Source organism: Cryptomeria japonica, chromosome 7 (genome assembly GCF_030272615.1).
Source record: "Cryptomeria japonica chromosome 7, Sugi_1.0, whole genome shotgun sequence".
NCBI classification, from domain to species: domain Eukaryota; kingdom Viridiplantae; phylum Streptophyta; class Pinopsida; order Cupressales; family Cupressaceae; genus Cryptomeria; species Cryptomeria japonica.
This window is the reverse complement of record NC_081411.1, coordinates 730,616,225-730,688,313: the sequence shown is the minus strand read 5'-3', so window position 1 is coordinate 730,688,313 and position 72,089 is coordinate 730,616,225. Positions and strand designations below refer to the sequence as shown.

At 37.5% G+C, this 72,089-nt stretch overlaps 1 protein-coding gene across 1 annotated transcript; it reads right to left on the bottom strand.

Moving 5' to 3' along the window:
- Positions 1 to 16,344: 16,344 nt before the first annotated feature.
- LOC131047466 (uncharacterized) lies at positions 16,345 to 64,773 on the bottom strand. Its single transcript, XM_057981370.2, has 9 exons — positions 64,289 to 64,773; positions 63,985 to 64,050; positions 52,657 to 52,762; positions 18,266 to 18,308; positions 17,647 to 17,719; positions 17,239 to 17,326; positions 17,032 to 17,088; positions 16,866 to 16,944; positions 16,345 to 16,765 (listed from the first exon to the last, which is right to left on the bottom strand). The coding sequence occupies exons 1-9, from the start codon at positions 64,357 to 64,359 to the stop codon at positions 16,752 to 16,754; spliced, it is 597 nt and encodes a 198-aa protein (XP_057837353.1). The 5' UTR covers positions 64,360 to 64,773; the 3' UTR covers positions 16,345 to 16,751.
- Between the last annotated feature and the right edge of the window lie 7,316 nt (positions 64,774 to 72,089).

The following is a 72,089-nucleotide window of genomic DNA, read 5'->3' as shown; positions in this document are numbered from 1 at the left end:
AGGAGCAAGGGACATGTGTGTTTGATCAGGCTCTAGGTAGACATCTCTATGTAACTACCTAGCCCTTAGACTACAATAGTTACCCTAGAAGACAATTGGTGATGATTCCAAGCGTGTAACCCTGGAATCTATAATGGTTTATGGTTCCCACATGCTCATGGGGTTGTGGTTGTAAGGTGTGTCCATTTTGATATAGTTGCTTCACAAATGGAGGCTTAATTAGCCCTTTAGGACAGTCGATCATCATCGGGTTCAGACCTTTCCTTGTCAGATCTTGACTTCTCCTTTTAAGGGATTGTGTAAGACCATAAAGGGTATCTGAATCAATGATTTGTTTGCTAGGGTGTTTGGAAAAGTTTGGACTTAAGGTCCCATTACCTGTCTCCAAGGGCTACAAGCAAATAGGCCTAATTGTGAAGGTGCCATAGGGAATTGGGTTAAATCCTTGAAACCAGTGTTTGGTCTGGTCCATGTGAGTATTGTATGACCCAAAATAGGTGTTGTGAAGGTCAGGAACCTTAGGAGGCTTCATGATGCATAATGGAGCAAGTTACCCAATTTGAGTAGTATGAATCTTGGAGTGAAATGAGAAGTTGGAACTAAGATTGTAGACCCTTGCTTTGTAGGATCCTATTGGTGTTTTGAGGGGTCAGTGTCATACATCCTGAACTGTTTGACAAGATACAAGGAGGGCTTTGCATCAAATAGAGACAAAAGCATGCAAAAAATAAGTTTGCAGACCCTGCCTCTCTCCACATCCTCATTGTCATTTGCGTCTAAATCTACATCATCTTCTACCCCTACAATAGTCACCCCTCTAGAACCCATCCATCGCTCTTCTCCCGCTCACTCTTGCCCATCGCTAAGAGCTCAAAGCATTCCACTTCTATTATGTGATTATTATAAGGTTTGCAAAAGTTATGAGGGACATTCTGGACAATATAAACTCAAACGATTGAATGTGTTTGGCTATGTACTTTGGAGCATTCAATCAAGAAATGGGTTTCCTTTTGAGAGATAACAACCCTACAACAGTTTCGCAAGCATACATCATGGTTTCAAATATCAATTATAATATGAAATTTTCAAATATCAATTATAATATGAAATTTTCAAATATCAATTATAATATGAAATTTTCAATGATGATAATATCCACCATGACTATGTATCCAAATAGATTGCTTCAATGTTATCAATATCGGTGGATATTATCATCAATATGCAATATTTATTAATTTTGAATAACCTAACAATAATCAATTGTTTGCAAATTTATTTGTCATCATAACATCATGGCTTCAAATGTTATCAATATCCATAGATATTATCATCGTTGAAATTTCATATTTATTGATACATCATGGCTTCAAATATCAATTATTGTTGAGGTATTAAAATTCTAAAAGACTTCATGAAGAATATGAGAAGGAAGAAGTATTAATTGAAGACGATGCATCCACTGTAAAAGAAAAGTTAGGTGAGTCATTCAAAGGTGAATTTAAAGAACCTAGTTGTAATAAAACTTGATGTGAGTCAAGTTTTTAGAACAATAAATGAATGTTATAAAGAGCTTTATGTTTTGAAAGTTGCCCATAAAAATGAATCTTATAAACTTGATACATCACAATCCAACTCCCAAATTACAAACTATGAGACTTATAGGTCTAAGCATCTCAATATCCCCCTTAATACTTTCTTTAGTTTGCATGTTGGTTCATGATAAGATGTTCACATTCAACCATTTCAAAACTCTGTAGTTTCACTTCAAAATTGAGGACATGTGGATAAGGTATTTTATTAAATCCTTGTTGTGAAGCCAAAAAGTGATTCTCATGTTTCCTTGAATTATTTTTCTACAACAAAGGATTTTCTTGTAGCATGATACACATATAGAGTTGATCATAACTCTCTTATCAATGATTTTTTTATATTAGAAAACAATACATATATAGTGTTTTTGATTAAGGAAAAACAAGTTTTTAAGGGACCAAAAACCCTTTACAAGACAGGTTTTAGGACCCGTAACCCGAACCGAAAGATAAACTTGAAAGTTCTCTCAAAGAAACAATACACAATAAAGACTCGGCATAACCAAACAAAAGAAGGGGAACAACAATACCCCCACCAAAACCCAACAAGCTGCAAAAAACCAGCAGCCCTAACCCAACCAGGAAGGATCAAGAATTTGTCCTACCCTTGTGGGATCTAAGGGTCATATCAAAAGAGGACTGGGACAATATAGATTTTTTACTTTTAACAATAATCCATCCCTCCTCAACCCTAGCAGCAGCCTTTTGCCAAGAGGATGGATCCAGAAGAGAGGATCTCCCATCATCAAGAGGAACAGAACCAACATCCAGAGAGGCAGGAACAGCAGAGGCAGGGACAGCAGAAGATCCAGCAGCAATCTGGGACGCGGGAGGGTCTGAAGAAGAACCCGGGGTGCAAGCATCCACACATTCCTGAGGAACAAAGGCAGCAACCAGAGGCTCATCAGCCTGAGGAACCTGTGCCACCACCTGGGAGAAGCTTTTCTTTTTAACAAAATAGTGTTCAGAAGATGCCCCCTTCCACCAAGTAGCAGATCTTTTTTTCTTTTTATCTGTTTCACACCGTACAGCAACATGTCCGGTCTGGAAGCACTTTCGACATCTAAAGGGGATACCTTCAAAGTCGAGCGGTTGGACCCAAGATCCCAAAGAAGATTCAATCTCTAACTCAGCTGGAAGCCCTTTAGAGACATCAATGTTAAGATATATAGTGTTAATCCTACCTCTCTTGTCCACAATATTTTTGATATTAGAAGATAGGGATTTGAACCACCATTTGATTTTTTCACAAGGTTTGTGGCTACCTTTTCTATAATCCTTAAGTATCAAAAACTTAGTATTTAATGTGCTGACTTAAATTTTGATCAAATCTATGATTTAGTTTTTTTTCTTGAAGAAAAAAGGCAAAAACATGAATACACGTGTCTTTAAATATTGATGATAATGACTCATTTATCCTAAGTAAGCAAAACGAAGTTGCAACATGAATTAATGAATCCTATAAGGAGCATTCTCCAAATGCATGTTATGGATGGAATGCTAAGGTATGCGGAATTAGACATTGACAACTTTCTGAATCGATAAATAAGCATGTGTGAAAGTGTTCAATGTAATGAATCAACTCTTGTGGATGATAACATTAAATTGATGCATGCAAATGTTTAATCAAAAGAATATAAAAGTGATTATCTACTAATTGCATTACCAAGATTTGCTTCCTTTAAAGAATGCAGTGTTTTTATTAGATTAAGAAGCAAACTAGGTGTTGACTCTTTACAACCAAAAGTCTCAAAGGAAAAGGAATGCAGGTCAAAAAATAAGTCACTTACAATGTTACACAAGCCATAAGTAGACAACTTACAACACTACCCATGTCATGAATGTACCAGTTACAAACTATAAATAACCCACATCAAGAGTGGGTAGGACTTTTGTTTACAACTTAGGGAAGGGTTTGGGAAGAGGAGGAAGAAAGACCTTTCCTCTATCGGCTAACAACATTCCAAGCAATACTATCATCTAGAACACCATTGCAAGGGGAAGCATGAGGGGAAACCCCATATAGTGTTTATCAATATACGAAGCAAGAGGTGGAAGATGAGTAGCATCCCCCACCAAAAGTTGGAACCGAACAAGGGAAATAGGCAAATTAGGATGCACGAATTGGGCAGGAGATTCACCAATAGGAAACAAAAGGGTATGAAGAGGTCACACTAGAAGCAAGAAACTCATCAACATCATGGGAGAAGTCATCACCATCCATGGAGTCATCAAAACAAGAATTAAAATCTTGGACAGCCATGTGATCGCCATTAGCATCCTTCCACCAAGTAGCAGTGCCTTTACAATACGACAGAGAACAATTTATGGCCAAGTGACCAATTGAGTAGCATCAATGAAATTGAAAGTTGGGGGGGGGGCTCATAATCCAACGACTAAGTCCATAGCCTATCTCCTACCATGAGAACCACATCCCCAAGAAGACCCATGGAGATGTTATATCAATCAAAATGTGTGCCAATGTCGAATGACCCATGACAGAAGTGGTAACATCAACCTTCAAGAAGTGATTGATAGAGTTGTCAATGGCCTCATAACAAGAATTCTTCTAAAATTGGAGAGGAAGATTGACAAAATGAACCCAAACCAAACATACATTGAGTGATTCGCTGAGATGGTTAAAGGAAGTCTAAAGTTTGATTGAGAGGAAATTCACTCCCCAAGCCCACAACTTTCTCAACACTAAGCCACAATCATCAAAAGAAGCAATGAAAAATCCATTAGCACAAGGGAAGAGCTCAAGGTTACCAAAAACTAAGGGCTTTCGAGAATCCAACACCCAGTGATGAAGATCCTAGAGAGAAGGCCAAAGACCAACGAATCTACACACCAACCCACAACTTTGGTAGAAATCCTCATTTTCCACTTCATGGTTGCAAACCACAACAAAGGTGGTCTTAGCACAAAGAAGAGGAAGAGATTTCCCTTGGGAGGATGAGGCAACAACATAGCTGGCAACATGAACAAAGCTCTGACTACCAACAATAGAAATAGTTCTTGGAGGAGGAACCCCAACACACATAGCACCAACCCCAGCAGTCCCAAGAGCAAGTCAAACATCAACAAAAAACCCCTCACATGAAGCATCAAGAGAAAGAGCGGAAATTCTACCAAGGAGGATAGGGCCAACACACACCTATGAAGAAGGCAAAGCCACAACCAAACTAAATACAGAAGACCCATGCATAGCAATTGTAGAGGAAAAAATCGCATAAGGGTCAACAGGGGTAAACCCCAAGAGAACAAAGTTGGCCCCAACACCTAACCCTCCACAGCCAGATATAGCAAAAGTGGCATGACCCAATAGAAGAATTCACTAGAAATGGAGGAAACGTCACAACAATAGAGCTAGACGAGAGAGGCGCTCTCAAAAAGAATGCAGTGTTACCACTCATCTTACCAAAAGCATTCGCACCCGAGAGAATGAAATGAATAGCTGCACTCCTAAAAATGATTATAGTAATAAAGACAGAGCCCTGAACATCACTTTACAACTTGATAATGATGTTACTAAAAATGGATATGTAAGCCACATAAAGCTTGAAGAACATAAACATGGTTTCGTGCATAATGTGCTTCTTTGTTTTATTGGCTTTGATGATAATAATTTCAATAAGGTCTTTGTTGCACATGTTTGTTGTCATGATAATGGGTTGGAAGTTTCTATTTCACAAGAGAAATTTGCTAATATAAAGGCTAATGAGGACACATGTTTGCTTGTGAGTGAGATAGGTCCTAAAACTAATATGTCTCTTGTTCCTTCCTTTCTTAACCTTAGCTCGATTGCTGATATGAATCATGTTTCTAGCTAGGCATGCCTAATTTAAATGGTACTTCTTGTGAGGCTCTCAACCTTGATGTGTTTTTGGAGCACAAGTTGGAGGTGTAAACCTTTGTAGATGCAAGCAATGTAAAGAGTTCGTTTCTAGGCTTATTGGTTGAATGTACTAATTCTAAAACATGTTTTTTATAAGAAAAACTTGAATCCCTATCATGAGGATGAAAAAGAAAAAATCATTTTTTTCATTTTATCATGCATAGTGGTTCTACAATAGGCTATAATGAAAATAGAGAAATAGAGAAATATGTTAAAGGATATGTTTCTTCCCTTGAGGTATTTCAATATACCTTGCAACCTAATGATATCACTCTAGTGAATGAACATGTTAATTAAAGCATGATTGCAAACACTTATTGTTGATATTAATTTGTCGCCAAATGACTACACTAATGGCATGGAGAAAGCTTTTATTTTATTTTGGGAAGAGAAAAAATCTTTCTTTTATTGTTAATAATTCCAAAGCAAGCTTGGATGAATGCCCTAATCAACTAATTCTACTTACAATAGCATTCATGAAGTTGGTGTTTGTAACCCCCATTACACTTAAAATGTGAGGAAGAGAACTTTTGTTAAGTTTGGTTGTAGTAGTTTTGTTAATCTAGATAGCTTCCAAGAGACTTAAACAAAGAGGCAATGTAAAGGATATGGGCATCCTCTTGAGTTGTCTTCAATTTAGTTATATGCTGATGGTTTGTCTAATAGTTTGAATCATTCTTTTGATTAAAAAATTAAGTATATTAGCATTTGTAATAATGAGGTGTGTTGGCATCCTTGTGTCCAAGAACTTGAAGAAGTATGGAAGTGACGATGAGTCTTCCTATCTTACGAAGGCCAAGTAACACTTATTGATAAGGATATTGTTTGACCTGAAATTGAGTCTTTTGTATATGACATTGGAATGCCCAATGAAGTGAATATTAGTATGTAGTTTAACTTGAAAGAGTGTCTAAACATAAAAAAATTCAATTCAATGTGCATAAAGATTATTTTCTTTGTACAAAGCAAAACTCAAATCAAGTGTATCTTCTTGTGCCCCATGACAGTGAGTTCCTAAAGATCTTGTTGTTGATTCAAAGAAGAATGGAAAATTGTCATGTCATTGTGATCAATAAAATCCAATTGCATATTCCAAGTCGTTGATTTTTCCAAGTCTTATTCTTCTGGCTTGGAGGGGAAATATGATTTTGTTGTGATTGATTAAGAAAATGCATAAATATTTCTCCATGAACATATTGGACACAAAGGATCTAAATTTGATATGAAATTGTCATATGATTTTGATATTCATTGTATGTCATATTCAATAGATCATGAATGCTTTCGTCTATCAATTCAGTTTGGTAAGCCCATGACAATGCATAGCTATGACATATTTGATGTAAACTTTTGCATTTAAAATGGGAACAATACATCTAACAAATGCACTTCTCATATGTTTTATCTTGTAATATTTCATCTTATAGTGGATTGCAAATTCCAAGTATAATGTACATCTCCTAATAGTGGTAGGTTCAAATATATATCAAGATACATCAACACCGTAATTCTACAATTGGGCAGTGTGTGTTTTTATAGCAGATCTAAACTCCATGTTTCTTTGTTTCTTTTTCACTCTTATTCTAGGCACTCCTTATTACTTGTACTTCTGAGACTCAATGCCACACCATGTTCACTCGTGGAGACTAATATGTAATTCAATTTCAATTCATTGCTAACCCAATCCTCCCATGAGTCTTAAAATCCTACCTTTGACTTAATGACAAGTTGACAAAACTAAAACAGACTTAGGTTGTGTGAATATAATTATTAAAATACACTTTTGAGACACTTTGTATATGCAAGCATGGTTCCAGAGATGGAGAATGAGCTGACTTAAAAGTCGATGATTACACAAATGTAAAGCATATTTGAAGCTATCATCTCTGCATTTATCACTATCACAATTCCTTATGGTATTTACTTTTTAGCCTACTGATGCCTGAGCCAAATTATTTCTTAAAATCATTTGTCTTTGCATGGAATCATAAATTATTTTATAGACTTTGCACATTTGAGGATTCACAAAAAATATCCTGTAAAAAATCCACTAAGACGGGTAGAACAAGTAATGACTTGTAATATGTATAAAAACGAATTTGTAAACATCTAGGTTACTAAAAACTATGCCTGACAACATGATCATTTCAAGTTTTCAACACATGGACAAGAAAAAGCAATTGCTCAGAAAAATCTTATGAAAAGCTTGGAAAGTGCCATATAAGTGCTCACAGATACTCTTCCTGATTTGTTTCTGCAGAAAACGAGACATGTATAACAAACACAAATTTTTCCTGGGTTTTATTTGGAAGACCATACTTTATGTCAACAGAAAACACTACTTTCAAAGTTTAATCCCCAAAAAAGGATTAAATGTTCGAAACGATCAGCAATCTCTAGGTATAAAGTTTATAAACAGAAATGTTACCAAAAGGAAGAAAAAAGAGACTAATCCTTGTGTGTTGTCGTGAAATGATTTGGTTACTAAAAACTGACTGACAACATGATCATTTCAACGCTTGGACAAGCAAAAGAAATTGCTTAGAAATCTTATGAAAAACTTGTAAATTCCATGAACGTCACTCTTGAAAGATGCTCTTCCTGAGAGTTTCTGCAGAAAACAAAGACAAATACCAAACACAAATTCTCCCTAGGTTTTATTTGGTAGAGCCTTCTTGAACTTATGAACGTATGTCAAAAGAAAACCATAATTTAATCCCCCGAAAAAGATTAAATGTTTGAAAAGATACGCAATCTTTATGATATAACAACTTATAAATAGTAATGATATGAAGAGGAAAAAGACAGTAATCCTTATAAAATGTGTCATCCTTAAATGATATGCATAAGTTCTGATAATATTGTCCATAAAACAACATGGAAGATGAAATTTTGGAAAATAAACACTTGAGAATATTGCCGTATTCTGTATTTCAAACAACTCAGTTTACTTCCATTTAACCGCAAAAAGCATACTTTAAATGGTTATGTTACACACCAACACAAAAATATCATAATAAAGGTTGTTAACATCACCCAGATGAATGGACCAGCCTACACAGTAAACTAAAATAAACTTTAATCTTGAGTGTTTTTGGATTACATTGTCTATGAGTTTTTTGCATCAACGTTTTGGATCACACTCCATGATCCATCATAAAGATGACAAATAGCAAAGAGAGCATGCAGAAGTGAGAAGATGACCAAGAAGCAAACCAAGGTAGCTGAAAAGGAGGAGGGAGGAGGCACAAGGATCAAGGAAGGCTGACAAGACCACCAAAAAGGAAGAAGAGAAAAAAGAAACAAAAAAGAAAAAAAAGAAAGCAAAGAAATAATAACAAAAAATTTATGAGGAAAAATCTTTGAAAAAAAAAAAACATACCAAGTAACAAAAGACAAAAAAATAAATGAGAGAAAAATAACAAACAAAATCCATAAATATATGTGTGTGTGTGTGTGAGAGAGAGAGAGTGAGACCTACATCAACTAGACAAAGGACAAGACAATAGAAACAACAAATAAAATAAAATAAATTATAAAAAAGCAAATAAAAGAAAAAAAATAGAAATAACAAAGAAAAAATAAAATCAAACAAAACAAAAAAAAAATATAAATATAAAAAACCATATATATATATATATAAACAAACAAGACACAACAAAGCGATATATATGTATATATAACCACAAACAAAGTAAAAACCAAAACTAAAAAAGAGATAAAAATAAAAACAAAAATGAAAACTAAGCAAACAACAAAATTAAAAGACAAAGAGAGAAACACACACACACATATTTTTGAAGAAATATATATATATATCAACAAGATATAAAGAACTAACACAACCGAAGAAAAGGCCAATACCTAAGAACATATATATATATATATATATATATATATATATATAAGAACAAGCAAGAAATGAAGAATGAAAACAAAGGAAAAAAGGCCAAACATAAGAACATATATATGTATAGGTATATATATACATATATATGAAAAAGGAAACCACACAAAAAAGGAAAACAAAACAAGACAAAACAAGATGCTGCAAGGAAGTAAAGAAGAACAAAGAGTGGAGACAGCAGCCAAAAAAGAGGAAGAACAAGAGGAAGGGGCAAAGGAAGGACGGAGGGGGAAGACCAGAGGAGCAAAACACTAGAAGGGGACAAAGGACAGGAGAGAAAAGAACCTAAAGGGGAGAAGTTAGGAACGATGAAGATGGCAAGAATGAAGGTTGGATAGGAGAGGAAGCCAGGCAGGACTAAGACCCCATTCCTCATCTCGGTTGAGGTTGGAAGTGTGGTTGTTGATTTCAATGGCTTCCTTGAGCTTGCGTTTGAAAAAGCTATCTTCCTTGCACAAGATTTGGGTGCTTTCCAAGCAAATATGGTGCTTGGTGGAAGAGGCATGCTCCGCTAAAGCCGATTTAGAAATACTCTCCAGCCTTATATCGGCACTATGCTCTTTGATTCCAATGGCGAAAAATCGGCCCATTTCACCAATGTAAGGGGTGCCACACGAACACACTATCTTGTAGACACCAGAGTCTAAAAGAATGTCTCTAGGGTCTTTCAAGGTAGGCATCTGGTCCCTCAAGGTAGAAACAAGCTTGAAGGCACAATGAAAACCTCTCTTTAAGAGGATCTTAGAGATTTTGTGTGAAATGCCCTCAATATACGGGAGAGAGATAAATTGGGAGGAAGAAGACAGGGTAGAAGTGAGCTTGGGAGCAAAACAAGATCTAGCTTGAGCATGGATCTAGAAATATATCAATGAATTTGCCTCTTTGGTTGAATTTTGCCTTAGGTCAACCTTTTTTTTCTTTCCAAGGTACCATCTATGAGCAAGTGGATGGTGTAGCCATGGGCTCTCCTCTTTCTCCTGTCATTGCTAATCTTTTCAAGGACCGGTTTGAGGAATTGGCCTTGTTCTCTTTTCCACTTAAACCTAGGTGGTGGAAAAGGTACGTGGAGGACACCAATGTTTGTTGGCCTCATGGGCTGCAAAACTTGGAAAAGTTTCATGCCAACCTTAATAGCTTAGTTCCTAGCATCTCTTTCACCAAGGAACTTGAGCAAGATAACCAAATCCCCTTCTTAGATGTGCTCCTCATCAAAAAGCAGGACAGCTCCTTGGCTCGTCGAGTTTTATGTAAGGCCACCCACACTGATCTCTACCTCCATTCTTCCTCCCATCACCATCCGGCGCAAAAAGCGAGCATTCTTAAGACGCTTGCCATTAGAGACTTTCGCATTTGCGATGAGGATGACTCAGAGCTTGAGTTAGCCCATCTTCATTGTGTGTTCCTATTAAATGGGTTTAATGGCAAACAAATTTCTAGAGCCATTGCTCAGGCTAGATCTTGTTTCGCTGCCAAGCCCACTTCTACCATGTCTTCTTCCTCCCCCTTTATCTCTCTCTCATATATTGAGGGCATTTCACACAAAATTTCTAAGATCCTCTTAAAGAGAGGCTTTCATTGTACCTTCAAGCCTGTTTCTACCTTGAGGGACCGGATGCCTACCTTGAAAGACCCTAGAGACATTCTTCTAGACTCTAGTGTCTACAAGATAGTGTGTTTGTGTGGCACCCCTTACATTGGTGAAACGAGCTGCTCTTTCGCCACCAAAATCAAAGAGCACAGTGTCAACATTAGGTTGGAGCGTATTTCCAAATCGGCTTTAGCGAAGTATGACTTTTCCACCAGGCACCATATTTGCTTGGAAAGCACCCAAATCTTGTGCAAGGAAGATAACTTTTTCAAGCGGAAGCTCTAGGAAGCCATTGAAATCAACAACCATGCTTCCAACCTCAACCGAGATGAGGAATGGGGTCTTAGTCCTGCCTAGCTTCCTCTCCTATCCAACCTTCGTTCTTGTCATCTTCATCGTTCCTAACTTCTCCCCTTTAGGTTCTTCTCTCTCCCGTCCTTTATCCCCTTCTAGTGTCTTGCTCCTCTGGTCTTCCCCCTTCATACTTCCTTTGCCCCCTCCTCTTGTTCCTCCTCTTTTTTGGCTGCCGTCTCCACTCTTCGTTCTTCTTCTCTTCCTTGCGGCTTCTTCTTGTTTTGTCTTGTTTTGTTTTCCTTTTCCATATAAAGGTGTGTGTGTGTGTGTGTGTGTGTGTGTGTGTGTGTGTGTTCTTAGGTATTGGCCTTTTCTTCGGTTGTGTTTGTTCTTTATTTCTTCTTGATATATTGGTCAAGAAGAAAGATGGCACATTACGTATGTGTATCGATTGCAGGGCATTGAATAAAAAAACTATAGAGAAGAGATATCCCATACCCAGGATAGATGAACTTCTGGATGGGTTGCATGGTTCAGTTTTCTTTTCTAAGATTGATTTAGAGTTTGGCTATCATCAGATAAGTGTGAGGGAAGAAGACATTCAGAAAAAAGCATTCGGTTGTCACTATGGGCACTTTGAATTCCTTGTTATGCCCTTTGGACTCACAAACACACCAGCAACTTTTCAATCTTGCATGAATCATATATTTCGTGAACAGTTGAGGAAGTTTGCCTCAGTATTCTTTGAAGATATACTAATCTACAGTAGAACTTGGGATGAACATTTACAGCACTTAGATATTGTTCTAAGTGTCATGGAGAACCAATCTTTGTTTGCAAAAGCTTCAAAGTGTGAATTTGGGATGTCTGAGATCTTGATGTAGGGCAAAGAACAACCCTGCCCTAAAACTTCACATGCAAATCATCAACAAACACTGTAAACAAACAGAGACTCTCTGCTAATAACAAAATCAGAATATAACATAAGGAAAATACATCCATATATTCAAAGTGAAACAACTAGATAATCACATTACAAGAATAGCCTTCATGGCCTCACAATCCAAACCAACATTCTCACATTCCCTTGCATTCTCTATTCTATCCATGGACTCCACAAGCTCTCAATTCTCTCTTTAATGGCAACCCCACACTATCCCAGCATTCCTGGACACTGCCAAACTCTATCGCCCACACTACTTGCTACCCAGCCCAACACCCAGCACCTCCTCTTCTTTTTTTCTCCCAGCCACACTCCCCACTTCCTTTCTCCTCACTGCTACCCCCTACACAAATCCTCGATGCCTCCTTAAATTGCCTTCAATTGCTTTTCTACCTAAATGCAGCAGTATAAGTGCTTGTGAAGATTCTATGAATTCTATGAGCATGCCAATAATATATATATTTATTATGTACCCCAAAACAGAAACATTCAAAGCATTATGCATAACACCTGAAATGTTTCAGAAATCGTTCAAGCATGGTAATAATGTCTCTTTTAATGACTCATGCATTCCTTCAAATTATAAATTTCCCACGATTCTCCCCATGATCTCTCCTCATGGTGCATTAAATTTTTGTCCCTTAAGCTGCCTCTGCCGTATCCATTTCAGTTTCCTTTACTCCATGCCTTACTTTAGGAAGAGTGTTGGTAACTATTGTGGATTTTGGTATTATGCCTCCCAAGTGTCCAAAGCATCCATTACAAATACTTATTGAGTATTTATCCATTCCATTGAGTCATTCTATCAGCAGTTACGTGCCAGGTCTATACTCCCACATTTTAACAGAGAATTTAAATGTTATATCTGCCAAAGATTCCCACTCTGCCCTGCACTGATGGATGTCCAGATTATTTTATTTTAAAAGCTCCCATTTTGGCACATGCTGGCAGAATGCTCCTGCATCAGATTCTTTACTTGGACATGTGATCAAAATTGAAGGGGTAAAGGTTCATCAAGAGAAAATACAGGCAATCTTAGATTGGCTACCCCCCAAGAACATATCTGAGTTGAGAGACTTCTTGGGTTTATGTTGCTATTACCGAAGGTTTGTGCGAGGTTTTTCCCAGTTAGCTTCTCTATTGACCAATCTTACTAAGAAAGGGGCTTTCCAGTGGTCTCCAAAGGCAAAGAATACATTTGACAGGCTCAAGGACATCATGAGCACTTGTCCAGTATTAGCACTTCCTGATTTCACAAAGCCTTTTATTGTAGAGTGTGATGCCTTCGGACAGGGGATTGGAGCAGTGTTAATGCAAGATAGGCATCCTATTGTGTTCGAGAGCAGGAAGCTCAGAGATCCAAAAACATTGTATTCCACTTATGACAAAGAGATGTTGGCTATCATGCATGCTTTAGCCAATATTTGGTAGGTGCAAAATTTACTGTCAAAACTGATCATAATATTCTAAAGTACTTCTTGGAACAGAAGGATTTCAATGAACATCAACAGAAGTGGGTAAGCAAAATCCAAGAATGACTTAGATGTAGAATATATCAAAGGGAAAAAGAACATGGTTGCTGATGCTCTTTCTAGGAGACCTACTCTTTGCTCACTTACAGAGATTTCAGCTGATTGGAAATCTCAATTGTTGTCCGAGTATACTAAGAATTCCTATGCTTGTGATTTAGTGGATGGAAGATATTTTGTGATAGATGATGTGATATATTACAAAAATAGAATCTACCTTATACCTGAGTCTAAGTTGAAGCACAATATTATGAGAGCCTTACATGACACACCTCTTGCTGGACATCCAGGGTTCTTCAAAACTTACAGGTAGCTAAGGGAGAGATTTCCCTGGAAAGGACTTAGGGATGATGTGCTGCAACATGTCCGTGAATGTTTGATATGCCAGCAAACAAATCAGAACACACCTTTCCTGCAGGTCTTCTGCAACCACTACTTGTTCCGGAACAGTTTTGGGAGGGTATATCAATAGATTTCATCACAGGGCTTCCACGAGTACAGGGGAAAGATTGTATATTTGTGGTGGTGGTCAGGTTGACTAAATATTCCCATTTCTTCGCCATTGCTACAGATCACTCAGCTGCACAGGTTGCTAATTTATTTTTCCGGGAAGTGTTCAAATTGCACGGTCTTCCTATGACCATTGTCAGTGACAGGGACAGCAGGTTTATTAGCATGTTTTGGCAGGAAATGTTTTTTGTTTGGCAGGGACAGAACTGACACCCAATACTAGTTACCGTCCTCAAACGGATGGGCAGACTGAAATTGTGAACAAATGGGTTGAAGGCTATCTCAGAAACTATGTTTCGGGGCAGCAACGTGCTTGGGTCAAATGGCTCCATTTAGGTGAGTATTGTTACAATACTACCTATCATATGACTATTGGGATGTCTTCGTTTAAGGCATGGTACAGATATGAAGCTTTGTCGTTCATAGACTTAGCCTTTGATAATAGCAAGGTTCCCCATGTAAAAGAAACCATACAGAGTTACCGAGATATTCTCAAAGCATTAAAAGACAATATCTTACAGGCCCAAAACCAACAGAAAATGTATGCAGACAAACATAGAGTGGAGAGGACATTCCAGGTGGGAGATTTGGTTTTTCTACACTTGCAGCCTTACAGGCAATCTTCATTGAAGAACAGTGGAGCAGAAAAGTTGAAACCAACGTTTTATGGACCTTACAAGGTGCTTAGGAAGATTGGAGAAGTTGCATATGAACTTGAACTACCGCCAGGAAGTAGGATTCATAATATTTTCCATGTCTCTTGCCTAAAAAAAGGCATTGGGACAACAGACAGTTGCCTCTCTTGAGCTGCCACCATTGGATGAAGAGGGAAAACTGATTCTAGAACCTGAAGGTATTGCAGATTGGAAGGAAAAGAATCTAAGGAATAAGATTGTTCAAGAGTATCTGATAAAGTGGAAGGGATTGCCTATTGATGATGCTTCATGGGAAGGTGATGAGATACTACCACATCCTAATTTATGATTGCTAGTGGACCAGCAATCTCAAGAAGGGAGGACTGTAATGTCCCCTCTCAATTGAAGCGTCAAACTGTAATGATCACTTTGCTAAGTCTGTTTCAGATGTGCGTCTCCCAGACTTGGTCAATTTTATGAAATTAAAGGAGACGAGTGTGTGGGGCCAGTTTCACTTAAGAAACTTAAGTGACTCCTATTTTTCAGTCATTGGAGGGGCTAGAATTTAAGTCATGACTTTGCGCCCTTAGGAGGTGGGGGTATTTTGTTTTTACCCTGTCACTAAGATAAGAGATGAGGTTGTTTGTGTTTGGATTATTTTTGCTGACAAGTTCACTATGGCGGGATTGGAAACTTTCCCTTTTGCTACCACCACACCATTTCGGAAAGAGAACTGCTGTTTCTGTTGCTGGAAGGATTGATTTATGATGGCAGGAAAAGGTTATTTTGGCATTCACGATATATGTTATTTTTCTTATCTGCAAACCCTCTCAATCAATACAGGACGTAGCCCCTGTAAGTCTAGCTTGGACGTTTCTCCAGTTTCTAGCAGCAGTTCTGCAACCCATTTGCAGCTACAATTTATTCCTTTCCACGCAAGGAAGCTGTGTGTTCACCTGAAGTCGCTCTGTGCACAATTTTGTGACCCACCAGAGATAAAAGACAGAAAACCAGCAAGAAATAGGACAACGTTATTCAGGCTTGCATCTCCATCAACATCCGACAGTTCCAGGTTCACAGTTCTGAAGTTTATATGACTTTATTGCTGGTAAAAAGTAGTGGATATTTTCCTGTAGGTCAATCTACTGTTTAAGAAATATCTTTCCAGAATCTACGGTGTAGTGTTTTGGATATGGAAAATTGATTTTATAAGAGCATTATTAAAGTGCATGGTTTTGAAAGATTTTTTATTATTTTCCTTGTTTACTACCTGGGATATTTCATCCTGATGATGGATCATGGAGTGTGATCCAAAACTTTGATGCAAAAAACTCATACACAATCTAATCTGGAAACACTCGAGATTAATATCTCATGGATTGTGGAAACTTGAAGTATGTTAAAATAAACTTAGCATTTTGAAATAGCTTTCACCAACAACACAAAGATAAAATAAAATCAATTTCATTGCGATACCAGAATTATTTGGTTCTTTTCTGCTACAACATTTGCTCAATAACTCCACTATCACCTAAAGTTACTTGGAATTCTCCAAAATCAATATCTGGAGAACACTCCCCTCCACAGTACCCTGTGCTTGGATAGTCGTGATGGATATAAAGTTTTGCCAAGGTAAATTGACTCTCTTTTTCTAGTTTCCTTGGAATGTGCTTTACAAAAGGAACAAGTGCCCCAAAATATAGTTCACATCTTCAAACTATATTTCTGAAATTGTTACCAGGTTAATCAAAATGGTGGACTCACCAGCACTGCTGAGAATAAAGGTTATAGAAGAATAAGAGACTCTCCTTACAGAATCGTGCATTGTTCATCTAATTCCTGGCAACCATCAGCACTAAAATCGTGGTGCTGGAATATAAAAAAGAAATATCAATGAGAACAAAAATTAAGGAAATCCCAAAAAAATTGTAACATTAGAATATATTACATAAAGAAAATATATGCATACCGCCTCCTATTGTTGCTTCTGGCAAGCGTTCGATAGAATATTTGTGTTGGGTAATGTACATAATAGGTACACCAGGGATCTGCTCCATAATGTATACATTAGCAATATATACTTTAACTGAAATTCATTGCATCAATAGGTGGCACAACCAGTAAAAGTAAGATACCTTTCGAATTCGACGTTTTAAATCCCTATCACACGTGGCCACAATATAGCACTTATGCTGCTTTCAAATACCAAATACCCATTAATCCAAATGCGCAGCACCAATAATGAAAAAAATACCAAGGAAAAAAACTTTCTTCACCCACAAAGCATTAAAAAACACAGCATAAGTAACAAGTGCAGGGAGAATAATTTACAAAGATATTACCTGGGTAACACGTTCTACAAGGCAGTCATCTGCATAAGTGCCTTTATGAGTGCAAGGCAACCTATCAAAACGAGGATCCTTCGCAATTCTGTAAAAGATTATAGTAGCAATAGCAGTTTTATTACTATATTTTATTAGAATTGCAACTCAAAGAAAAGCCAATAATTCTATAATTAACTATTTACCTAGTTTAAGTACATCTATCAATTTAATTTCAATTCAATCAATTCACAGGAACTGGACTAGATAAGAGAGCTCTTCTTATCAGTATAATTCACGGATTCTGTAAATACCTTAATGCCTAAAATGGATATATTATTCATGCTATAGATTAAATTTAGATAACATGTATAATACAAAATAACGGAAATCTTTCCAAAAGGGTACAAAACAACATGAACCATATACCGTAACGCAACACGATACTTCTGTCCTAGCTTTTCCAGTTCAGCCATCACACAGTCTGTGATGCAAGGAGTACCTAATTAAAGAAGAGAATAGTCAACTCCATAATATTATTCACAACAATATTGAAAGCAATATATTTGATTGTGTTTAAAGCACCTCCCAGATAGCAAATGGTTATCAGTTAACAGCAGCATTTAATATAGCAACCAGTTGACTCAATTGTGCGAAGTTGTGATTATCCACTAAACTAACAGCGGATAATTATATATTGAGTCTTCTGACATAACACTCAAAAATCTTGAATGAAGCATATATAAAATGCATTAGACCTGTAAATGCAATTTTCCACATGGTCCAACAGTCCTAATTGTTGAAACAACCACTAAACTATGGACAATACATAACATGCATTAGACCTGTAAATGCAATTTCCACATGGTCCAGCAGTCCTAATTGTGGAAACGGCAACTTAACTAAGTGCAGAAGCATATCCTATGGGCATTCTAACTGAACACTCTAAATCTTGAATGAACCATGTATAACATGCATTAGACCTGTAAAAGTAATTTTGCATTAGCATCATAAATCCAGTAAGAAGGAAAGGTTATAGCCAACTCACATTTTGCATACAGGCAGTCCATCATTGCTTTCTCTAAGTCCAACTACACAGCGAGGAGCCAAAAAACATAATTCTAATTAAATTCCATAAAATTCCAATACGTCTACTTTGGTGCTTTATTCATTTAAATCAAGAATGTGAAATCTTTAGAAAAGAATTCAGATGAAAATCATTGCCAAAAGCACAAAAAATTCACCAAATCTTCCAGAGTTGGGAAAGCATTTCACTGCATAAGTCATCAACATGGTTATTTAAATTTTGAAATACAAAATCTAATTGCAAACAGATTATTACATTTTATATAAGTAAATGTCACTTTTTATTGTACCATATCACTTGCCCTGTAATAGACTACTCAATCAAATAGAAAATGCCACAAACCAGGCCTTCCAGGGACTGGCTTCAATCTGAGGGATGAGGCTAGCAAGTTCATGAAAGGTGGCTCCCTTTTCTTAGGGATGAAATAAAAAAATGAAGTGTAACTGGAAACTAGGCTGGAAGGCTTAAAAGTGGCTATACTATCAATATGCAGGCATCTAATTTTAGGAGACTCGCGAATCATCATCAATGTGATAACAATGAGCCCAAAAGAGGCATTGTTTTTTAAAACAGATGCAAAGTTAATGAGAAAGATGTCCAGCTTAATGCCGACATTTGAATTGAGGCAAAAAAATCAATGGAGCTGAAAAATTATCTGCATCATCAAGGACAATGTGGAGACAAAATATTCTACCATTTGGCAGGCTCCTTACAGAGTTCATACTTTTGATGCTGCATCAAAAAAAAGGCTCATGCAAATATAGATCACAAATTTTGAATGATTAAAATGAATACATGAATGCCTTTAAATAAATGAACATAGCAACATATCATCCAAGTTTGTTTTTGGTTAGCCCTTGGAGGAAAAAGATTTGGCAAAAGACAAGTTAAATTTGAATTTTAAATTGTGGATTTGGGAAAGAAGAGTCTACAACTGTGAGAACTTTCACAAGGCCATGAACTTGTCCTAGAACATGAAAGCGGCCAAAGCAAAGTAGGTAATTGTTGACGTGTATTTTGTACACAATCATACACAGAATAAAATACCAACAGGCATCTTATCCTCTCTTGAGAAAATAGTCTCTAACTGCTGAAGATCTGCAAAAAGGATCAGTTAGATGGACTCCAAGGTTCTTTTAGTGGGGTCTCCACGTGTGGACAAGCTTTTTAGTGGTATGATGTGATTTGCTGTTTCCTCCAAGGCGTCTTACGGATTCCAAAGGCTCGAAGATTTTACTAATCTAAAAGGAACTTTCAAAAATGGAAAAAGGACAGGGTTTAAGGAAGTCTAATCTAGCCTAACCCTATGAACGACTTAGCATGAATGAGATTTGGCAAGACTCAACTAACTTCAATTTTGCCATAAGGTAACAACTCAATTGAAATTAGTGCGATCTTCTAAGGTAATATAATGGTATTCAATGCATCAAAGACCAAGGACACTACTACGAAGGTACATATCCTAGATGCGAAAATGCTTGAAGGTTAAGGACTCAAAATGTTTTCCAGTCGACCACGCAAGGCGTTCCTACAATCAGCAAGAAGCTAGTGGTTTGGATTGCGAATCCTACCAAATATCAAACCTCACACTTAGTCTTTCAAATTAACAAACTACTTTGATTGAGCGTGATTCAAGTACATCCAACAACCATGAAGATAACTTAAGAAATTTGCAACAAAACACCATAACTTCAATATTTTATTGATTTCCAAGTCATCATATACAACAATTGCTTGAATTTCTCTCTTCAAGACTCAATCTTGCTACAAAATAAAAATTGCTTCTAACTCTAATCTCTCTATTTCACTCTTATCTGACTATTCGACTATTAACTCTCTCTTAACTCGCTTTGCTTTGGAAGTAAACTGAAGTTCGCTTAGATCTTTGATGCCTGGTGTGGACCTCAACAACCTTTGATGTTTCTCCGGCGAGAATGAACCAATGCGATCCAGCGTGAAGTCTTGCAAGGATTATTGTGGGTCCCTTTGATTACGAAGATTCCTAGCTATGACCCTTTGATGTTCTTCGGCTCTGTCTTCCTCTTGCTCTAAGACGATTCTGACTCTGTTATATTCGACTTGACTTCTCCTTGCGTTCCAAGCTACTTGATTCAATTGGGAAATGATGTCTTCTTGGGTATTGCCTATTTGCAAATTGGGTTGCACCACTTGATTCAGTCCTTCATTCGGCAACACCATCGTACTTCATGATCATGTTTGCAATGTTTTTTCTCTTTTCAAAATCTTCGGACTTCGAACTTCGGAAACTAAAGAGAGGGACCTCCTTCTAGCGCCAATTCTGTGCTCATGAAAATCTTCAATTTATATTCAATGGAAAGATCTCGTCGTTCTCCATCACTTCAAACGTAAAATTTGTCTGGACTCTGCAGGGACGATGAGATATTTGAAAATGAGCTCCCGTCCTTCACTGAGGGACAGGAGCGATTTTGCTCCTACAGGCCAAAATAACAAGATTTTTCACATTTTAACACTTCACGAGGCGAAAACAAATCAATTCCAATGCCCAGGATCAAAATTCAAAAAAGTCAAAATTTGGTCAAAATATTCAATCAGACAAAAATTCATATTGACGGTCAACACTTAGACAAATTTAAGCTCTGCATGAACATTCCAATTGAAAATTAGACCATTTTGGCGAAATCATTGCATTCAAAATTTGCATTCTAGAAAAGAAGCTCAAAAGCTCTCAAAAATGAACTGGATTTTGGCTTGAAAAGGCAAAATTAAAACCCTAAGGCTTGGCCCTAAATCCAGACAACCAACCAACTAACAAAACCCTAAAAACGAAAGCGAAAACGAGCGAAAAACAAGCAAAAAAAGAGGGGGTCCCCATTTGCGATGGGGCGATGTGTGAAATGGTCACAACATCTGGCGACACCACTGAGAAATGTTGCAAAACATTTGGGAATCAATCTTTCTAAAGGGAAACTCAGAAAACCTCCCTCAACAAAACCGGGAGTTAAGAAACACTTACAAGAAGAGACCATCATATTGAGACAAAGTATTAAGTCCACAATTACCCATGTGTGTGCAAATGCGTTAATTCCCCTCAACAAGACAATCATGATCTCCAGGTTCCCCTGTGATAAGCTACGTAGTTCGTCTAAACTCCAAAAGCATCCTGGATAGAGCCTCGCTGCCAGTCAGACGTCCATAGTCCCGACGAGGTTATCGCCGCAAGCTCACGAACATTGCTCCATTGCCAGCCAGGCGTCTATAGCCCCGATGGAGTTATTCGTAAATTCCCTTTAGCCAATTTGATATTTCCTTTTAGCTCATTTCTTTTCTTTTGATTTTTCTCATTTTTCATCTTTTCATTTGATACTGCTTTTCAGTTCTGTCAATTCTTTGGCTCGTGAGTACTAAAAACTCACTAGGGTTTGAGGATTGCGGTGGCGCTGAAGCTAGACTTTAGATTTTTCACTGATCACAGCTTTGCCTGTAAACCATGATGACTCGAAGATTATAAGTATGTGAAAATATAATAACTGAAGGACAAAAATACGTGAGTTCAATAAGCTAATCTACTTCAATGCAAATATGTCCTGACTCAAAGCTTCATTAAAAGAAACTCCCTTGGTAATTCCAAAAGACCTCATGATTTTCCAAATGCATCCAACAATCCAGCAGGAAGTCAGAGAGTTACATAACAAAATCACCCAATGCCAAATGGATACCCCTCAGGACAAAACAAACTAACCTAAAACAAAAACACCTAAACTAGGAAAAACGAAAGGGCAAAACAAAACGAGGAAACCAAACAAACGGAAAACAACGAAAGCAAACTAAACTAACTATGTACAAGGGAAGGCCTTGGCATTTTAGGATTGGAAATAATGTTTGAGATATCTCCCATTGACAGGCAACGGGATGTCCTCTCCTGTTAAAGTCTGCAACCTAAATGCATTTTCTCCTAATATCTCTGAAATTTGATAAGGGCCTTTCCAAAGCCTATCAAACTTGTCATGTTCTCCTCTTTTCTCATGTGCTTTGTCCCAATACAGGACGAGATCTGAAATTCGGAACGCCTTGACTCTTGCTTGTCGATCAAACCATCTCTTCACCACTCCTTGGTGTTTAGCAAAGTTCTCCAGTGCTTGATCTCTTTTCTCTTCTAAGTTCATCAACTGTGTCAACTTGGCCTGCACTGCATCAGTATCTTCCATATACTCCTGAATGAATCTCAAGGTAGGAATCCTGAGTTGCATGGGGAAGACTGGGTCTTGGCCATAGACTAGAAAATAAGGCGAAATGCCTAATGCGTTCTTTGTTCTAATTCTGTCTGCCCATAAAGCAAATCTCAACTGGGTGTGCCATTCTCTGGGGCTTCTCTCTAATAATTTCTTGATAACACTGAGCAAATTTTTGTTTGTGGATTCTGCTAATCCATTACCCTGAGGATAATAATTCGATGAAAACTTGAGGGTTATCCCGTACTCAAAAGCCCAATTTGAGAATCTCAATGATGTGAACGCCGATCCATTGTCGCAAACCAATGCATAAGGGCATCCAAACCTCGTGATTATGTTCTCCTCTAGAAACTTGATTACAACTTCAGTAGAACAAACCTTAAGTGCCTGTGCCTCTGACCATCTGGTACAATAATCTGTAGCTGTAATGATGTACTTGTGTTGTGCTGAGGATGCGGGGTTGATGACACCAATAAAGTCCATTCCCCATTTAGCAAATGGTCTGGCTTCAATCACCGGATTCAGTGGCATGGCAGGATTTCTTTCTCTAATAGCTGCGACTTGACATGTGTGGCACGTCTTGATGTGATTGGATGTATCTTTAAAAAGCGTAGGCCAGTAATATCCTGCTCTTAGGATCTGGTGAGCTGTGGCGAGGTTGGCTCCATGTCCGGTTCCAAACTTGGAATGGAAATGTTTAATTATCTGCTTTGCTTCGTCTTTGCCAACACATCTCAGGTACACTCCTTCATAGTTTTTACGATATAGAACAGATCCTTGAAGCATGTAATGTTGACATTTTAATCTTAATGCTCTTTTCTGTGTAGGTGCCATATGAGCAGGACATCTGTGATTGAGCAAATATGTCACAATTTCTTTGTACCATTCATCGTGTGTGACATCTTCTAATTCATAAATTTGTTGAACTAATCCTGGCCCATCTATTGCTAATGTCTGCGCCAAAGCTTGTCCTCGAACAAGTTTCATGGGCTGTATCTCAATATCAAATTCTTGGATAATGGCGACCCACTTTCCTCTTCTCTCTCCTAATTCATTTTGCATGAGAAGAGTCTTGACTGCCGCATCAGGCACTATTGCATAAATCTTGGCTCTCAGGAGGTAATGTCTGAATTTCTTAACTGCCTTTACTAATGCGTATGCTTGCTTTTCAACGTTTGGATATCTCAATTCCGCATCTTTCAATGGGGTGCTCATGAAAGCAATTGGATTTTCATCCCTCTCTTCACTTCTTTGGGTGAGAATGGCGGCACAAGTGTAATCGGAAGCAAAGGAATATAAATAAAATGGTTTGAGATAATCAGGACTAATCAAAACTGGTGCTTCCATGATTGCGGTCTTTATTTCTTCAAATGCCCTTCTGGCTTGTGGAGTCCACTCGACCTTTGCATCTTTCTTTAACATTTCATTCAATGGCCTGACAATCTCGGCAAATCCGGTAATGAACTTTCGGACGAAGTTGATCTTGCCAAAAAATGACTTAAGTTCTTTTTTGCTTGCTGGCAAATTGATAGTAGATATGGCCTTCACTCTTTCAGGATCAATAGATATTCCTTTTTCTGAAATGACATGTCCTAAAAGCTTTCCTTCTGTGACTCCAAATATGCATTTCTTTGGATTAAGGGAGACACCGTACCTTCTACATCTTTGGAAGACCTTTCTCAAATCATCCACATGATCTTCTCTCTGTCTGGAAAAAACTGTGATGTCATCCATATATATAATAATGCTTTTACCAATTAAATCTCTGAAAGCGATATCCATAGCTCTCTGGAATGTGGCCCCGGCGTTTATGAGTCCAAAAGGCATTCTCTTATAGGCAAATGTTCCCCATTTGGTGGTGAAAGCAGTCTTCAGTCGATCTTCAGGTTCGACTAGGACTTGATTGTATCCTGAATATCCGTCTAGGAAGGACATCATCTGTGATCCATTGACGATCTGCAATACTTCATCTAATGATGGGAGCGGATAGTTATCTTTCTCTGATGCTCTATTAAGATTTCTAAAATCAACACACAATCTGATCTCTCCATTTTTCTTTCTAACAGGCACCAGGTTGGCGACCCACGTCGAGTGTCTTACTGGGAAGATGATTTTAGCAGTGAGTAACTTCTTCACTTCTTGGTATATCAGTGGTTCTAACAAAGGATTGACGGGTCTTTGTCTTTGCCTGAATGGCTTGCTTCCTGGCTTTAACGGGATTGTGTGAGTAATAATCGCAGTGTCATAGGTCTTGAGATCTTCATAGCTCCATGCAATGACATCTGGGAAGTCCCTCATGTTCTTTAGGATTCCATCCTTTTCAGTTGCTGTGCAGGACTTTCCAATGAAAACATTCTTAACTTGTGTCTCGTCACCTAGATTGATGGCGTCACACATATTGCCTTCTACACTGTGATTCTTCTTTTCTTTCAATTTGTCAGGATCAAAAATCCTTTCTAATTCAACCATTCCTTTTGGAATAGTGTTTGTCTTTAAGTTCAGAACTCCTTCGGCATCGAACTCAGCTTCACCTACTTCATCTTCATCTATGATCTGTGTTAAGAAGACGTCCGTGCTGGTTAGGAAGTCTAGAATGTGCTTGTCGTCTTCGAAAACTTGGAAATTGGTGATGTTATCTGGGACTGAAGGGACCGATATTAACTCGATTGTAAATTTCTTTAATCCTTCCATTGCTAATGGAATCAATGAGCTCGCGGCCTGTGCAAGTGAATTGGCCACTTGATTCTGATGTCTACAAATTGAATTGATATTGAAAGCATCGAAACTTTCAATTAGATCCCAAACTCGATTCCTATACTTAGTTAGCCTTTTGTCATGGCAAACATATTGCTTCCTGATTTGCCTTATTGCGATTTCTGAGTCTCCATATACTTGCAGTATCTTTGCCCCCTTTTGGATGGCTAATAATAATCCATGAACCAAAGATTCATATTCTGCTACATTGTTGGTACAAGGGAACTGCAATCTGTGAGCGGCAAGGTATGTTTCTCCTTTAGGACTAATCAATTCATATCCAGCTCCGGATCCTTGTTTGGACTTAGATCCGTCGAATCTTAATGTCCATATCTGATTTTCTTGATCGTCTGTTTCTGGACTTTCATGACTTTCATTTGTTGTATCGGACGAAACTTCATCTTCCACAGAACTTTCGGTGTCCGTAGAGCTTTCATTCTCTGAATCTTGAGTTTTTTCTATAATTAGTGTCTGCGGGACTCTTTTGTTTACTTGCTCCAATGCGGTCTGGCATAAAGCACAAGATAATTCTGAGTGGACGGCATTGTGGATTCTACACCAATTCGGAAGAAGCAAATCTCGGACGGACGCTAGATTGCCAAGTTGCACACTCTGCTGGATGTTTCTTTGTACGAATCTCCTGAAATTTTCAAACATGCCTTCGTCCTCTTGGTCGGATCCTTGATCGCTTTCAATGACGATCTCAGTTGACTCCATGACCTCCTGCTGGGTATTTTCATCTCGCACATCTTGTATATCTTGTATCATCAAGATTTCCTCCACTTTGGGCTTGTATGTTCCTAGGTCGGACTCTAAAAATAGCACTTCATTGTCTTCCCCATATTCAGTTATCATCAACCTCAACCTTGGGGTGCTATCAATTTTAATCTGGTTCGGGACTCCTCTCCATGGTAGCCACATGTGTGCGAAATCGGTCGATACATATCCATTCAATTTTCGGGACCAATCTCGACTCAGGAGCATTCCATATGAGTCTGGAATATCCACTACTGATATGTCTATAAAATTCTGGACTCTTGGATCTGCGGCCAATTGCATGTGAATGTTGTTCAATTCTCCCATGACTGGAACTTCTGTCTTGTCAAGCTGAGTGACCTTCCTCTTGGTAGGTGCGGGAGTTATTCCAAGTCTTCGACAAACGGCCAGGGGCATCACGTTGCTTGAGGCTCCGGAATCATAAAGGCAATTGTGTAATAGTTTTCCAAATATTCTGACTGATAGCAAGAACGGGGCCGGTTCGTCCTTTCCTTGAGAAGGCACTGAATTTTCTTCACTTGATTCTTGATGTTTAACTTGATTGATCTTTGAGTGATCTTCCTTCGCTGGGCTCTCCTCTTTCGAGTGACTAGCTTTGCTTGTAGATTTATCCCTCTTAACAATATCTTTCTTGATTGCGACTTCCTTTTCGGGAAGAACCAAGTTAGTGGTGAGGTTCTCTTTGACTGTAGGCTGAGCTTTCTTGGTCTCGCCTCTTTTGAGTAATACTTTTCCTTCCAATATATCTTCCTTTTTAGCTGGGAAGGTTATAGTTTGAACCATGCACTCATTTTGTTCGGGTTGTTCTTGAGAATCGACCTCCTCTTGAGTCATATTGATAGTGGCTTGAACATTTGACCTTGTTGCACTAGGTTCATTCAAACTATTGATCACTGTATCCTTAATTTCTGACACCTTGAGCAACTCATAGAGCGGTAAACTTACCTTGACTTTCTTAAGTTCATCTAACACCAAGGCGGCCAATCTTTTCATTTCATTTCCCGCGGGAGGTGAAACATTCCTTTGTCTGTATTCTTGAGTGTTTTGTGGATATTCAGGGACGTTACTAGCTTGGGGATCCGGCGGAGTTGAAAAATTGTTTGGAGGAATCGACGTTGTTAAAGGTTCAGGATTTCTCTGATTTCTGTGATAAACTCTTTGGTTGACTCCTCCTGACGATTGGTGGAATACTTCCTTTATTCCCTCTACTAGGACACTGTCATTCAATGGTGGGAAATAGTATTCTGAATCTTCTACAGGTCCATTTGCAGATGCTGGCGGAAACTGAGATCCTGGTGGTACCATTGGTCCATTGGCCGATTCTGGAGGAAATCTCCCATTTTGCACTTGATTAATTTTTTCTTGTGAATATCTGCAGGTTTCAACGATCATGGCTTGACCATACTGCGTGGTTGGAACAATTTCGTACCCTGTGGTGGGAGGATTTTCAGGTGGATTGGTAGTACGCATCTCTTGTTGGAAAATGTCGGCCGCAATTTTGAACTCAGGACACTGTAACTCGGAATGTTGGTTCGTGTTGTGGAGTCTGCACCAACTGGACAAGGCTGCTTCGGCTAAAAACACTTTGCTCGAAGAGGGGTTCTCTTGACTTTGCGCATTTGGTGGATTGTCCAAGGGCGTCACCACTTTTCCATTGTTTGGAGCCGTGTTCCATGGTCTTCTTTGGAAACCTTGATTGTTATTTCCTTGATAGTTGTTTCTGAATCCTTGATTATTATTCCCTTGGAAATTCTGATTGTTCGGATGTTGGCCATGGTTGGCCCTCTGCATGCTCTGGAGTTGATTATTCTGGTTCCTCAAGTGAGTTACCTCGGTCGATAGCCTCTTGACTTGTTCAATTAGCTCTTTCATTTCGTCTTTCTCTTCTTGTGTCCTTGACGAATTTGTAGCATTTTGTAGGTACACAGGTTGAGCGGGTGGGGCTTGAGAAATTGGAGCTCCTGGGTGAAGGACCAACTGATTCGCCGGCTGTACGCTTGGATAGGTCGCTTGCGGAATTGGGTTCATGACTGGAGTTTGGTTGGCCAAAGCCGTGCCAACTGCTTGCATCTGGTTCGGTGCTGCGACGGATCCCATATGTAGTAGTGGTCCAGTGATGTTTTGTCCCATGTGCTTACTCACTTCAATGGCTCTTGTATAGGCCGCATTTAGATCATTCGGAGTCGGATGTGTCCTTACGAACATAGCTGTGAGATGATCTAAAGCTCCATAGTAAATTTCCCTTGGATCTGCAATAAGATAAGGAGGACGTAACATTGTGTATGCTCGGTGAAATCTGTCGTTGAAGGAAGTAATAGGTTCATGCTCTCTCCTTCGAATCTCAACAAACTGTCTGTATAACTCTGCTGGTGTAGTTGGGATGCCAAATTTGGCAATGAATGCGTCCTTCATCGCGTCCCAAGTCCTGATGGACCCTGTAGGTAAATGAATAAACCAAAAGTATGCCTCTTCTCCCAATGAGTAGGGAAAAAGCCTACATGCCACATCTCCATATTCAATTTGTCTGTTACGAAGAAGGTCCTCGAACATCTTGATGTGATCTTCTGCCGTGCGATGGAAATCACTAACATTGAACTTGGAACAAAAGTGTTCTGGATTCTTCGGCATATCATGATAAACTGCAAATTCCAACGGTGATGGATTGTTGACTAGCCACGTCGCACCATTAAGTACATGAGGAGGAGGAGGTGGAGGTGGAGCACGATGAGCCATTGTATTCCTTGAAACTGAACTTGATGAACTAGCTTGGCTCTTTGTTTGTGAAATTGCTTGGATACTAGATTGGATCGCCGCTTGGACTTGTTCTTGAAGAACTTGTGATGACTCAGGAGATCCTTCCAATCTTAGTTCGAACTCTTTGGGAGTGTCCTCTCTCTTAACTCGCTTTGCTTTGGAAGTAAACTGAAGTTCGCTTAGATCTTTGATGCCTGGTGTGGACCTCAACAACCTTTGATGTTTCTCCGGCGAGAATGAACCAATGCTATCCAGCGTGAAGTCTTGCAAGGATTATTGTGGGTCCCTTTGATTACGAAGATTCCTAGTTATGACCCTTTGATGTTCTTCGGCTCTGTCTTCCTCTTGCTCTAAGACGATTCTGACTCTGTTATATTCGACTTGACTTCTCCTTGCGTTCCAAGCTACTTGATTCAATTGGGGAATGATGTCTTCTTGGGTATTGCCTATTTGCAAATTGGGTTGCACCACTTGATTCAGTCCTTCATTCGGCAACACCATCGTACTTCATGATCATGTTTGCAATGTTTTTTCTCTTTTCAAAATCTTCGGACTTCGAACTTCGGAAACTAAAGAGAGACCCTCCTTCTAGCGCCAATTCTGTTGACGTGTATTTTGTACACAATCATACACAAAATAAAATACCAACAGGCATCTTATCCTCTCTTGAGAAAATAGTCTCTAACTGCTGAAGATCTGCAAAAAGGATCAGTTAGATGGACTCCAAGGTTCTTTTAGTGGGGTCTCCACGTGTGGACAAGCTTTTTAGTGGTATGATGTGATTTGCTGTTTCCTCCAAGGCGTCTTACGGATTCCAAAGGCTCGAAGATTTTACTAATCTAAAAGGAACTTTCAAAAATGGAAAAAGGACAGGGTTTAAGGAAGTCTAATCTAGCCTAACCCTATGAACGACTTAGCATGAATGAGATTTGGCAAGACTCAACTAACTTCAATTTTGCCATAAGGTAACAACTCAATTGAAATTAGTGCGATCTTCTAAGGTAATATAATGGTATTCAATGCATCAAAGACCAAGGACACTACTACGAAGGTACATATCCTAGATGCGAAAATGCTTGAAGGTTAAGGACTCAAAATGTTTTCCAGTCGACCACGCAAGGCGTTCCTACAATCAGCAAGAAGCTAGTGGTTTGGATTGCGAATCCTACCAAATATCAAACCTCACACTTAGTCTTTCAAATTAACAAACTACTTTGATTGAGCGTGATTCAAGTACATCCAACAACCATGAAGATAACTTAAGAAATTTGCAACAAAACACCATAACTTCAATATTTTATTGATTTCCAAGTCATCATATACAACAATTGCTTGAATTTCTCTCTTCAAGACTCAATCTTGCTACAAAATAAAAATTGCTTCTAACTCTAATCTCTCTATTTCACTCTTATCTGACTATTCGACTATTAACTCTCTCTTAACTCGCTTTGCTTTGGAAGTAAACTGAAGTTCGCTTAGATCTTTGATGCCTGGTGTGGACCTCAACAACCTTTGATGTTTCTCCGGCGAGAATGAACCAATGCGATCCAGCGTGAAGTCTTGCAAGGATTATTGTGGGTCCCTTTGATTACGAAGATTCCTAGCTATGACCCTTTGATGTTCTTCGGCTCTGTCTTCCTCTTGCTCTAAGACGATTCTGACTCTGTTATATTCGACTTGACTTCTCCTTGCGTTCCAAGCTACTTGATTCAATTGGGAAATGATGTCTTCTTGGGTATTGCCTATTTGCAAATTGGGTTGCACCACTTGATTCAGTCCTTCATTCGGCAACACCATCGTACTTCATGATCATGTTTGCAATGTTTTTTCTCTTTTCAAAATCTTCGGACTTCGAACTTCGGAAACTAAAGAGAGGGACCTCCTTCTAGCGCCAATTCTGTGCTCATGAAAATCTTCAATTTATATTCAATGGAAAGATCTCGTCGTTCTCCATCACTTCAAACGTAAAATTTGTCTGGACTCTGCAGGGACGATGAGATATTTGAAAATGAGCTCCCGTCCTTCACTGAGGGACAGGAGCGATTTTGCTCCTACAGGCCAAAATAACAAGATTTTTCACATTTTAACACTTCACGAGGCGAAAACAAATCAATTCCAATGCCCAGGATCAAAATTCAAAAAAGTCAAAATTTGGTCAAAATATTCAATCAGACAAAAATTCATATTGACGGTCAACACTTAGACAAATTTAAGCTCTGCATGAACATTCCAATTGAAAATTAGACCATTTTGGCGAAATCATTGCATTCAAAATTTGCATTCTAGAAAAGAAGCTCAAAAGCTCTCAAAAATGAACTGGATTTTGGCTTGAAAAGGCAAAATTAAAACCCTAAGGCTTGGCCCTAAATCCAGACAACCAACCAACTAACAAAACCCTAAAAACGAAAGCGAAAAACAAGCAAAAAAAGAGGGGGTCCCCATTTGCGATGGGGCGATGTGTGAAATGGTCACAACAGTAATGTATGTAGGGAAATATGTGTGTGCACATATGTAATAAATATGCGTATAGGGGGAATGTATAGGAGTGTGTGGTCATATAGATAGGATAAGGGGTAACCATATAGATATGTGTGTGATGGATGCATAGGTGGCATCGGGCAAGGGACCAAACATTACACAAAATAAAGCCAATTGTCAATATGTCAATGTATCAAGGTACTCTCCTCAAAACAAGCACAAAACTGAATGAAAAATGGCATAGCATGCAAATTTCACGATTACAAAAATACATTAAATTTTAGTTTGTAATTTTAATATTTTATATTTTGTAATTTCAATTATATCTTGTAATTTCATTTTATCAATTGGAAACTTAATATTTTAACTGACATTTTTTAAAATTAACACCATCACCAAAAGGGTTGTAGCTCAATTGGGTGAGCACAATTGATGTTGGTGATGGTATGCTCCTTGATTAAGCCATCCAACAAGGTTCAATCTATAAGGGATGAGGTCAAGATCATGCCCCAAACAACTTTGGTAGAATGGATACCCCTAGTCCTTTGCTCTCAGCGAATGAGCTATCACCCTGAGCTTGTGCTCCCATATCAGGTAGCAAAAAGAACTTATGTCTGGTATTAAATTCTTCATTAAAAAAATATGAAAATCATCATTCATCATATTTATGAATGTGATTGTTAATATATCAAATATGAAATATCAAAAAATATTATTTGGAATTTTAGACGTTATAATTTGTATTATAAAATATGAAGATTATAAGTCAATGGCAACCCCCAAATCAAATGCTGCGGGATTAAATCATGTGAATACACCAACTAGTTTTGCCACAGACAATCCACTCAGGATAGCCAAAATTGATTACACAGACATTAGATATAGAACAAAAAACTTATACATGTATGCTCCATTTCAAATAAAACTCTAGTTCATATAGAATGCTTCAAAACAAATCATATTTAGGTTGCAAGAAATCATATATTTGGGACTCAAAAATCAGTGAACATGGAGTAAGTGTAGATGAGGGAAAAATCAGGGCCATCCAAAAATGGCCTAGACCAAGCAATCTAACACAGTTGAGAGAATTTGTTGGGTTATGCAGCTACTATAGGAGGTTTGTGAGTGGATTTTCACAGCTTGCTGCCCCCTTAACAAATCTAACAAAGAAGGAGCATTTGCATGGACTCCATCAACTCAACAAGCCTTTGATAAGCTCAACAAGGTGATGAGTTCGTGTGTCATCTTGGCAATTCCAGATTTTTCACTTCCCTTTGTTTTGGAATGTGATGCATCTAGTGAAAGGATGGGAGCTATTTTGATGAAAAATAAACATACTATAGCATTCGAGAGTAGGAAGCTTAAAGAAGCTGAGCGTAAGCTCTCAATTTATGACAAAGAAATGCTAACCATAATGCATGCTTTAGCCAAGTTTAGACAATACTTGGTTTGTCAAGTTTTTGGTTAAGACCAATCATAATAGTTTGAAGTGCTTTCTGAACCAAAGAGATTTAAATGATGGGCAGTAAAAATGGGTTAGCAAAATTCAGGCCTATAACTTTGACATTGAGTATGTAGAAAAGAATAACAATGTAGTGGTTGATGCATTGTCTAGGAAACCTCAATTGCATTCCATTTCTGATATATGTGCTGATTGGAGGTCATTAATTACAGCTAAGTATGTCAAAAATTCATTTGCTAATGATATTTTGAAAGGCAAGGTGCAAGATGACAGGTTCAAAACAGCAAATGAGCTGATGTTTTACAAGGGGCGAGTATACATCACACCTAAATCGAAAATGAAGGAAAATATTTTAAAAGCTTGTCATGACACCCCACTGACTAGCCATCTAGGTTTCTACAAAACATACAAACAAGTGTGAGAGCATTTTTCTTCGAAAGGGTTGAATAAAGATGTAATGCAGCATGTAAGAGAGTGCAAGGAATGTCAACAGAATGAAGCAGAGCATGTCTTTCCAGCAGGGTTATTGCAGCCCTTGCCTATTCCAAATCAGAAATGGGAGAGCATATCTATGGATTTCATCACCAGATTGCCAAAGTTCCAAGGTAGAGATTATTTATATGTAGTGGTTAATAGACTCACAAAGTATGCTCACTTTCATGCTATATCATCAAATTTTAAAGCACCTCAAGTGGCACATTTGTTTTTTAAGAAGATTTTAAAACTTCATGGATTGCCAAAAACAATTGTGAGTGACAGGGACAGCAGGTTTCTTAGTATGTTTTGGCAGGAGCTATTTCATTTGACAGGGACAGAAATAACACCCAATACCAGCTATCATCCCCAAACGAATGAGCAAACAGAGATAGTGAACAAGTGAATTGAGGGCTATTTAAGGAGCTACGTAATAGGCCAACAAACAACATGGATTAAATGGTTGCATTTGGGTGAGTATTGCTACAACACAACTCATCACATGTTGATTGGGATGTCTCCTTTCAAAGCAGTCTACGGCTATGATGCTATTTCCTTTATGGACTTGATTTTTATAAATGGTAGAGTTCCTAAAGCTAAAGATGTGTTACAGCAAAGCAAGGATATTATGGAGGCCCTCAAGGAGAATTTGCAACAAGCCCAAAATCAACAAAAAATGTATGCTGATAGGCATCATACCGAACGGACATTTGAGGTAGGAGACTTGGTGTTTCTACGATTGTAGTCTTGCCGACAATCTTCGATCATGAGCAATGGAGCAGAGAAGTTGAAGCCTCGACTTTATGGACCTTTTAAAGTCACAAGGAAGATTGGGCAAGTAGCTTATGATCTAGAGCTGCAACCTAACAGCAGAATCCATAATACTTTCCATGTTTCCTCTCTTAAGAAGGCCTTGGGAAAGCAGATCATCCCTTCCATGGAGTTTCCACCACTAGATTATGAGGGAAAATTAGTAATCCAACCTAAAACAGTTTTGGATGTAAGAGAAAAGAGGCTGAGGAATAAGGTGATTCCCGAATACTTGGTGAAATGGAAGGATTTGCCCTCTAAAGATGCAACTTGGGAAGGAATAAAAGTTTTTGAATATCCCAATCTGCAATTGCTTGAGGCCAAGCAATTTGAGGATGGGACGACTGTTATGAGCCCGATATAAATGAGGCTAGTTGCCCCCCCTGAACTATTTTCCAACAACCCGTATGCTGACTTTTTTATTAAATAAATAGGAAATTTATTTAAAATGTAATTATCATTAAATTTCCTAGAATTGTGTTGAGCTGACTTGGTAGTTGGTGGATTTATTAGTTTAATTTTATTTTGTTTTGCAAACCAACTAGAGGTCGGCCTTGCTACCTCGGCACACATTGAGTATACAAGGAGGTCACCCAGCCAAAGATAGACATGCTTGGATTTGGAATAGAAGTGCAATGCACAACATTGAATGTGGGTGCGATCATTCACGCAGTCTAGTGAGGTGGGACGATACCCCCACTCTCTCCAATATTTTATTCTGCACATTCTGCAAGTTTTCCTAATCATTTCCAATTGTATCTGGCATCTAACAAAGGCACTGAGTTGGCTGAGATCGTGTGTCAAAATTGGCAAGTGGCTGTAGCATATAGTAGTCATTGGAAATCCAAGGAGCGAGCAGCAGTCAAATCGTATCAGCAGCCTAGCAGGAGTCGATATTTCGTGGCCTGCGATTCATACCAACACTTGCACCTTCCAGCGCAAGTGATATCACCTACTCATTCCCTAGACAAACACGACTAGGCAGACACATCACATGAGTAGAGATTGTAGCGGTCAAGTCACAGCAACAGAGCAAGTTTGAACGATCATCCTTGTCGTGCGTCTTCAATAGGCAAGACCATTGTTGGTGCAAGCAATAGGAACATATCAACAAGAACGCACTTGGAATTCTCACTGGCACTGTATGTAGGAAATGCCATCACATTTCTGTTATAGGAATAGGCAAATTTAAGGATATTCAATTTGCTAAGGGCCTGAGATATTACATGTATTGATGATCTAAGTCTGATCGTGTTGTTTTCTAACTATGATCGTTGTTCTGAACTCTACAAATTTATGATGAACCACAGTTAATATTGGTTGTGCTCTAGGTTCTATGTTGGAGATCATTTGTTTTGTTCTTGTTTAAATTCATTTTACAAGTCAGGATATTTCAGCATCACAAAAAGAAAAAACTTCGATCTTTGAATCTAGTCCTTGGTGTTGGGATGGGCATTACTTATCTCTAAAATAATGGTATCCTTCCTTTAATCCACAAGGCATCAATTCTAGTATGACTCTACCATTGATTCCTCATGCATCACCTATGTAGAAAATTCCATCGAAATGGACCTTCCTAAGGGTCTCCCTAAGTAAGTCTCCTTGATGAAGTATGGTTCAAGATGGTCACAACCTCTCAACTATGTCAACATCTACTTGAAATGTTGCAAGTGCTGTGTATATGTCATTTTGTTGTCCATTGTCCAACGAATACTCGAACGCCTTTAACATGCCTTAAAAAAATTCTTCATTCTCTACTACTTAGTGATGTGGGTTTTGTTGTGACGTTTTCACACATTGCCCCATTGCAAATGGGGGCCCCCCCTACTTTTTAGGCCCACTCGGTCTTTTGTTTTCGTTTTTGGGTCTTTTCGTAGCAGTCTTGTCAGTCTCTCTCTAAGTTTGCGAGTGTTTGGGGGTCATATTGGTCAAATCTGCTTTTCGATTGGGTGAATTTGATTAAGTCTAGGACTCGTTTTGTTAATTTTAGGGTTTCTGCCTTCAGTCCTAGATTTTAGGGGTTTCTTTTAGGATTTTGAAAAAACTGAACTTAGAACTGGAATCGGGACCCATCAAGGAACCTCCCAGTGAAATTTGAGCGAATTCTGAGCACTTACTATTTTTAGTAAGTTTCACTACCTCTTGGATTGGTCTAATTTTGCCAAAAATCAAAAATACTATTTTTAGTAATTTCTATTTTTGGTAAGTGCTTTTTTGACCTATTCTGCCCAAACCTTGACATTTTGAAACACTTCCTATTTGGGAAAATCTATTTTTGGCAGGTTCTTCACAAGAAAACACTGAAAACTAAACATCCCTGAAGACGCTGAAGATTGAACGCTCCTGAAGATCATTTCTAAATCCAGAAGAGTCAGTTTGGAACTCCTATTCCAGAAGAGGAAAGCATGCAAAATCATCCAAGCCTGGAAATTCACATCAATCCACCAATGTCATTCTGATCCGAAAATGGCCTGAAATTTCACTAAGTCTAAAAATTTGAAAGATCTTCCAAAATCCAGAATTTGCATTATGATTCCTACGGACCTGAAACCACTCTCAAACATCCTGCCAATATATATGAAATATAACTTAAAGTATAAGAGTGGCTATACTTAGATGTTATATTTCATATATATACATGTCCTGAATAGGTAGAAAACATCAAATTCCTTCCTCGAGCAAGAATGTCGCCCAAACACTCAAGAGGGCACCAAACTGGAGGAGCCATGGAGGATTCAAAAAACCACAATATTCCATGGCACATGCAAAATGCTGCCCTAAGGTGATGAAGGGCGCTAAATTCAATGAGTCTTGGAATTCATAGCAAATCAATAAATTCCTTCCCTTAGTCAGAATTGCGCCTTGGAAAGTGATAGGGCGCCAAAATGGAAGGTCCATGGAATTCATGAAGTGGATGGAGTTCCGTGTTCAATGCAAAACGGCACCTTAGACGAGAGTTGGGCACAAAACCAAGGGAAGCAAGGAAAATCCTCAAAATTGCCAAATTCCTCCTCACCATCAAAAATCCGCCTAGGGCGCTAAAGAGGGAAAATGAAGGAAAGTCCTCTCAATCATGAATTCCTCCCCATGAAGAAATTCCGCCATGAGACAAGGAAGGGCGCCAAAAAGAGATGTGCATGGAGAGATGGAAAAAGGAGTGAATTCCATGCCAAAGGTGAAATAGCACCCTAGATTGGAGGAAGGCGCTAAACTCAAGATGCCTTGGAAATGGAGAAAATGTTGAAATTCCATGACAAATGCAAGATTGCGCCTAGCAAAGATGAAGGGTGCTAAAGATGGGGTCCCATGGAAAACTCATGAACCCCTTCGCAATTGAGAATTGCACTCTGGCCAAAGAAAGAATGTTGAAATGACTAAGTCAAGGAGAATCAAGGAAGTGATGAATTCCACCATGAAGAGTGAATTCCATGCTCAGGCTTCAAAACTTGAAAAATTGTCTAAGCCATGAAAATCCAAGGGTCAAGGAGGAATGAAAAGCAAAATTTCCCTCGGAAAAAAAAATTTTAAAAATCCATTCTCGAGCATCAAATCACATCCAAATTTCAAAATTTTTACAAATTTTGATTCGTAGGAGAATTCTTTCCCTCCTAGACTTGAAACCCTAATTTGTGGAAAATTCCTAAAAAATAGGAGATGGTGAAAATTGATGGAAAACCTTCTCCAAGCAAGGAAAGTTGAAGAGACTTCAAGAAAATTCTTCCTGAATCAAATTTTCTCTCTCCAACAATTCCAAATGTGCAGGAGTGGATATACGACAGCAGGGTCCACTTGCATGGCGAGGATCTATTGAACGCATGGCAGTAGGGTGGCACATTCATTACCGGAATATTTGACCAAATGGCGACCCAGTCATTTTATGTTCAATTTATGGCAGATTCCTTTTGCATGCAGTTGCCGCATGTGGAAATGATGGAGCATTTATGACATGATGGGGTGATTTTTGCATGGATGAATATTCAACGCATGTTGAGCGAATTTGAAAGAGGTGGTGCATTTAATGCGCAATGGATGCTATTTTGAGTGCTTTTGAATTAATTGTATAAGGGCATGATGGGTTATTAATTGTTGATTCCCACCTTGTTGCATCTTGAGTGGGGAATCCTCTACGATGAAACCCTAATTAGGGTTTGCATGTAATCATGGCCTGAGGCCTATATAAAGGAGTGACCCCCCTCATTTGTAAAAGAGAGAGATTATTATCTAAGATTGTTGCATCAGGATTGTTGAAGTAGCTAACTTAATACATTGTTCGATTTTGATGGTGTATTCTTGTTCTATTTTAGCAATCTGCATGGTCTTGCTCTCTTCATAGATTAGATTTGCTTACATGTTGTTAGGAGAACTGGATTTGATAGGATTACTTGTTGCAGAGTCTAAACTCATACTTTTGGTGTGCAGCTAATTGTTGCATACTGTGCAAACTTAGCCTGAGTCTTTTGTTATGTGTGTATGCTTAGCTTCGATTATCAATGGAGATTGTTCGATCTAATGGTCTACGTTGGTAATCTGAAAAACTTCTACACACCCTTTAAAGATCGAACCGCCTTCGCGTAGTTGTGCTCTCCTGGTGAAGCAAAGAGTGGTTTGATTTTGCATGAGTGATCCCATCTCTTGTTCTTAGGATTAGATTAGACTCGGCATAGTTCCCTCTACCCTATTCTCATTTACTTTCAGCATATTTCGAAAATCCAAAAAATTCAAAATTAGGGCTTTCATTGCCAATCATTCATATAGAAATCCTTGAACTTGCATGAGTTTGTTATCCTCTTCAATTGAACATACGTAAGGCCCCTTGGGTTAACAGCAAACCCATCAATCAACTGAGTCACGTCCACGCACTAAAGGAACCTTGGAGTTAGCAGTTTAAACTTTTTGTGCAATCTTAGCATACGGACTAATTTTGATCAAGAGAGAGTAAGGTGACCGTTGGTAACTTTATGTTGTGTTCGACGCTGTCATAAAAAACACATCAACAGGTTTAAGCCTCAACATTTTTGGATTGACCAATGTGATGATAAGGTGAAAAGAATCTATTCTTAATACCCTCAACTGTAAAACCCCTTCTCCAAAGAAGGCATTCCCTTCTTCCCACCCACCCCCTAGCTTGACAACCAACCTACCCTATCATGACCTCAACCTGATTCAGCAAAATCCAATTAGAAATTGTCTCACAATAATGAGACTTCACAATTTCTTACAACATATCAAATTACCACTAGGAGCAAATCATAGGCATCTATTATTCTGTACAAATCATAGCAAGGAACAATTGCTTCGTGGAGCACTATCTCTATTCTCTATGAAATGCAATTCTCCCTTATCCCAACAAATTGATCAGCACTAAACAATAAATAATTAAACACCAACCGATGGAGGATTAAGCATTAACAAACTCGGATTAGAAGGAATGATCGAATGTTGAAGAAGTTAGGTGAGAAACAAATAAGATATGACCCCTCCCATCTATCACAAACTTAGAGAAGGGATGCCACCCTACAAATCGATGGAAGGGTACAATAAGAAGGGGCTGGCATCGACGAAGAGGAAGGGCAAAAAAAGGAAGAAACATCAAATCTCAGGCAACCAGCATGGAGGACATTAACACTTGTGATTTGGTATGAATAAATGAAAACAATATAATAGTATGCACTTATAATATCCATGCACTTGTAATATTTATGCACTTACAATGTTTATGCATTTATAAACTACCTTCTTGGAATAATCTAATATTCGTGCACTTTATATCTTTGCAAATATGTTCTATGTACATCGATAATAAAGATAATGCTGCATAATGTTTGTGTATTGTGATGCATAATTTGTATGCTATTGATGTTTCCGATTGTGGTAGAGGGATAAAGGACACATTAAGGGGAATGGTGAAAGATTCCTCACTAGGTATGGCACCTCATAAAGATGGTTAAGGACCATGAGGCCACCTCATGATGATAGTTAAGGACCATCGGTTAAGGACCACATGAGACCAAGGAGGATAAGGTCCTAACCTTGGGCCTAAGGTTGAGTCAAGGGCACCCTATTGCAATGTTCCCTCGAAACCCTACAAGGGTTAGTTATTGAGATAGACAAGAAAAGGGATCCTCAATTATAAGGGGGGAGAAGAATAGCATGATGGAGGGGAACAGTGTACAAATTCAGCTAGATATGCCACCTCATGAGCATTATTAAGGACCACATGAGGCCAAGAGAGATAGGGCTTCTGCTCTTGGGCCTAGGGCCGAAGATATTTAGGGCACCTCATCATGACCATCCTATCTCCATTCTCGTTATGGTTGAACCCATGAGATCATTTGGATTTATGTGCCATAAGTGTGTTTCTCCTTTAACCCTAGAGATGGATATATTATATGTATCATGTCTACATTATTATCTAACTTGGTTGCAAGTTTTCAAGATAGACTTACCTCATTTAATTCTTAGTAAGGATTATCTCTCTAACTAAGTTATGTTCCTTGTTTCATTTGGATTTTGTGAATTTAGGGCAAATTACAAGGTAATCCAGGAAAGGGACATTACATACCCCTTCAAATTGAATTCCTTCGACGCTAAGACGGATGAACCTCTTCCAACAACTACTAAATAATTGGTGACTATTTTTTCCCACTCTTGTTCCATGTCAAGGTCTCCTTAGTCTTCATTTTAGCTAGCAACACCACTCACACCCCCTAGGTTGTCCTATCAAACTCTCCATTTCTTCTAAGGTTGGCCAAGCAAATAAGAATGAAAGAATTGGCAAGTGGTGCAACAAGAATATTTGTCGCGAAGACGAAAGCTCTAACTGTTGGTATTTTGATTATGATTAGTTGTGATTGTCATTGACGGACACACACTTATTTGATGTATGAGTTATTCTCAACCGGTATTGTTTGTTGAAGACTATCGGTGTTTTGCATAAGATACTAACAGGTCAAAGCATGACCAAAGACCCTAGCGGTATGAAGATCTCAAGCAGAACGAAGACCCCGAGCGGCAGTTAATCTTTTGATCGGAACACTATGTTCCAGTTTTCCAATCTTCACTTGTCAACCGGTAATCGGTATACTTTGTTAACCGGTATAATTGTAATGTGTGATGAGTTATCATCCACCGATACTTTGACGGTGTTTCTGTGTCGTGTTACCAAATGTGTCTAGATGCACTATACCTAGGAAATTCTAGTCCAATCTTATTGGATCGACATGAAATCAGATTCCTATATGAGGACATCATGTCTAGGGTTTTGAAGATTTGATGTGTGCGAGTATTGTAGAGCAAATTAGGTCTGTGCGAAATAGGTATCTCACTACAGAGCTTGTGAGTGCAAAGGATAGAAGACTGAAGTAATGTTGTAATGCATTAACGGATAACTATCAAGGATCTAATCAAGCATTATGTGCTATCTTCTAGATCATTCACTTGTTGATTACTAATCTCTTCGACAAGTCTGAAACCCTTAACCGGGTAGGCCCAGCCAAGCCTTTTGTAAATCCTCTAACAAGGTGGTTCACAGTCGTGGATCTGAAATCCTTTAACAGGGTAGTCTTTAACAGGACTTATCTCCTAACAGAGATCTGGATTCCTAACAAGATCTATTCTGGTGAAGAACATTGTAAGGCCTTAACCGGTCTGGTTACTATTCTGCAGATAGTTGACTTGTGAGTTTTACTCACCGTGGTTTTTCCCATTTAGGTTTCCACGTCAAAACATCTTGTGTTATGGTGATTGTGCTTCTGTGGGTGAATGCTTTATTTGCTATTTGGCTTGTTTATGTTTTAACCGGTTTATTGTTTAATCTGCTACACTGGTCTACAGTTAAATTGCTTAAAAGTTTTTTTAAGTTTTTGGGTATACTAATTCACCCCCCCCCCACTCTTAGTATTCAACAATTGGTATCAGAGCTTACCTTTCTATTAGTCTAACCACTTGGAAGGAGATATGGGGGAATACAGCATGAGGGAGCTCACTCACCGTCTTATCGAGTCTGAGAGAGCCTATGATGAACTCAAAGTCAAGTATAAAGCCTCTTTAGCCAAGAGAAGAGAACTTGTTGAGCAATTGATGGAATTTACTGAAAACAGCTCTTCTGATGAAGCAGACATGGAGGCCCTAGTCGGAGAAGTGGAAAAACTGAATGAATCCAAAACTAACCTAAGGAGGGAGTTGGAAGGACTGACTATCAGCATGAGTCAGGAGCTAGAAAACAAAAGAAAAGCTGAACATTTAGTGAAGGACAAGGAGCGTGAGATCTCTAAGTTGAAACAAGAGATTGGTACCATCACCGCTCATCTGCAAGAGGGTAATGAAGAGAAAAGAGAAATACAAGCAGACCTTAATGCTGCTATCTCTCAAAATGAAACCTTGATGAAAACAAATGATGCTCTTTCCAAGGAACTTGCGAATCAAAGGAGATACTTGCAAAGTTCAACCGGAGTGCTGCTAAACTAGAACAAAAGCTAGAATCAGTGAAGCCATCAAAGGATACCACTGGACTTGGTTTCTCTGCATACAAGGAAGGTGAGACCTCTGGAACCAAGAGTGATGCACTAAAGAAGCAATCAGCACCTAAGAACAACAGCAGGAGCAAACGTAAGCAAAAGTTTAAACCTGTTTGCTTTAACTGTCTTAAAGAAAGAAGGACATACTGCCAATGTATGTAGGAGCAAGGCTTACAACAACTTTCCTTACTTTCAAAACAATGTGGCTAGATCCTGTAGATTTAATGGTCACTGTTATGCATGCAACAAGTTTGGGCATAGAGCTTTTGAGTGCAGGTCAGTTATGAACAACTCTGGAAATTATCCACCAAGATCTAAAGGAGTTGTCCCGGAACTTCCTATGAACCGAAACCCAAACCGGTACAAAACCTATGACCATCGGTCAAATGGTTATGGAGCGGCAACCAGTTGGAGAGCAACCTGTTTGATCTGGCGTGGTAGCGGTCACACTGCTGCAACATGCAGAAGGAAGAATGGAAATGTCAACACCGGACCATGGAGAACACTTGGTATGGTATGTTATCATTGCAACAAACCGGGACACATTGCCAGAGCATGCAGACTGAGAAAGAATCCATCGGGAGACACACCGATCAAGCCAGAAGGGAAGATTGATGTTGAAACCGTTCAGGCGGACGTGGATAAAACTTGGAAAAAGAAATCTGAAGAGAAGCCACAAGATGTACCTGTTTCCGCCCCCAGTATGGAAATCCCTGAACTGGCAAACTGAGCTTCGAAAAGCTTAGGGGGAAAATATCAGTAAAATGTTTCGAACCCCCAAAGTATATCGGTAAAGTACCTTTATCAGTATTTGTTACCTGTCAACCGACAGAAGAAATGAAGCGGTAAAAGGTAAAATTAGGGTTTGTACCCTAATGATGATGCATTTATTATGGTAGGTGGGAGTATATTTAAAAGTGACTCTCGTCATCAGTTTTACTTACCTACTCTCAAAGAAGAATTCTTCTAAGCTTGAGCAACGCAACAAGAGCGATTCATCTTGCATTTGAAAGAATTCAAAAAGATATCTTGCACAAGATTTTGCAGTCATTTAGAGTGGAGGTCAGAGTGGTAATACAAGCTTTTGGAGAAGTGTGTTGCATTCGACATCGGTGTACCCTGATTCGAAATCGGCAAACCCCAGTTTGGAATGATAAGGTATTTTTCGTCGAATCACTCTCATCATTTGGAATCTTCTAGATATGGCTTCTACATCTAAAATCCCTTCTAGTTCTACAAACCTGAGGATGCACCTGATTTTGTTAAAAAGAAGATAAAATATAATGCCCTATCTCAAATTCCCGCCGGAGTCATTGTCAAAGGCGATGTTTCAGGATATACTGATTGCAAACTAGAAGACCTAGGGTCCCTAGTGATTCACTCCCAGCTGAGTTTGTTCTGTGGAGACGATAAGAAGATAAACCTAAATATAGCATAATAGAGAAGAAGAAATTACATAATGCAGCATATTTTCTCAAAGAATTTATAGAAGAACACATCAGGTTTATCCTTAGTAGGGTTCATGGTGATAAGATGTACCTTGAGCGAACCCATGATATTACACCGGAGGCAATTCATGTCGTGACTGGTTTCTGCAATGTTAGGGAAGTCCCCATTCTTCGAAAGATCACCAAAACCAAAGTGACAGAGCTCACCGGTTCTGTGAGTGACCAACGGGCAATGACTATCAACACCATTAAAGATGATTTGGTGAAATATACATGCATGGTAATTGGGTATAGAATATTCTATGCTAGCAGAATGAATTCTGTTACTATAGCTGCGGTGCATGCCGCTTACAGGATGATCAAGGAGAATGCACAATATGACTTATGTACCTGTATGCAGAAACAACTCATAGATAACCTGAAGTCGATCAAATTGGACAAAACCCTGAGGTTTAAGTTTGGTCAACTACTTGTTGGTTTATTTTTCTACTTTCAAGGATATTTTCCTGGAGTCGGTGATGTTCAATGGTCAACTGACCTACCGGTTTCCAGACAAATAAAGGGGAGTCTGCAAGTAGTGGGAATTGCATATCCGGAGACTCTAAACAGATATTTTGATGAGTTCAAACTAAAGATGAACCAGAGAATGAGAATATCTAATGATCTATTTAAGAAATATGAAGAGACATTTGTTTCACAATCAAAACAGATCACTGCATAATGGAAGCAGTCGAACCCAGAGAAGATATAGTTGAGCCTATGGGGTATGAAGTGGTAAATGATATACTGATAGGGTATGCCTCTACCCTACTTGCTTCACCACTAGATCCCAAGAAAAAGAGGACCGGTACTTACTCCGAGAGGATCAAATCTATTGAAGTACCGAAGCAAAAAAAGAGTAAAGCAGTGCCATCGGCATCGGCACCGGTTACATCTGCTGCCAGTCCTAAAGTGACCAAAAGGTCACCAGCAAAAAGGAAACCGGAGGCTATTCCGGCAAAGGTATTTGAAAGGAAGAGGAAAACCAGGAATAACTCACCGGATTCAGAAGGCATTGAACCGAAGGTAGAAATAAAGAAGACAAGGCAATCAAGCAAGAAGACGAAGTCAACCGGTAATGTACCAGCAACCTCTGCACCGATAAATTTAGATATTTCCTCTTACAAACCTATCACACATTGTCAAAGGACCATAAAGAATATTAGAAGAAAAGTTCTTGATGATTTAAAAGAATATTTTGATGATTTCAATGATAGTGAAAAGAAGGATGTTGAACAAGAACTTATTGAATATTTATGTATTAATGATCGATCACCTTCCGAAATTAAATCAATTACTTCTAAATCTTTGTATGATTCTTTGGACAACAAATGGGGCATTGCCATTGAAAAAGAGCAAGACATCAGGGAAAAAGTTTTTGCTCAATATTTTCCAGATGCCTCTAACTCATAATTGTTTGAAATTGTTGATGAGTACAAAGGCATTTTCTTCATGGGAAGAAGAAGACTTGAGCTACTCAGAGGCAAAACTTCTGAAGTGGAAAAAGACACCCATTTGCAGGTTAAAGCTTGTGTCAAAATGCAACAAGTATCCGAAGCTAATCGGCAGGCTGAGCAAGAGCCTGACCTATCCACAGCCAAACCGGATGAAGTCCTTGACAGTCTGGGTGAAACAATAGCAGAACAAAATGAACCCATTGATGTTGATGCACTGGATATTGAGGATATCACTCCAAACAAGGAAGAAGTTGAAAAGGAGAGAGTGGAGAAAGAAAACGATGAGAAAGCGGCAAAAGAGAAACTAGAAAAAGAAAAAGCAGAGAAAGAGAAACTGGCAAATGAGAAAGCAGAGAAAGAAAAGCAAGAGAAAGAGCAAGAGGAGAAAGCGAGACAAGAGAAAGAGAGAGCAGAGAAGGAAGCAAAGAAGAAGAAGGAAGAGGAAAAGAACAAAGAAGATGAGAAGAAGAAGGAAGAGGAAAAGGAGGAGGAAGAGAAGAAGAAGAAGAAGGAAGATGAGAAGAAAAAGAGGGAAGAAGAGCAGAAGAAAGAAGAAGAGAAGAAGAGAGTGGAAGAGGAGAAAGAGAAGGCCGCCAAGGTAACCCAGGAAAAAGAAGAAGAGGAGAAGAAAAGACAAGAGGATATCAAGGCAAAGGAAGGAGGACAGACTCCTAAGGCAACCGGAGATCAAGCCAAGTAGGTTGATCACACCGGTCCCACCGATTTGACTCTTGCCTGTCTTACACAATCGGTTGATGAAAGTGAGCTACTAAGGAGCATTCAACTAGCTCAGGTTAGATTGGAAGAACTGAGGAAAAGAAAGAACAGGATGTCATTCAATTTGTTGTTGACACTCTTTCCAATCTGCCTACCTCACCTATTCTGTGAAGATGCTCTGCAACAGAAGAGTCAACTCCAATTGAAGTTAAAGAAGTATATAGGCAACTTCAAATTGCCATATGATTCGTTCACAATGTATGGACAGACTGTTCACACTCACCAGCATCAGATTGCAAAGATTGAATCAGAGATTTGCAATCGGACTCAAGATCTACAAGAGCTTCAGTTGCTTCTATTACCAAAATTGCAGGTTCTTCAGAAGTGTTTTCTGAACTTGGAGGCTATTGCTGTGACACGGGAGATGAGCGCTATCGATGCAATGGAAGAATTAGCCTTCCAGATGAAGACCGAGAGTGAAATTGCTGCCTCACTTCTTGATCCATGGTCTTCAAACATGATGAATTTTCTGAAAAACTTTAAATCTCTTTTTGAGAAGTTTTACTCTTTATTGTCATGAACATATACTATGTTTTATGCAATATAACTTTGGTAAATTTCGGTGAAAGGAGGAGTGTTTGCATTATTTTGTCATTGTTGGCAAAGAGAGAGTAGTATTGAAAATTTCATACTTGTAATTTTTGCAAAGGGAGTAGTGTATATGCTTAGGGGGAGTAATTTTGATTATGGCATCTGTTTTTGTTTTGTAAGCACTTAGATGTCAAAATTTTCTTAAGTGTTGCCATCAATGCCAAAGGGGGAGATTGTTGGTATTTTGATAATGATTAGTTGTGATTGTCATTGATGGACACACACTTATTTGATGTATGAGTTATTCTCAACCGGTATTGTTTGTTGAAGACTATCGGTGTTTTGCATAAGATACTAACCGGTCAAAGCATGGCCGAAGACCCCAAGCGGTATGAAGATCTCAAGCGGAACGAAGACCCCGAGCGGCAGTTAATCTTTTGATTGGAACACTATGTTCCAGTTTTCCAGTCTTCACTTGTCAACTGGTAATCGGTATACTTTGTTAACCGGTATAATCGTAATGTGTGATGAGTTATCATCCACCGACACTTTGACGATGTTTCTGTGTCATGTTACCAAATGTGTCTAGATGCACTGTACCTAGGAAATTCTAGTCTAATCTTATTGGACCGACATGAAATCAAATTCCTATATGAGGATATCATGTCTAGGGTTTTGAAGATTTAATGTGTGCGAGTATTGTAGAGCAGATTAGGTCTGTGCGAAATAGGTATCTCACTGCAGAGCTTGTGAGTGCAAAGGATAGAAGACTGAAGTAATGTTGTAATGCATTAACGGAGAACTATCAAGGATCTAATCAAGCATTATGTGATATCGTCTAGATCATTCACTTGTTGATTACTAATCTCTTCGACAAGTCTGAAACCCTTAACCGGGTAGGCCCAGCCAAGCCTTTTGTAAATCCTCTAACAAGGTGGTTCACAGTCGTGGATCTGAAATCCTTTAACAGGGTAGTCTTTAACAAGACTCATCTCCTAACAGAGATCTGGATTCCTAACAGGATCTGTTCTAGTGAAGAACATTGTAAGACCTTAACCGGTCTAGTTACTATTCTACAGATAGTTGACTTGTGAGTTTTACTCACCGTGGTTTTTCCCATTTGGGTTTCCACGTCAAAACATCTTGTGTTATGGTGATTGTGCTTTTGTGGGTGAATGCTTTATTTGCTATTTGGCTTGTTTATGTTTTAACCGGCTTATTGTTTAATCTGCTACACCGGTCTGTAGTTAAATTGCTTAAGAGTTTGTTTAAGTTTTTAGGTATATTAATTCACCCCCCCCCTTCTTAGTATTCAACACTGACATAATGTCTCTTCGATCCCATGTTAGGATAGGATCATGAACTCTTGGGTTTGTGGCTAACGCATCTTGTTTGATCTCATGTCTAGTAGTAAATATTTCTCCTATTTTGTTTCACAAGATGTAGCTAGTTTGCATGTGTTGGTCTAGCCCTTGCTGTTTTCGCTAGTTGTCTCACACCAAAACTATAAACATAATGTATATTTTTTTCATTTTGAAATATGATGCGTAAGAGCCCTATCCCTTCTTACCGATCAATGTGTGTGTGTTCATATATATATATATATATATATATATATATATATATATATATAGAGAGAGAGAGAGAGAGAGAATGTGTGTATGTGTTCTATATGTTGACTTGGTGGTCAGCACCTCCTTGGGGACTCGTGACATGGCTTAACTACCTCTCGTGGATCGGGTTAAATCTGGCGTTTGTATCGGGCATTGATAGTTTGAGCTTTTGGTGTAACAGCAAACGATTCCAACAATTGGTATCAAAACCTTGGGTCACAGGTTTGAGTCTCCCTTCAGTGGGTGTTGAGGGGGAGATTGTTGACCTCCTTGGGAACTCGCGACATGGCTTAACCCCCTCCCGTGGATCGGGTTAAATCCGGCATTTGTATCGAGCATTGATAGTTCAAGCTTTTGGTGCAATGGCAAAAGATTCCAACACTATATATAGAACACAAAAGATAGATACATAAAGGTACAAAACATAACAGGCATATATAAGATATTTTCATTACTAGTGGCAAACTAAGCTAAATTTTGATGGTGCGGCTCACAATAACCTGAGGTTGGCTACATTATAAAAGATGAGCATGGAAAACTGATTTGGGCAATCTGTAGGAATCTTCCAAACGGAACAAATATTGAAGATGAATTCCAAGCACTCCTTATTGGGCTAAAATTATGTCAAGACAAACAGCTTTCCCATATCAATATAGAAGGTGACTCATAGTTATGTAATAGTGTGATTTGCAATTGATGAGTTGCTAATTAGAAATTTCACAACACAAGCTTTGAGAAATGGCATAATGTAGCAAGGCTGAAATTTCACAAGTAATTGGATCAATGCTATCTCATCAAACTATTCCAAGTCAATCAATCTTTTGTGGGCTTCAATCCATGATCACATTGGTAAATGGACAGGAACTTAATATGTTGACCCAAGCCCTTTTACGTTGTTTACGTTGTAAGCGCAATGGCAAGCTGCATTCTGGTTGCTGGTTGCACTTGTTCTTGCGCTAGAAAGGATGTTGGCAATAAGGAATGTCATCAATCCCAGAGTATTCTTATAAACCCATGTTCATGATCGGTTGCTAGGAACTATTTTTAATAATCTGTGTTTTTGTAATGAGGAAGAAGAGCTAAGGGAAGCCAGCGGCAAATAATTTCCTCAAATCTCCCTACATTTAACAAGCACCTTGTGGCTGGTAGCATCAGCAATGTATTAAGTGACGAGATAGAAAAAGAAAATTGTGAATTTTGATAATGCTTGTGCTAATGAAAACTTGAGATAGGCAATAAATGTTTTCTGAGATGGGCTGCTGTGCAACAATATGGAGACTTTAAATTTATTCATTGGTCATAACAAATCTGGAGAGAGTGTCCGAGCTATCTAAGGGCCTTCACTTTTTGGCACTATAAAGCTAATGCAATGAATGTGTCGAGAATGTAACTCATCACTCTTCCAAGGTGTTCTAGTCATGTTTTTTCTACAATATATATGGGAGCTACCCCCTTGGTAACAACTTACATATCAAAAAAATGTGTACATGCATGTGCGAGCATTTTATGAATGTTCTATACATATTAAGGAGCTTTAATAACAGTTTTATCTGCATCTATGTACATGTGCTTCTAGCTTTGGAACGTGATAGAAAATGTGCTTGCACATCAAACGGCTCCCATGTTTGCCATAAATACCACATTTGAACTTAATCTTCCCAAGTGCTTCTATTCAGAGCCTAGGGTCAGCCCATGAAAAGTGAAGACTAGGCAAGTGAAGCCTTTATGAGCAACTCTATAGAATTTACTAGACAAGGTGAAGATCTTACACTAGAGCTTCCTTCTACTATTTTACAGAGCAGTGAGTGCCAAGATCGGGGTATAAGATAGCACTGCTGTCTTTCTAGATTTTTGACCAAAGGAAAAATTTATCACTCGTCAATATCTACAACCACCAAAAAGGGAAAGCCAACTTCAACCCCAATTTGTGAAAAAGTGTTTTTGGAATAAATTCCTGGACTTTGGACAGACTGACTTTATCTACAAGTACATTTAAGAGATTGTCTTTAATTAATATTTTGCAGTAAAATTCTCAAAATTCATTTCCATCTTGTGCTATGACAATTAACTCATCACATGGGAGCAAGCATTTCATATGAAAATCTAGAATGCCTATACATCCTTTCTATTCTGCAGTGTAGATTGTTCCACACACTCCAAATAAGTGTTCCGAGACTCACTGGAAACTCACCAGAGACAGTAAATCCCATAGGAAGGTGCTCAAAATGAGGCCTACTCTAGTATTAAAAAACAAAAGAAAAAAATCATATTGGTCCACACCAAACGAAATTGCATTTGTACTTTTGGTCTGCCAAGTCAAGCTCAATACTAAGTAATGTTTGTATGGCTGTAGCAGCATTGCAGGTTTGTCTAAGATATAAGTACAAGACCCTACACAAAGCTAGTGATACAAGCTCCTCCTCTCTATAGTAGTTCATGACTACATGTTGTGATTTTTGTTTTCGATGCCATAAATATTGTAATCCATGAGTTTCATACACCTAAAACCTAAGTTACTGGTTCAGGTATGATTGTGAGCAGGGGTACTGGAGCCCAATATGGCAGTACGGCAAATTTTATTTCCCTTGGGTATGAGTATATACATAGAAGAACATTAATATTCATAATTGCCAATAAATAGAATATTTAAATACCTCATATTCATAATTTGCAAAAATAAAATACATGTAAAAAATATACAGTTTCAGTACGGGTTTACTTGCTGCCCCTATTTACAAGTGGTGATAGATAAGAAACATTTTCCCAATAGATTCTATCATTGTGGGTTACATAACATTGTTGTAGCTGCTGGTTGAAGAATGTTTCAGACTTAATACAACAATGTTTGGTTAGACATATTCCTATTACTGATCTTAGTGATTTCACTGTTTGCATATTATTTATGTGCTACTACACCAGTTTGAAGTCCATTATTAACTCTTTGCCAGATGTGATATATGAGAAGAAGTTTCCATAATGCTTTCATATTCTAGTTGGTGTTTATTACTGCATGTTCACAAGTGTTAGCTTATTTCAGTATCAGATAAGATTCATAAAACCAAAAAATTGCATCTATCACTATTGGGTACACCTCAAGTATGCCAGGGTACTGCTTGGGCGTCAAGGCTCCCAGGCAATACCCCAGGCATACTTAAGGACGAACCTGCACCGAACCGGTACCAGAACCAAACCCACACACAAACCCAGGGGAAAATAGGACCTAGTAACATAGCCTAAACAGTTGAGAATATGTATATGATTAATAATGATGTTTTCTTCGACTCAATGCCACTTCTGGACCCATTTTATCCATGTACACTTGGTGTATGTGATACAAGTAGATTCTAATTAATTATTTTTCTTATGTATTAAAATCAAGTTATTAAAGAGTGCTCAGTAAAAGCATTAAATCTTTAAAAAATCCCTATCCTTCATGGTTTTTCAATTATCAGGTCCAAGTCAAAAATCAGCCTACCGAGTCCAATTCTTGCAGCTATACTTCTGACCAGACAATGGAAATTTCTAAAGTTAATGTAAGAGGCCTAGAGCAATGACCTAAGTTAATTGGGATAGGATATGCTAGTTCAACTCACTGTTTCCTTGTGTGCATAATCTTCAATTCTTAGGTTACTACAGATCACTTGGGTTTCTATGTTGGGAGCTTTCAATGCTTTATAGAAGTTCCCCAGATGCCTTTGAATCTGATTCTGGAATCATCCTAGTCAGCAGCTAGCTAGGCTCACACAACAGAAGCTCATATAGAACTGACCAATTAAGGTCTGTTTATGGAGTATTGAATTTCTATTATCAAGGCAACATTTTATGATGGAGAAATCAGGTTTTTAACATTGTAAGCCTGCTTAAAAACAGTTGGTTCAGCTAGGACAGACCCACCAAAAAATTAAATTTTAGAACATACTTCCATATATTGCCAACTTATTTAAATAATGATGAGAATTACCTATTATAATATTATGCTTAAGAGATTCTGGATAAACGTTGTATAATATTTGAAATCCAATGTTTCAAGTGATTCTACCACACAGGACCAAAACATCAGATTTCAAATATTATAGGCAGTTAGATCCAGAACCTCCTAGCAATAATTTTCTGCAAATAAAACACTCTTAATGTAACAATTACATTTTACAAAGAACCAATGAAATCACTAAAAATTACACTCCAATAAACTTCACTTTTCTGAATCGAACAGGAGCTAAAAGTGAACACCATATATGAATGTAAACATACCTTGTTCTGGATTGAGAAGTTAATAAAATTGGTATCTATCAAAACTTGATATGGCGGCCCCAGTGCAGTATTGTATTTAAAAAAGAGTGCTGAGGAGACATTTGGTCTGGAAACACAAGATAAAGCAAAATAACTCATACTCTTAATATATATTAAAGACAACTCAATGTTGCAACAATCACACATAATTAATTAAGAAACTAGCTGCAATGTTATGGTATATCACTGGGAGAACCTGCTTTAAACTTTTTTATATGATATAATTGTTGTTTTACCAGATTGTATGACTTGAGTAAGGTAACCATAACGACAGCAAACATGGCTATACTTTGGATCATGTTTAATAAACATGTACAATTTTGCTAGACTGTCATCTTAAAAAATCTTCAATACAAAAAAGAATTGTCTTGAAGTTCAAAAATGATGGCAGAAACAAATTTTGTGTCAAATCAAATTTTAAACACTTAAGTTACAAATGTAAAAGGAGTCAAGCCAAGAATTAGACTACAAATGAATGTGAAAATAAAAGAGTAGAACCCAATTCTCATTATAATTTCAATTGATGTTACAAGGAACATATTTATCAACACTGATCAATTCAGCTTCACAATGATTGTTCAACTTGTACTGTATTTTAGTAATAATAATATAAAATGTTTTTATTGCATTTAATGCCTACAATTCAAATTATGTACAAAAGGCCGCTCATGACATAGTGTGATGGTTAAATCATGGCATTGTTGTAGCAACCAAAGTTCAAACTCCCACACTAGACCATTGTGATCGCGAACATTGTACTCTCAAGTTTGAACCTTTGCGTTAAAGTTGTTGGCCTTCATGCCGATAACTTTGTGCTCCAAACCCTTGCTGGGTCAATGTGCTCACGGGTTTGGACTATTCACGTTAATGCAATGCGTTTATGCCAAGAATGAGGTCCCTAATTTGTGCCCCCTACTAGCTTGGGCCACGGTAAATATTCCCATGTTACAATAAAAAAAATGTAGAAGAGTATTACATCCCCCCTTAATCCAAAGGTGGTGTTGTGAGACCAAGCGAGTCTTTGAATTTTTCAACTTTTTGATTCTCTTCCAATCACTTAGGTCAGGATGTTAGCTGGTTGTTTTGTCGTTGGCGAAAAATTTTGTTGTATGTTGCTGATTTTGTTTACATGATTCTAAAACAAAATAAAACTTTTATGTTTAGTCTTGGTTCAATCGTAAATTATTGGATTTCCTGCCATTTTGATTGCAATATTTTCTCAACAACTAGAGGTGTGCAAGAAACTTGTTTCTCTTATAAATCTTCAAGAATCCTTCTAAGCCATATCTCTTCATGCCTTTGAAACTACCACATATTTTAGTTCCATTGGTTAGAGAATTGTTACTAGTTTCTTTTTTGACTTTTGAGAAATGACTATCAATCCTAGATGGATTAAAATCTTAACTTGAGTTTCCTTCTTCCAAGTAGCCTGCATGGTTTGAATCTGAATATCCAACTAATATGAAATCTTGTGCTTTGGAGAATTTCAGTCCATTTTGTTGAGTTCCCTTGAGAGATCAAAAACCTCACTTTGTCGCTACCCAATGATTTTCTCTAGGTTGTTGTGTGAATCTAGAGACACTCCAATAACAAAAGAAATGAATGGTCTTGTCAATTGTTGTGTAGATCATATTAAAATAATATTGTAATATTGATATAATGGTCATCTTAGTCATTTAGTTAGTTTTTAGAAACTTCCGCTATGTCTTTTATCTTCAATTACTTTTAGGAAGTTTCCTTTCTCTCTTTTGTGTTTCTATTCTCAATTGTTTCCGTTAGGGAAAGATTATCTTGTAATTTTCTATATAAGGAGTATTCCTCTCCTTAATTAATTACAACATCAAACAATCAATTATCATTTCATGGTATCAGAGTGGGGAAAGATTTTTTTAACAAATCTTTAATAAAATTTGTGATTTCATTACCTGGAATTTGTTTCCAAAAGTTTTTTGACAGGATATCGTGATTTTCTCGAACCGAGGGTTTCTAATTTTTTTCCAAAAAAAGTCATGGTGAGATTTTCTAATTTTTTTCCAAAACAATCATGTTAGGTTTTTTTAATTTTTTCAAAAAAAAATCATAATGGGTTTTTCATTTTTTGCGCAAATTTTCATACAAAAATCATGGGTTTTCTCCAGATTTCTGAGTTTGTGGATTTTCTCCATATTTCTAAGTTCATGGGTTTTTACCATTTTTCCACAAAATGAAGGATTTTGCCAAATTTTTCACAAAATCGTGTGTGATCTCAGCATTGCATCAAGGGTTTGACAATTTTTCCACAAAATCATGGTTTCTTGCAACTTATTTTGGGTTACAACTAAGGTTTCTAGGGCAAATGGTGTTCTTCTGCGAAAGTTTTTGAAGATTTTTTTACAAAATCATGAGTGTTCTGCTTCTAATGATTTTTGGCAAAATCATGGTTTTTCAGGTCTGTGAAGTTTTTGGAGAAGTTGATCTCGATTTTTGTATCTCTAGATAACAAGAGGGATGGCTTCGTTACCCAACATCATGTTGGAAGGCACTCAAAGGTTCAACAGCAAGTCGTAAGCTTGGTCATATCTAAAGAAGCTCTGCAGAAAGCGGTTGGCTGATCAAAAGTCCAACTAGGGAGGATCTCAACAGTGGCTCATGTCGCAGTATCCTGAAGAGAAAGGGGTCACCTTTTATGCATTCATGGCCAAATGAGTTGCAGATTATAGTCTTCTATAGGATAGTTACTAGAACAATCATTGAGGGAGGGTATCAAAATACTATTGTAATATTGATATAATGGTCATCTTGGTTGGTATTTAAAAACTTCCCTTTATGTCTTTCATCTTTAGTTAGTTTTAGGAAGTTTCCTTTTTGTCTTTCCTTTTCAAACATTTCTTTTATAGAGACATCACTTATACTCTCTATTTAAGGAGCTTTCGTCTTCTTTTGTAAATATCAAACAATCAATTGTCATTTCATGGTATCAAAGCGAGTAAGTTTTTTTGACAAATTTTTTTAAAAAAATTTGTGGGTATTTACCTGGAATTTATTTCCAGATGTTTTTAAAAAATTGTGGTAGTGTTGTTACCTAAAAATTTTTTGAAGTTTTGACAAGGTTTTTTCCTGAATTTTTAGTGAGAAATTTTCAAAAGATTTTGATCGATCAAGGTTTTTATTGAAAATTTTCAAAGAAATTTCCCGAAGGGTTTTTTATGGTAAAAACGCAGGTTTGTGTTTTACCACGTAATCAAGGGGTTTTCAGTTGTCTTTTTGTTTGCGGGTTCTTTCTCTACCAAAGGGTTTTCTTATTTTTTTCCACAAAAAATCATGAACAATGTTGTTTTTTGAGTTTTCTGATTTTTTTTCTCCACAAAAAGTCATGGAAGGGTTTTGCATGATTTTTTACTAAAAATCTAGGTTGTCAGGTCAGGCTCAAGTTCGGGTTCGAAGAATCGGTTCGCCGATACAGCAAAATTTTGAAAGGGGTTTGGGAACGTTGGTACAAAAACATGTAATATATATGGCAACCTATAAGCATGAATTAAGATCATAATGTCACATAATATCATATGAACAACAAAAACACCATAAAGTATAAACTTGTAATCATAGCATCATATACTTCAAGTTCAACATTCTTCTTCTTTAACTTCTTCTTCAATGACATTAGTTGATTCACCAATACTACCAAGGCCAATGGGATCAGCTGCACCAATAACATTCTCGCTGTCCAAGTCCTCCAATGAAGCAACTACAATTTGAGAAGAGGAAGCATCCAAGTCCGTATGCTCTGCATTCATCCCACATCTTTGAATCCCCTTCTTTGTACTCATTTTGCTTGTGTGAAATGAGACGCAAGTTGGAATGCACACATACTAAGTTCTCCGCTCTTTTTGATTGCAACCTATTGTGCTTTACCGATCGATCAAGCTTCACAATCGATCTTCCAACTCCCTCTTGCTCAACCAAACTTTTGTTCAATCACCTATTTGCTCCAACTCAAGAGAAAACAATCTATTTGCACACCAAATGAGGCATAAAACCAAACATAAGTTATTATAAAAGCACCTTTTCGGGTTTTGGATGTCAAAAAATTATTAAATTTGTAAAAAAAAGTGCTTTTTGGCGAACTTTTCTGCTTGGTTCACCCATGGTCCGCCGGAATTCAACATCGCATCAAGGGTTTGATGATTTTTTCCACAAAATTGTGGTTTCTTGCAACTTGTTTTTGGATCGCACCTAGAGCTTTTGGGGCAAATAGTGTTCTACAAAAGTTTTTGATAGCTTTTTGGACAAAATCGTGTTCTTTTAGAACTATGAAGTTTTTTGAAAAGTTGATCTCGATTTTCATGTCTCTGGATAGAGGGAGGGATAGCTTTGTTACCAAACATCATGTTGGAAGGATTATGGTAAACTTGGTCATATCCAGATGCAAAACCATGAAGGGTCTCAGCAGCAAGCTCATGCCACAAAGCGTTCTAAGGAGAAGGGCGCAGCCTTCTATGCATTCGTGGCCAAATGACCTACAGGTTATGTCACATCTTATGTAGGATAGTAGGATGACCATTAAGGGAGGGTATTAAAATAATATTGTAATATTGATATAACGGTCACCTTAGTCTTTTAGTTAAGTTTTAGAAACTTTCGTTTATGTCTTTCATCTTTAGTTAGTTTTAGGAAGTTTCCTTTCTGTCTTTTGTGTTTCTATTCTCGATCGATTCCATTATGGAAAGATCGTCTTGTAATTTTCTATATAAGGAGTATTCCTCTCCTTAATTAATTACAACTTTGAATAATCAATTATCATTTCAGATCAGACTTCTCATAATAGTCTTGTTATCTAACCTAAATTCCAAATTTGATCAAAATTTCACCAATACATTTTTGTTGAGAGATGAAAAATACTTGGATTTTTTAACTACTTAAATACCCAAATAGTAATGAAGGTATGTGTTGACATGTTTTTTATGCACATGCGAACACAGAATAAAATACCTAAAGGTACCTTATCCTCTCTTGAGTAAAGTTTCCGAATGCTGAAGATATCGCGAAAAGGATCAATCGGAGAAACTTCAAGGTTCTTGTATGTAGGGTCTCTACGTGTGGATAAGCTCTCTGTGGTATGATGTGATTTGCTGGAATCACAAAGGGACTTACACTTGATGACCTGAACATCTGATTTGCTGGAATCACGGGATTTTACTAGCTTTGATTTGAAAAAAGGAAAAAAGATGAGGGTGAGAAAAGGATCTAATTCTGATACTAAGAATGTAGAAGCAATGAATGATCCTTGATGAAATTCTAACTAAGTCTTGTTTTGACATCCCAGGACCATCTCCACAAGGTTAGTGCAATCTTCGAAGGAAAGCTTTATGATGTTCAAATCATCACTACAGGCATAGACACCATCAGGCTGATGCATATCAATGAAGAAGCGACAATTGAAGTTAAGCTTAAGCTGAATGATTCCAGTTGACTACACAAGGCAAGTCTGCAATCAACAAACTGGTAGTAGTATGGATATACGAATTTCACCATCAATCAAGCACATTTCTTCCACTCATCTAATAACATGAAATCAAATATGAGAAGCATAGAGACCATGCAAATTGTCGAATCGACCCATAAATTTCACCATTTCTTCAATGAAATTACAAGTCCTTTACAACAACATCTTGGCAACAATCTTTGCCTTCTCTCTCTACTCTACTCTAATTGCTATTCTATCAACTAACTACTCACTCTCCAACTACTCTCTAACTGCTTCCAACTGCCTTTACAAAATGAAGAGTCGGGGCTTATATAGTGCCCATAATACAATTCGATGGCTAAGATCAATTTGAGATCAATGGCCAAGATTCAATAATGAAAACCCTAATTAGGGTTTGTTACAACCTTTACATAGCATTTAATGCTTGACCAATGATAAAATTACATCCTTAGGACACATGTCTTCTCTGGAAAATTCAACCAATGGATAGCTAGGGTAGGTACATCGAAGTTTGTGCCACCTCCCATGCGTTAGGTACATTGAATCTAGACATGCTGAGGTGGATCAATCCGACTGGAGGAGTGATGACTAGGACGCCACCTCATCTGACACTTGGTTGATATCCAATTCGATGATGTTGAGAAGCTAGCTTTAATTAACTCTTCTGAAACTATCTGCTTCTTCAACGAACCCTTGCTCTGACTTATTTTGTCTTTGATGTGCAAGATGATGATGTACCTCGCCTTGGAATACTGGACTGGAAGAGGTCGTCCTTATCCTTGCTTGATCTTCTTTGATGATACTGAGCTGGAGGAGATCATCTTTATCCTGGACCGGATCTTCTTTGATGAGAACCTGTCAACTTGTAGATCCTCCGGGCTTTGGAGTCGCCATCTTGATGCCTACACAACATTTCAAAATTAGTCTTTTGAGCATCAAAGGGTAGAAAACAACACTCAAAAGGAAAATTTAAGATATTAATTAGGAAACTTCATGATAAATCATAGAGTTATCATTTCCTAATTAACCATGCAATACTTAGACTTTTCTAAAAAATGTCTAAAAATCAAACCTTGAACAAGGGTGTTAAGATGATTTCGCCATACCTCCTCTTGAGTTTTAAACTCTAAGAAATGATGTAAAAAAAATAGATTTCGCTAGGCAAAGTGTAGATCAAAGCCTTCTCTTGAACAAATTGTGCCTCCTCTAGCTTGGAAAAGAATAAACTCCACTAGCCTCTTCAAAAATCTGGAATTTCGCCTTCAAAGACCTTCAAAACATCTGGAAATTATCCTCCAATCTAGCAAGAAATTCGCCTCTCCAATAGCCTTCAAGATGAATTTCGCCCTCCTTAGTCTCCACACTTAGTAGAAATTCGCTCCACTCCAACTAGATTTCGCACCTTCAATTAGCTCTCCAAATTCGCACTTGAAAGGATGATTGAATGATTTGAATTGTGAAAAAACACCTCCAATATATAGAGCACTCACCCCTTTGCTCCTTCTAGGCCGACTTGGCAAAAAGAGGTTAAAAATAAATAAATTTCCAAGAAAAAGGGGGGCCGACTTGGCAAAATAAGTGGAAATAAGGCCTTGTGCGCTCCACATTTAATTTTAATTTAATAAAAATTAATTTTAAATGCCTCCAAAGTAAAATTTCGATTTTCTCAAGGCCTAAAATTAATTTATTAAATGCCAAAATGTCTTTATTTAATGCCAATTTAATTTTAATTTTTTTTTAAATGCCCCAAAGTTAGCAAATTTTGGTGAATTTCAAGGAATGTCAACATTCAATTAATGCAAAAAATGAAGGATATCATCAATTTCGCCCTGGACCCTTGGTGAAGGCCAGAAGCGATTTTTCAATTTTTGTGACTAAAATCCTCAATTTTCAAAGGCAATATAATATTCATCAAGTTTCTTGGGGTCCTTTTGCCTTATCTCATCCTTGCCTTAGCACAATTTTGAAGAAAAGTTGTAGTTTTTTGCAAAAATCGCTCTGGGCCTTCAGTGAGGGTCAGGAGCGCTTTTGCAAATTTAAGCTTGTCCATGCCTCCTTGTTTCTCCAAATTATCTTCAACGGATAGAACACACCCTCTTCCATTTATTTTAATCACAAAACTTGTTTTGTCCTTGCAAGAAAATTGTACTTTTAGAATCTAGCTCCAGACCTTCAGTGAGGGTCAAGAGTGCTTTTGCCATCATGATCAAATTGTTTCACTTTTCATCTCGAAATTCCTTGGCTACGGAAGATGTTATCTTGTTTCATGCTATGAATAAATTCTCATGTCCAAAAAAGGATAAAATAGTGTGTCCACAAGAAATTCGCCCTGGGCCCTCAGAGAGGGTCAGGAGCGATTTTGCCTTCTCTAGGCAAAACTCCTTCATCCTTTGGTCTTCAAACAGGTTTGGAGCTTCATCATGTTCATTCCACCACTCTTCTTGCCTTTAATACCTCATCTTGACCACAACAATGCTAAAAATGACCTTCATGGAGAATTTCGCCCTGGGCCTTCAGTAAGGGTCAGGGGCGAAATTATCTTTGTTGCCCAAAATTCAACAATTTTCAAATTTTCAAACTTTCAAATGCATCCAGTAACGTCCAATCTTCTCTCCGGGAAACCCTGCACAAAACAAGTTAGCCAAAATTAGCGAGAAATAAACTTGAACAACATTTTCGCCCTGGACCTTCAGCAAGGGTCAGGAGCGAAATTTACAATCTAGGCTAAATTGCTCAATCTTTTAGTTTCAAATCACCTCACAGGGCAAGGTAAGATCATTTTCAAGGCCAGGAACAAGGTTTCAAATTCAAGCGAGTTGGCAAACGAAATCTACAATGAATTTCGCTCAGGACCCTTGGTGAGGGTCAGAAGCGAAATTCCCAATCTTGGCCAAAATCCATCATTTTCTTCAAGGTGTTCAATCAATCCCAAAGTCCAAACAAAATGCTTTGCAAATCAAAATTTGGTCGAATAAGGCCAGGAATGAGTCCTAGGTTGATTTTCGCCCTGGACCCTCAGGAAGGGTCAGGAGCGAGATTCGCTTTGGACCTGTTGAGAGGGTCAGGAGCGAAATTCGCTCTGGATCCTCAGCAAGGGTCAAGAGCGAAATTTGACTTTTTTGAACTCTCCGACAGGATAATTTTATGGAATATAACATTTAAGTATAAGTCTTATACTTTAAGTTATATTCCATATATACTTTCAGGATGTTTGAGAGTGGTTTCAGACCTCCAGGAGTTATATTGCAAAATCTAGTTTTTGGAGGTTTTTCAGTTTTCCAGACTTAGTCAAATTTTAGGATCAAGACATTCCAGACTTAGCCAAATTTCAGGATTAGGACTTTCAGACTTAGCCAAATTTCAGGACCAGGACATTCCAGACTTCATCACTCACCAACTTGACCTAACTCAAGCAAAACCTGCTATCCAGGTGATCCCCTAGGCGACCCTCAAAATGCAAAGGCTAACTGACAAAACCCTAAAAAAACTAAAAACAAACCCTAGAAAGCAAAAAAAAGCAGGGGTCCCCATTTGCAATGGGGCGATGTGTGAAATGGTCACAACAATATGCAAGTAATTTCAAATCCTTTCTACAACTTTGCTTTTATTTTCTACCTTACCAATCCAAGTATTGGTTTGTTCAAGTTCACTGGTTCGATTTGCAAAGTTCGTTTTGGGTTCATCAATATGAAAACATTTTAAAATCATAAAAATAAACATATTTACAGCTTAAAATCAAGAATATTAGAAAAATATATATTTTTAATTATAATAATATTCATAGGCCTTATAAAATATTAATTAAGTTTATATATAACATTATAATATAATAATATAATTGTAACAAAAGTTAATATTAATATATACTATTAATTTTGGGATGACCCCACAATGCAACAGTTAGCTACAAGCCTCCAACATGGGAGGTCTTGGGTGCGAGTCTACTCGACTAGTTCTTAGCTCCAAGGAAAAGCTAAAAATACCGCTTCGGCTATGATTTATCAGAAAAAAATATATATACTATTATTATTAACAATAATTACTATTAATATAAATAATTATTTACTTCATATTTACTTAATTTAAAGTACCTATTCTTTAACTACATACATATCCAAAATTCCAAACCTCTTTCTATTAATCTATATTGAATCTCGCTAGTGGTATATGAAATTTGCTACAAGGTAGACTATTGTTTGAATTGCTTCTGCACGGAAAGGCAATTCTAATCTTGTGAAATACAACATTGCTCAAACCATTTCATCACAATTGTTCATCCTCTCAACTACTTCATTTTGTTGAGGAGTGCACAGGACTGTGAGGTGATGCTTGATCTTTTAGACAGTCTTCAAACACATTTGATGTGAATTCACCACCATTATCAATCCTCAATGTCTCAATATCAGATTGTGCATCATTTTCAGCCATTGTGCAAACCCTTTGAAAAGTTTTGAAGCTTCTAATTTGTGCTGCAAAAAATAGTCTCGGGTCATTTTGCTATAGTTATCAATGAACAGCATGAAAAAATCATTTTCATCAAGAGAAGAAGCTGGCTTTGGACCACAAACATTAGAGTGAATCAACTGTGATTTCCCTTTAACTCTCCATTTTATTTTTTAAATGGCTCTCTTTATTGTTTGGCCAAAATGTAAACTTCACTTTTTTCAATTGTTTTGGGCAAAGTTGGCAAACCTACAAAACCATTATATTGGATTGTTTGAATGCTATCGTAATTTACACATCCAAATTATGCATGCCATAAAAGACTTACCCAAACCATTCAACTGATCAAAAGTGAGTGACTTCAACTGATCACTTGCTTGCAATGACTTCAAATAGATTGAAAATGTAGGACAAAGAGCTTCTATAAAGGCAATCGTATATAAATAAATTTTTCCACCAACAACATTAATATCATGTTTGATTGCCCAATTTTCAAAAGCCAATTATAAAATTTCAACTGTAATTGTACAAATTCTTATATGAATCCTTCAATTTTTAAGTACCTCCCATAGTGAGCTGCATCCTTGAAAGTGACAAATATATCTCTACCAACGGAGGCTCTCCCATGGCTTCCGGTTAAAATTGTGCCAACTATATATGCTATTGAATGCATGATGACTATTAAACTTCTATTTTTTCAGAGACAACAGTTCAAATTCCATGGTTTTGAAGACAAAATTTGAAATACAAAAAACAAAATTCAGGAAAAATATAGATGCATCTAGAGGGGGCTAATCACTTGGCTGGAACATTTCACTGATTACTTATAGAATGGAATATTTCAGTCAGCTCTCTTATTTGACCTTCGACACTGCTTGACTTTTTATTCAATCTATTGATTGCTGAATTGAACATTTCTGCTACTGATATTCATTCTCTTACAAATTAATAAAGATGAAGAAAACATGCAAGGAAAAACGTAAGGAATGATCACTAAAATGAATGTGGAAATAAGAATTTCAAATAACAAGAATTAAAGGAATGAATAAGTGCAACGAATAAATTTTGACTGTAAATGAAAATTTGTTGTAGCTCTAATACCAATGTCAGGTCAAGAAATGGACAATGAATGAATTTGAAAATGGCAGAGTGAAATCATTAATTCAAACGATGTTATAAAGTACATGTTTATCAATATTAAATGACTATTCAGTTCGTCTTCAAGATGACTGTTCAACTTCTATTGTATTTAAGTAATAATATTATAATAATAATATAAAATATTAACATTAAATTTATTACCTACACCTAGGATAATGTACAATATTGTTACAAAAGGTGACTCTACAAGCAATAGAATTGACAAATCTCAAAATTCTTACACGTTTCTAGGCAGATTTTCCTTCGCTGTATTCTTCTTGGTTGGATTAAGCACCTCTTCTTTGTAACTGTTAACCAATAACAGAAAATATAAAAACGTATGAACAAGAAACGATTCCTACACTTACATGTTTGGTTAAAACATAAAATTATACGTTTAGTTAAACCACAAAACCTTTTTTGACATACTAATGAAATAATTTCAAATCAAATCAGTTAACCAAAATCTGAATATTTAATCATTTTGAAACCAGAAAAAATGAACTGGTGGCATAGTAATCAATCAAAATGGATTAAAAGCATTACCTGCGGATTGTTTTATGGCTGATTATTTTTTTCATCCTAGCAAATTTGGGTGTCTTCTTTGATTTTCCCATCTTTAATGAAGGATGACCCTTCTATAAGCTAGAAACTCCAATTCAGAACTTCAACACTATACTCTCTGCAAAGTTTACAGAGAGCCGACGCGGGGCTGAGAAACCCGTCGCGCAGTAAAAACGCGCCGTCAAAGAGCCTTTAAACAGCACAAAACAACTCCGCACAAAAAAAAAACTACGGCCAGAAAATATTCCGCGATCAGAAAACACGAACCGGCGACTCATAACCAGGAAAACCCGCGACCTTCGAACCAAAGAAACCGCGATCTGCTGTAAAGTTCTGCCACGAACTCCTTCAAAAACGACTCACGATTCCTTGCAGAAACTCGCGAAATGCGCACAAGAAAGCCTTCGAAAATTTCACATAAACCCTCGATTTTTTAAAACCTGAGTAACACGATTTTTTTGATTTTTTTTAAATCGAGAAAAAAAACTCTAAGGAAAATCACGAATTTATTTTTCTAAAAATTGTCCAAAAAATTTACTAGCTCTAATACCATGAAATGGTAAATTGCATAATCTATTAATGAAGAGAAATATATAGACGATGTTTCTAATGCAAAAATAGAAATTAACTAAATGATCGAAAAAAATTGTGGGGAATAATGTAATATGGTAAAAAACATTGGGAATATAATTGATCTTGTTTTATATGTAAATTTTAAAATAATAAAAAAAATACTTATTAGTGTTTGGTTCAAAAACAAATTATTATTGCAAGAGTATTTAGCCTAACGCAAGTACTAATAAATGTTTTAATATACTCAAAGGCTTCAAATTTTTTAATTGTATAAAAAATTGACTTGTTGAGCAACATTGCTTTTATAATCTATAAATACACTATCATACTTATATTTATATTTTAAATTATGAAATATATGTCGAGAGATATCAAATTTAAATATATACATAATTCATAAACATAAAATAAACTAAGATTACTTATTAAATACAAATCTAAAAATTATTTATGACTTATTTTCATTGTCATGACATTTGCATCAAGTTTAAAACCAACTAAAAATATATGCTTCTTTTATTGAATTAAATATTGCCTTTAACTTGCTTATTGATATCATTTGACTAAGATTGCTTAACATGAGTCTTGTATAATTTGCTCATTTAGTGCCTTTTGATCTTTATAGGTTGTGTGGACTAATTGAAATCTTGCTTGTATACCTATAATCTTTCGATGGATCTCATTATGAATGATAGGTATTTCAACAAACCATGTTGCACTTATATCATAACAATGGAAAAGGTGACAAAAGAAACCCTCCAAGTATTCTATGTCAACTCTTTATGGGAAAGCGAGAATTTATTGCTTATAATGCAAGAACACTTATAGAATGGATGCCATGTTCATTTGAACAACATGATGTCAATGCAAACACTTGTTCTTTTGCAAAATGAGGGTCTTGTTGAGATTTGAAACCCTACCTTTACCATAGATTGATGATTGCAACTCCTTGTTTTCTTTTTAAACTACTCTTTGAAGCTTTTCTTTGATGTTCACAAACATGACCCCTTTGCATGTCATAGATCACTGCTCTATGATGAGTCTTTGATGACGAAACATATGCATGGTTGAGTTTACATGCAGTTCTTTTGTAGAAAAACTCCATGTTCATGGTGAAAGATCAAGAATCGAAAGAATACTCCACATGGACACAAAGAAAACCCTAACAACAACATATGACTATACTTTTCAGCTTTGAGTTTTCCCTCCAATGTTAAAAAAATGAAACTTCTATGACTTGATGCAACGTAGGTGGCAATATTTTTGGAAAGATTAAAAGCTTCTACCAAAAATAAAGAGGAATTTTAATGTGTTAAAAACATTATCCTTATAGACCAAAGGTATTTGAGATCTCTTTTGACCCTCTTTTTATCATTTAAAACCCCTCTAAAACCCTTCTTATAAGACTTAGGGCTCCTTACAAGGCTATTTTTGGCTTGGAGTAAAAAATAGGTAACATTACAGTGACTTTCAGGGGTGTTTTCCTACTAAACAAATTAGACCAGTAGCCTGGTTTATCCATTGGGCAGAGAATTTTGGGAATGTCATGAAAAGTATCAAAACTTATTTGCAACTCTTATGGTTAGAAGCATTGAACAACACCTGGAAAATTGGAAACTAACTCTAACTAAACTAAAAAACGTTGTCCCAAAGCACTTGGAGGAATTAGAGGCTAATCTACCCTACTCTAACCAATCAACCATTAAAGTCTCAAACAAATCCATTCATTGATTGGTTAAAATAATTTCCTTTTCTCATCAATAAAGGATGAGTTACATACATTTGAAACACTAAAAAGAGATGAAAGATGGTTGGAAATACAAGCAACTACTACATTATGTCTTGAAAATCATAAGCAAGATCGTATACCCTTTCATTTTGACCAAACACGCTATTGGTTTGGAGTGGATATTTAGGTTGGATTTTTTATTTTGTAACTGCAACCTCGTGCTTGGCCTCCATTTTGGAAAAATGCACGATTGGGCATCCTCTAGAAATGTTCATCTTTGAATTTTGTTTGTTGACTTCCTTTTTGTCAACTATCTCTTCAACCATAACTTCTTGTTCCTAATTTTATTTTGTTTTAGCCATATTACCATGCATACCACACTCTTCAACTTTCTCAATGACATTGTCCTCATTTATTTTCTCATGGATCAACAACCCATCAATGTGATTTTCGTGGTATTGCCAACTTTGCTACTTCGTATATATTCTCTTCATCATTAATAACAAATAAGGGAAGCTCAACAAATAAATCAACTTAAACATGAGAATCAACAACTATTTCTTTAACAATACCATATTTCTCCTTATTTGCTTCTTCTAAAGATGAATGCTTGACATTTAAACTTGACATAAATAACTCAAGATCATTCCAAAATAGATCCTTCTCATTCTCATTTTCATTGTGTTGTGGGAGATGATTATTTGTTACCTTAGTGTAGCTCTCTTTAGGAGTAAAAACATCAAAATTTTGAACCTCTTCTCGTTATTCTAAAGTTGATATGGCTATTATCTAAATTTTATTGTCTTCATCCTTCACAAAAACTGGTAACTCGTCAAACAAATTAGTTAGAACTTGAAAATTATCAGTCTTTTCTTGATCTAGAAACTACAATTCTTCATCTATAACCTCTTCTATCTCTTGTAGCAAATTTGATTTATCATTTTGGACCTCTTGTATAAACATGATAGCATGTGAAAGATTTGTTTTTGTCGTCCCAAATACCTCCTCTTGTTGTTCTACAACTCGATTGCCTTGAGAGAAAAAAATAATAGAGAGTTCATTATTGTTGCAGATTTCATTGTCAATGCCCTAGTCTTAGAACAGTCTATAGATAGATCGAAGAAGGGACAATACAAAAACAAGATTGTCATTGTCAAAGACTAGATGAATTTGAAGATAGAAAGGATAGTGTACTCGAAGGGAAAATATAGTCAAGGAGAGAACAAATATGTAAGACAAAATAAGATATAAGAGAAAGAGCTTAAAAGCAGTATGTAGGATAGGCTAGCCTGTCATATCTTTTAATAAAGATCAACAAAATAATTTAGGACAACTACAAGATTGCCACAGCCATATAAGAGTTGTTCTCTATTGTGATGAAAATGAATTAAAAGGCATCAATAACACTTCAAAGTCAAGCCTTGAGGACAGAGATTGGTGTAAACCTAAAAAACTCAATACCACCCCCATATCAAATAGGTCATGAAAATTAGTTACAGTGAATAAAATACATCGGACCAAACAATTTGTAGAAGTCATAAGAATCAGTTTGTAGTACTCACAAGAGAGAATATAAGCCCTATAATAGTAAGTAGTAACAATGGATAGCTTCCGAGCAATACCAAAGAGATCTGTCAAAGGCATCAAAGAGGGTTCTAGAGATAGTCCCATCAAAGGAATGAAACAAAGATCAAACTTCGGGACGGTCTGAGTTACAATGACAATAAGATGAGACAATCTATCCAAAGGCTTATAAACTTGAAGAAAGGCACTCCCATTATTGTTATATAATAGTCTTAATTGAAAATAGAGTCCTTTGTATCCTTTCATGACCTAAAGGTAAACTTGTAGCAGTCTTCTATATGAGAAATGCATGGTACAGTTCATACCAGCCAAGGAGACAACCCTGAACTTGGTTAAGGACAATTCAAAGGAAAAATAACACAGTAAGAGTTTCATAGTGTACAAGGTAAATGAATAATAGTGTAGCATCCTAAAATTGCGACACTTGCAATTTCGACTGCATTTCGGTCTTCACGATGGCGACGCAACACGCAACCTGAATGGAGACCCCAAAACTTGCTCACGACACTGAAAACTGCATTTTTCAAGTACTCTGGCCTGAACCTCCTTGCACCCTGATGTCCCGGGAGGTGGGACCAGAGCGCCCAGTGCCCTGGTCCCTCAGGACCAGGGCGCCCAGCGCCCTGGTCCCTGGGTCCTATTTTGGGCCCGGTCTCCTAAGGGGCTCGGGTCTTTTTGTTTGCAATTTGGAAATTAACTTTCCCTGGTCGGCCTAAGGTCGGGAAAATCAGTCTATCAAGCCCTAAATGACAAGTATATAAACTACATTTTCCTCTTTCATTCGACATGATGGAAAAGGCGTGGAAACTATACTCAAGCATTCAAGCATTCAAGCATTCAAGCAATTGATCATTCCAAGTCTCCATTCAAGGCTAAGTGTTGCATTCAAGTCAAGGATTCAACCATTGAAGAGGAGATCACTTATTACATGCTACATACTACAACATACAACATCTAAACCTTTGCACATAAGGATACAAACATCCTTAGAACAAGGTATTAGTACTTGTTTTACAGTCATTTACATTTACAGCACTTGCTCATTTCTTGGTTAATTCCAAAACCGGGGTTTGACCTAAAGGCAAACCCCTAATCCCTAACCCCCCAATCGTCTTCGCTTTTCTGTGTGTAGGTTGCAGGTACGCGGCTGAAATTGAAGATCTGGAATCCTTGTGCAGAGACGAACAAATCCCCCTTCGTTTCGCGGATTTTTCGGAGGACCGTGGCACCGGGCGCCATCGTCCCGACAACTTTTGCTCAAATTTGCAGGACAGCGCCATATCGACATTTTACTACTAATTCCAGGTCCGCAGCTTCATCCTATAACCCGAACTTAGTTTATAAGCGAATCTTTATGACTTTCTATGCATCCTTAGCTTAATTTCCTTAATCAACATTCTTTACAAAAGAGGGTAGCCTTGCTTTCCTAACCCTTGAAATTCATTTAGCATCCAATCTTGCATTACGTGGGATTGGATCTTATGAGTTTCAACCCCTCTTTTGAATGTAAAGTCTTTCCCCTAAGTGAAAACCCATCGAATCCTAGCGAACCTCCCTTCTCTCTCCTTGGAGTTAGAAGAGGGGAGAACAACTAGGGTTCGACCGCGATTTTCCGCTTTACATTTTGGTGAACCCGACGTGAACATCCTTTCTGATTTTTCATGCTTAGATCTGAAAAAATTGATTACATTTCCATGTTTGATCTTTTGCAAAGTTTTAGAGGTGATTGCATTAAAACCCTAAAATTTCTTTTTAGTAATTAAACTTGCGAAATGTCTAAATGTTAATGCTTGTTTCAGATCTGTCCTTCTATTACAAATTATCAATTCATATTTGTGCTTTAATTCTGAAGATTAAGTGGTTAAAAGTCAAAACCCTAATTTTTGAAACCCTCTTGATTCAACCTTTGTCCGACAATTTGACCGATCAAAACATCTCCAAATTAGCTGTAACTTTGGATTCCGCAATAAAATCACAATATCTTTCATCCCTGAAAATTTGGAAAAAACTTGCGAGGACCGTGTTGCACTCCGAGCGCCATCGTCCCCGACATTTTTTCCAAAATTTTAGGAGCGAGATCTTGCTGTATTTTCCTGCTAAAATCCAGAATTTTGGCTGATTTTGTCAATTATAACACTTTCAAAATTACAGTCAAAGTTGGTCTTGTGATTGCTTGGTCTAAGGCTCCTAATCATTCAAAAATTATCGAAACTGAAATTTTGTGTCAAAATTGTGTTCTTACTGTCTTAGATCTGAAAATTGTATTTGCATTCATTCAAAATTTCAGTGCTTTATTCAAATATTTGCATTTTGTGACTTTTGAAATTAAGTGCCTAATTACAACAACTTTGATTTCCGCTTTCAAATTTGAATTTTGCGTGAAATTGAGTCAATTTTCAAATTTCAAAATCTGCATTGCTCTTGACATTCCCTCTAAAATCATAAAATTCAAAATTTCAGTCTCCCTCTCTTTTTCAAAATTCAAATTTTGCATTTTTCGACAATCTTGATAGGGTTCAATTTTGAATTTGCAACTTTAATTTGGCCTATCTACAGATCGTAAAATCCCTCAATTTTTTCAGATTAGCTCTAAAATCATCATACCTTTCATCCCTGCAAATTTCGAAAAAAGTTGCAAGGACCGTGTTGCACTCCGAGCGCCACGGTCCCGAACATTTTTTCTGAAATTTCGGGAGATTGTTGTGATTGCATTTAACAGCTTAAATCTGGAAGATTGGCTAGTTTTACTGAAAATTGCTACCTCTAAGATCAAAATCTTTTCTCTCTCTCTAGTGCATGAGTTTTACAACAATAAGCCCTACTTACACTATTCCCGTTAGACGAAGCCGTAGAATTAAGTCTTTCCGAGGTTTAACTACTGAGGAGATGGAACCTAATTTGAGTAGTCTTTTTAACGAGGACATGGGTAATTCCTCTAATCCTCCTAATGATGAAGAAGCTCCCCATGAAGTTTCTGTTGAACAACTTTCCAAATTGGATAACCAATTTGACGATTCTCACCAATGGGTGTCTCATGAGTATCCCGATAGTCAAGCTCTTCCTTTAATTGAGGGTCTAAAACGTATGCTTCAAAGTGATAAGAATGGAATTGATGTTTTACGTGGTATCGCACACATTGTGGATTCGAATGTGATGCCTATGAAGAGTTGTGCTGAATCTTTAGGTTATACACAACCTCCTACACAAGTCAATCATTCTATTCCTTTGACCACTTCTATTGCTAGTTTACCTACCTTTACATCAAACATCATGACTACTTCTATACAAGACATTCCTCCTGTGATCACTAGTCATGGGGGCAATCCTCCTTCTTCAATTAACCCTATTCCTTCATTCAATCCGATTTCTTCATTCATTCCTTCAATAAGTGTTCCTATTACATCTTCACAAATGAACATGACACAAGGGGGCAATTCATTTAACCATTCCATTCCTCCTTGTAGTGTTCCTCCTATCCAATCATCCCCTATGGTTGACTATCATAGGGTCCCACCACCTTACTCTTTACCATCTTTCAATAACATCACACCTCCATCTCAATCTAACACACCTAATATGAACTCTTCGACTGAAGCGACCATTAATAATCTTGCACAAACTGTCTCTTCTTTACAGCAACAAATTGCCTCTATGAATCAATCTAAGTTTAGTGTGCCCACATTTGATGTTGCGAGCCCACTTTCTCTTGACATTGTTCGAGCTATTCCTCCTAAACATGTTGAAATCCCGCATTTTGAGCTTTATAATGGTAAAGGAGATCCTCTAACACATGTTAAGACTTTTCAAACAATATGTACTGATTTTGCTTATGACCAAAGGTTGCTTGCAAAACTATTTACTAGAACATTAAGAGACAAAGCCCTACAATGGTATTGC

Bases quoted from the DNA above. Each gene is read 5' to 3' on its own strand.
- LOC131047466 (XM_057981370.2), bottom strand. From the start codon at position 64,359: ATGGGAAAATCAAAGAAGACACCCAAATTTGCTAGGATGAAAAAAATA. The intron at 52,763-63,984 runs GTAAGAATTTTG...TTGTGTTTCCAG, and splicing joins GAAAATCTGCCTAGAAACGT to ACCAAATGTCTCCTCAGCAC. The intron at 17,327-17,646 runs GTATATGGTTCA...AATCTTTTACAG, and splicing joins AAGTATCGTGTTGCGTTACG to AATTGCGAAGGATCCTCGTT.